General features: G+C 47.5%; 3 protein-coding genes across 5 annotated transcripts; 1 reads left to right on the plus strand and 2 right to left on the minus strand.

Moving 5' to 3' along the window:
* Positions 1-3,834: 3,834 nt before the first annotated feature.
* Lrit2 (leucine rich repeat, Ig-like and transmembrane domains 2) lies at positions 3,835-9,027 on the minus strand. The gene is made up of 3 exons (XM_004657835.2): positions 8,918-9,027; positions 7,411-8,192; positions 3,835-4,586 (listed from the first exon to the last, which is right to left on the minus strand). The coding sequence occupies exons 1-3, from the start codon at positions 9,025-9,027 to the stop codon at positions 3,835-3,837; spliced, it is 1,644 nt and encodes a 547-aa protein (XP_004657892.2).
* An 8,312-nt stretch (positions 9,028-17,339) lies between these two features.
* Positions 17,340-32,530, minus strand: Lrit1 (leucine rich repeat, Ig-like and transmembrane domains 1). Its single transcript, XM_004658005.2, has 4 exons — positions 32,409-32,530; positions 27,899-28,365; positions 22,457-22,762; positions 17,340-18,310 (listed from the first exon to the last, which is right to left on the minus strand). The coding sequence occupies exons 1-4, from the start codon at positions 32,528-32,530 to the stop codon at positions 17,340-17,342; spliced, it is 1,866 nt and encodes a 621-aa protein (XP_004658062.1).
* A 5,681-nt stretch (positions 32,531-38,211) lies between these two features.
* Rgr (retinal G protein coupled receptor) lies at positions 38,212-51,484 on the plus strand. 3 transcript variants are annotated; one of them, XM_004658006.2, is made up of 7 exons: positions 38,212-38,306; positions 40,800-40,956; positions 42,450-42,571; positions 44,867-45,020; positions 47,550-47,667; positions 50,854-50,967; positions 51,353-51,484. In XM_004658006.2, exons 1-7 carry the CDS (start codon positions 38,228-38,230, stop codon positions 51,482-51,484), a joined length of 876 nt encoding a protein of 291 aa, XP_004658063.2. In that variant the 5' UTR covers positions 38,212-38,227. The 3 variants fall into 3 exon arrangements, with proteins under 3 accessions (XP_004658063.2, XP_044993691.1, XP_044993692.1); XM_045137756.1 differs by having other exon boundaries at positions 40,800-40,955; positions 42,437-42,571; XM_045137757.1 differs by lacking the exon at positions 50,854-50,967.
* Positions 51,485-70,603: the final 19,119 nt, after the last annotated feature.

Below are 70,603 nucleotides of genomic sequence, written 5' to 3' on the forward strand. Positions count from 1 at the left end.
TTAGTATATATATATATGTGTGTGTGTGTGTGTGTGTGTGTGTGTGTGTGTGTGTGTGTGTAAACTTTGAAGTGGTCCCAGTTCAAGCCACCATGCTTTGATTAATGAAGTACAGTAGTAATGGGCTGGCTTTGGGGAATCTGCATGTCATTATGAAACCATGCTACTGTACCTCTTTGACTAACTGAGATCCAGTCCCTTGTTATTACTCGATAATTTTTTCAGTCATCCCTGTGCATCAGTGATCAGAGTCCATCATCAGTGCCGGCCCCTCCTTCAAGTTGTTGGGATTAGAGAAGGCTTTGTCCTAAAAGCACATAGTCCTAATTACAAATGACAATGTCTGGACCTGGATGTAGCTCAATGGCAGCATGCTTGCCTCGCACAAGTGAGGCAAGGCTCTGGGCTTGATCCCTAGTGCGCGTGCGCACACACACACACACACACACACACACACACACACACAGTCTAAACTCTAAGTAGGGCTGGGGAGATGGCTTTGTGGTTAAGGCACTTGCCTGCAAGGTCTAAGGACAGGGGTTCAAATCCTCAGGACTCATGAAAACCAGATACAATTTGGAGTTTGTTTGCAGCAGCTGAAGGCCCTGGTGTACCCATTCTCTCCCTCTCTCTCTGTCTCTCTCACACACACGCACATAAAGATAATAAATAATTTTTTGATAAAGAAAAAATAAACTCTAAATAGATAAAATCATGATATATCCTAAGAATATGACAATGGAATGTAAAGCTATAGCGTCTTTTAAAAGGCATTAAGCAGAAGGTCTTAAGGACATTAGCATAGATAACATGACATCACATATGCAGATGATCCCCGTAAAATCATTGTACACGGAAAATATTGTAAGTCAAAGCAGCTTAATACTTCACATTCTAGCTTAGTACTACAGCACACTGTAGAATCTCAAGTGTGTGTGTGAGAGAGAGAAAGAGAGAGAGAAATCACAGGATGACCAGAAATAGGGGGCTGCCATTGCTCATCATCTTCAGAGAGACTCATGCATATCACAAGCCTAGGAAAGACCAACCATCAATTCAAATATGGGTTTCCACTAAGTGTGTCTTACTTTGGTGCCATTATAAAGTTAAAAAAAAATCATTAAGTAAAAGCAATCCATCCTAAGTCTAGGACCATATAAATTGTGAATCTTTGGGGCTTTTTAAGAGGAAACCTAAGAGTCTTTTAGAAATCCAGTTATCAGAAGTCGTTGCTGGACCCCATTCTCCATCCTCACATCTCCATGCCCACATCAGCTGAACATTGCTTCTCTGCAATGTGTTTCCAACTCTCCTTCCTAGGCTTGCTTCTATTCTGTGGCCTCTTCCCTCCCACTCCTCCTCCTCGGCTGTCCCATGTCCATCATCAAGCTCTCTTTGTCGAAGTGAAGATCACAGCACACACTCCCACCTTCGTGTTAGCACATGGCCACTTTGTGGTGACCACACCCTCCAAGCCTCATAGACCACTGGCCTTCAGTCCTATGGGGAGTAACACATAGAGCCCAAAGCAGCACACTTTCCTACCTCATGCCAATCACTTGCCTTTAAAACTGTGCCAGAGCGCATTTCTCTTTCAAAGTTCTCATTAGGGCTGGAGAGATGGCTTAGCCGTTAAGGCACTTGCCAGCAAAGCCAAAGGTCTCAGGTTCGATTCACCAGGACCCACATAAGCCAGATGCACAAGGTGGTGTATGTGTCTGGAATTTGTTTGCAGTGGCTGGAGGATCTGGCAAGCCCATTTTCTCTCTGTCGCTGCTTCTTTTTCTGTCCCCCCCCCAATACATAAATAAAATATCTTAAAAAGTTCTTGTTATATGTGTGTGTTGTACACATATTTTCAAATTGAAATATAGGTACATGCAAAACAAAAATATATGTTCCTAGAGATAATAACCTTGTGGTTATGCTTGCTTAAGGCTTTATTTGTTAGAGGTCAAATTAAAATATTTACAGATAAACTAGTGAGAGGCTTTCTGTTTGCTTTAAGATGCAAAATTTTAAAACTAGATGAGGGAATGACCAGATGAAATAAGACTAGAAAATGTGGAAGCTGACAGAAAGAGTGCAATTGCGATTCTATTTTTGGCATGACTGGAAATTTCTATCAAAAAGCGTTTATTTCTTCTGTGCAGACAAAAAAAGGATTTGTTTTTGTTTTTTGTTTTTGATTTTCAAGGTAAGGTCTCACTCTAGCCCAGGCTGACCTGGAACTCACTATGTAGTCTCAGGGTGACCTTGAACTCATGGCAATCCTCCTATCTCTGCCTCCCAAGTGCCAGGATTAGAGGCATGAGCCACCACAACTGGCAAAAAAAAAAAAAAAGATTAAAAAATATATTTTCAAGCCAGTATGGTGGCTCACACTTTTAATCCCAGCACTTGGAAAGCTGAGATCAGAGGACTGCCAACCTAGGATACAAAGTGAATCTAAGTCAGCCTTGGCTAGAGTGATACCTTCCCTCAAAAGATTTATTTTAGGGGCTGGAGAGATGGCTTAGCAGTTAAGCGCTTGCCTGTGAAGCCTAAGGACCCCAATTCGAGGCTCGACTCCCCAGGACCCATGTTAGCCAGATGCACAAGAAGGCACACACATCTAGAACTCATTTGCAGTGGCTGGAGGCCCTGGTGCACCCATTCTCTCTCCCTCTCTCTATCTGCCTCTTTCTCTGTCTATCGCTCTCAAATAAATAAATAAAAATATTTTTTTTAAAAAAAAAAGATTTATTTTAGGGTTGGGAAGATGGCTTAGAACTTGCCTGTGAAGTCTAAGGACGCAGTTTCAACTCCACAGTTCCCACATAAGCCAGATGCACAAGGTGGCACATGCATCTGGAGTTCATTTGTAGTGGTTAGAGACCCTGGAACACCCATTCTTTTTCTGCCTCTCTCTCTCTCAAATAAATAAATAAATAAGATGTGTATTTTAACCAGTGATGATCACTAAATGCTCATGAGCACAATGGTTGAAGTAAGAAAGCCAGCCTCTTCCCTTATTTTAGGAACAATGAAATTAGTCCTTCCCAGGGCACTGCTTTGCTGCTGGCTAGATGGGCAAGGTTAGGCTAATCATTGAAGTTTCTGGACTTAGATTTCTTCACATAGTCTACTTTCCTTTGCAGGATAATATGTGAAGTGCTACACATGTAAATGCTGTAGGGAGATCTATATACAAAGAGCATCCCAGCCACTATGCCTAATAAAATGATTCATTTGTAAGTCACAGCTGCACTGACTTTAGCTCCATGGAGATAAGAACAATGTCCCTTTCTTTTCTTTCTTTTTTTAAAAAAAAGATTTATTTTTATTTATTTATTTATCTATTAGAGACGGGGGAGGGGGAGAGAATGGACACGCCAGGGTCTCTAGCCACTGCAAACAAACTCCAGATACATGCGCCGCCTAATGCATCTGGCTTACGTGGGACCTGGAGAATCGAACCTGGGTCCTTAGGCTTCATAGGCAAGTGCCTTAACCACTCAGCCATCTCTCAGCCTGATGTCCCTTTATTTATTTATTTATTTTGTTTTTTGATTTTTGAGATAGGGTTTCAGTCTAGCTCAGGCTGACCTGGAATTCACTACGTAGTCTCAGGGTGGCCTCGAACTCATAGCGATCCTCCTACCTCTGCCTCCCAAGTGCTGGGATTAAAGGCCTGAGCCACCATGCCCAGCTTGATGTCCCTTTATGAGCTCCTTTGGTCAAGGTTCATGCTTGAAACACAATTAAGTGCTCGATACTTGTTCAGTGGATGGATGGAGTCAACTTGCACTGCCATAGAGAGTTGGTTTTAAGAGCTGGAAAGGCCTGAGCTGTTTAACTGTTGCTCTTTTCTATCTCGTCCCCCTCCATGACTCCATGTTCCTCCTTGTCCTCATAGAAAGCTGGGATGTTGAGAAAGGAGCCTTCCTTGCACTGTGGGACTGCTTGAGGGCACCTGGGGGCTTTTCTGCATGTAGGACAGCAGCGGAGCCCCCATTCAGTGCAACTGCAGGGACCCCGAGCTGCCCAGACATAAACGCCCACAGGTACTGACAGAAGGACAGCACACAGGACCACTGTGGCATGCAGAAGGCGCTCACGACTGTCCAGCTCTGCACTGTGTCTGCCCATCACGAAGACCACACACTGGCCCCGGCCCGGTGGCTGGTTCTCCAAGCTGAGACACGCTTCATATTTTATACCAGGAAGGAGGTCATTGACCGCGTATGTGTTGATTCCAGGGCCGATGTGGACCACTTCCTTCCGCAGGGCTTCATCGGACGCAATGTAGAGGGTGAACCACTGGTCCTCAAAGGGCTTGGCCACCACAAGCCACTCCAGCAAGATCCCATGCATCGTCTGCTTGGCCACACGCAGGTCCACGTAGGCATCTCTCTCTGGGGAGACAGCGAGAGAATGGGCTAACGACAGGACGCGGGCAGGCTGGACATGGAGGGAGATGGCAAGTGTGCTCCTGCCAATGAAGTTAGAGGCCATGCAGGTATAATTTCCAGTGTCTACATGGTGAGCAGCAAGAATGACCAGCTGGGACAGAACAGCATCTTCTGCAGCAGAGGAAGTCAACACTGGATGGAGAGAAGAGGAGAGCGGCTGTGTGTTTCTCTGTTACATAGCTGGAGAGTCCCAGCAATTCCAGGTTTGTTTTTTTTTACAATGTTTGTGTGTGTGAGTGTGAGTGTGTGTGTGTGTGTGTTTTCACACACATATGCATGATTGCATACCAGGGTCTCTTATGACTACAAATGAACATCAGATAGGTGTGTGTTTTCACACACATGTGCATGATTGCATACCAGGGTCTCTTATGACTACAAATGAACATCAGATAGGTGTGCCACTTTTTGTATACAGCTTCATATGGGTGACTGGGGAATCAAACTAGCGCCAGCCAGCTTTGTAATCAGGTGCCTTTAGCTGCTGAGCCAGCTGCCTTTAGCTCCTCAGCCCCACTTACCAGGCTTGTTTAAAAAAAAAAAAAATGATGGTGGGGCTGATGAGATGGCTCAGCAGTTAAAAGTGTTTGCTTGCAAAGCTTGATGGCCAAGGTTCAATTCCAAGTACCCACATAAAGCCAGAAGCACAAAAGGGGTGCATGCATCTGGAATTCACTTGCAGTGGCAAGAGGCCGTGGCGTGTATATGTGCCTATTCTCCATTCTCTCCCCCCCCGCCCCTCTCCCTCTCTCTCTTTTTATCTCCCTCTCTCCTTGCAAAAAGAATTATGGCCAACACTTAGTAAGGATGGACCTGGTGCAGGGGTTGTCTTCCTGGAAATCCCATAAGGTAAAGAACTTCATTCAAGATGTTGAGGAGTGGTCCTTCAATTTACCCACAGTAAGAGCTGTTCAGAAGCAGCAGTTAGTCTAGAGCCTACTCTTCTACCCAAGAAGATCACATGATTTTCTTTAAAAAAAAATAGAAGCCCTTATTTTCAATTTATAAAAGCAATAATAAGCAGCTACATTAATTTGCACTTTGTGATCGGTAGACCACTTCTCATGTTTTTTTGGTTTTTTTTTACCATCAGCAGTTACTCCCACATTGTTCATGGCTGTTGGATTTCTCACAATTTTGATATGGTGAGCTCCTTCTCACTTCCCAGAGGTACAGTGCCTGCAGCCAAATATCTGGGTTCCCATCCCTTATTACATATACATCCTGGGCAAGGTGCTTAAATTGTCTTAGCCTCAATGTCCATGTCAGTAAAATGAAATGATAGCCATCACCTCAAAAGTTTGATAGCAAGTATCAATAAGTCTTAGCTGTTATTATTTATGGGAGACTAGATATAGCATTACAAAAGCCAATGTCTGGATGCATTTCCTGGTTTTAAAAGAGGCTACAGTGGCGAATCCCATCTCTCTCGCACCCTTAGTATTTGCCTTTCAGGCTACGTGGTAAGATTGAATTATAGACAAAAGAGAAACATTCAGTTAATTCAGCATATTTTTTAACCATCTGGAGGATTTTCATCATGTATGACAACTATCTGGGTGAATACATGCACCTCTCAAATCTTTTCATTTTTTAAAAAAATTATTTAATTATTTACAAGCAGAGAGAGAGAAAGGGAAATAAAATGAAAATGAGAATGGACATGCCATGGTCTCTAGCTGCTACAAATGAGCTCCAGACACACGCGCCACTTTGCGCAACTAATTTCATGTGAGTACTACAGTATCAAACCCAGGCCATCAGGCTTTGCAGGGAATCGTTTTAACCACCTAGCCAACTCATCAGCCCCACCTCTCAATCTTACTGTGATATTTCAAATTGCCTTCTAGACAGAGGAAGGTTCCGAGATGTGCAAATATCCTTCAGCTATACCTGGATTTTTGATTTGCAGGAAGCTACACAGGTTTGCAGCTGAGTTATAAAGACAGAACATAGAGCTCTAGAAAAGGTGAGGCAGGTTCAAATCCCAGTTTGGCAGGGAGGGGCAGCCCATGAAACTCACCCCCTTCCTCTTGGACTTAAGTATTATAATTTTGAGCTAATAACATCTGATCAATACAGAAAACCCAGTCCATGTATAGGACATGCCAGCCTTATCTGATAAGAGCTAAGGGCAGGGGGCAAAGGGGTAAGGAACACTGGAAACATTACAAGTCCTTGGTATTTGACTTATTGAATTCAAACCTCTAGAACAGGCTTTGGTGACCCTAGTTCAAAGAAGAAGCCTCCCAAATGCAAGTACAGGAAGCAAATAATAGATACTCGCTACAGTCGGTACTAGCCTGAAATTCTAGAATTCTAAAATCCATAGCACAGTGGTCTATTTTATCTAGAGGCCCCCAAAGAATATATTTATTTGCATATAATTCTATAACATCTGTATATTGTATTTTATATGCTATATATGTTATAGAATTTTTATATTCTGTAACACCTAGAACAAGTCATCTGCTGCAATATATCTATTTATATGTGAAATCTTTCTGCAATCATTTTAAATAATGCTGAATGTGGGGCTGGAGAAATGGCTTAGCGGTTAGGCACTTGACTGTGAAGCCTAAGGACCCTGGTTCAAGGCTTGATTACCCAGGATCCATGTAAGCCAGATGTACAAGGCGGAGCATGCATCTGGAGTTCATTTGCAGTGGCTGGAGACCCTGGCACACCCATTCTCTCTCTATCTATCTGCCTCTTTCTCTCTCTCTCTCTGTCGCTCTCAAATAATTAAAAATAATTTTTTTAAAAAATAATGCTGAATGTAAGACTCTGTTTCAGGATCTCTTCTTCAATGGAGAGTTCATCCAGGCCTATACTCATTTTACCTGAACCTCTCCCCATGATGCCTGCAGTATAGGCCCTTCCTGAAGAGACCATGTTACTATAGATCTATCACTGATCCCCCCCCCAATATGCTGAGCAGATACACATGGCTTACCATCAAATTTTCTCCACATGCTCAATGGATATATCCATGTAATGGTTGGTGAGGGGTTGGCCTGTGCCAAACACTGCAGAGTCACATTCTGTCCTACCTGGATGGTGACATTGATGCTGGAGGTTGAGACCTGTGGCTTTGTGCAAGCACTGATCTCAATCTCATGAAAAAGCTGCCCTGCCTTGGAGAGGGGTCCCTGGCATATCAGGTAGGAATTCACCAGGATGAATGGGAGGCTGATGGGCTTAACAAACTGGACAAGCCCCCTTAGACGGCAGTCACATACCCAGGGGTTGTCGTGGATTGCCAGTACTGTGCTGGAGAGAGTCCCAACCCCACAACCATACTGCTGGTGTTTCTGCTGGGCTGGCCAGTTCAAAAAGACATTCTTAGATATAACTGTCAGCCTATTGGAGGATAAGTCTAGGTAGGTCAGATTGGCTAAGAATTGAAGAGCCAGTTCAGGGAGTGCCTCTATCCTGTTGTGTTTGAGATCCAGGACCCTCAGGAGAGGAGTGGAGCTGAACGCTGTCCATGGTACTGAACGGAGTTTATTCCCTTCCAGCCTCAGCTCTCTCAACTCTGGTAGGTGCTCCAAAGCTCCCGGGTGAATCACGGTGACATTGTTAAAATTGAGCCATAGGTACTGCAAGGTGCTCATGTTGATGAAGGACCCTCGGGGAAGTTCAGATAAGGGTGCATTCTCGATTCTCACTTGCTTGAGCTCTTTGTGAAAGCTGCCTGGAATCTTTTCCAAAGACACAGACATGCACTGCAAACTCCTGTACAAGAAACCAGAAACAAACGTCAGGAAACCTGCAAGGAGTGTCAGGTGAATTCTGGTATTAGACATGGGAATTAGAAGAACAAAAAAATCCACTTGAAATAAAAGAGACTTCTGTTGGTAAACAAATGTCTAGCTCACTAAGGTCCAGCACCAACTAAATCAAACCTCAGAGATTTAGCATTTCCTGCCAGCTCAGCCTGTGACCACTCACTCCAGAGCATCGCTACAGACAGTCCATCCCTGGTAGACTCTGAGGAGACTTGAGACTCTTCAAAATAGAAAATAAGAGGGCGTTGAGGGCTTAACACTCGAGAAGATTTCTACCACCCCCTCCAAGGCTCAGGGAAAGGCAGAAAGAATGTAAGACCACAGGTACACACGCGCACTTTGGAACCCTGTCCTTCTGAGGTGCACGGGCTTCATTCATGACCGCACAGTGATTATTGATCCTCCCTCGAGATCAGCATGGTCCTGAGCCCATCAACATTTTGACATGGAGAGCAGAGGAGGACAAATGGAAGGACCCAGAAAAGAAAACCAGTGAGGACCACCTTGAAAGGGAGGGTCCTTGGAGTGAAAGGTAGGGGTAGGGGACAAAAAGGGACAAAGGGATGGAACCATGATCAAATCTCTACATATGCACGTATGAAAGTGCTCTTATTAAAAACAGAGAGAAAGCCCACCCCCCCCCCCACCCTCCAGCCTGCCAGCAGCGCACACCTGCCAAAGCTCTCCTCTGAGCAGGTACATCCTGGCCAACAGGAAGGCTGAGCTGCGTGTATATCCCAAGAGATCAGGACTTGCAGGAAATAGCGAAAAACTAAAGCCATATTTAGCTGTAGGAAATACCTTGTGTGTTTTGAATAGGTATAGTCTCGGCTTCCGAGTGGTAAATCCGATTACCCATAATCCACGTCGATGTAGGTCAGCGCAGCGGCCGTGACACCCCGGGATGCTCTGAGGGCTTGGGAAGAACCCCTGCACAGGGAGCTACGATTCTGACCACCACTCAGTATATTCACTTCCAGTCTGGTTCTTGAGTCTGGGAAGCAAACTCTAGAGCAGACATTACATTCCACCCTGCTTTTATCTTCCCCACTTCATACAAAGCATGTAATGCAATTCTGAGTAGCATGGCTCATGAAACTTGGCCATAATCCATCCAATACTCCGTAACTCACAAACTACCCTTAGAAACCAGAATTTCTTGGGCTGGAGAGATGGCTCAGTGGTTGAAGGCACTTACATGCAGAACCTGATGTCCCAGGTTCAATTACCCAGTACCTATGTAGGGTCAGATGCACAAAGTGGTACATGCGTTTGGAGTTCATTTTCTGTAACATGAGGCCCTGACATATCCATGCTCACTCCCTCTGCCTCTTTTTCATATCTCTCTCAAATAAATATTGTAAAAAAAAAAAATCCCAGAAGTTCTAAGTATTTTCTTAAATTGAATGCATATCATAGCAATTCTGCCATTATTCCTTCATTGTTCACTTGACAACACCCGAGGGGGTGTATTTGGCTGTGTGCTAATAAATCTGTACCTACAACTTGAATGACCACATTTGTGAAAACATCATAGTAGAGTTTCAAACATGAGATGACATATATTGATAAAACCAAAGATTTGGTCATGGCATCACACACCTTTAGCCTCAACACTCAAGAGGCTGAGGTAAGAGAACTGGGTACGAGTTCAAGGCCAACCTGGGCTACAGAGTGAGTTTTGGGTCAGCCTTGGCTACAGTGGGATCCCACCTCAAACAACAATGTAACAGTTTCTTTGGACTGGGGAGATCACTCAGTGGTTCAATGTTCCTGCTTCTAAAGCCTGATGGGCTGAGTTTGATTACTTAGTACAAATGTGAGGCCACACACACGGTGATGTAGGTGTCTGCATTTTGTTCCCAGTGGCAAGGGGCCCTGGCTCTCTTGGGCACTTTCTTACTCTCTTTGTCTTTCTCAAATAATAATAGAGAAAAAGCGTTTGGGTCTAGGAAAATAACTTTTTAAATTTTTTTTTTTTGAGGTAGGGTCTCACTGTAGCTCAGACTGGCCTGGAGATCACTATGTAGTCTCAGGGTGGCCTCAAACTCATGGTGAGACTCCTACCTCTGCCTCCCAAGTGCTGGGATTAAAGGCATGCACCACCGCGCCCAGCTGAATAACTTTTTGGACTCTCTCTCTCTCTCTCTCTCTCTCTCTCTCTCTCTCTGTGTGTGTGTGTGTGTGTGTGTGTAGGGTATATATGGTATAGTGTATGATGTGATCTGTATTAGCATATGCACATGTGTGTGCACATATGTGTGCCATGTGGGCACAAGTGTGGAAGTCAAAGGGGAATGTCAGGGGTCCTCTTTTCTCTCATTTACCTATTTTCTTGAGATGGAGTCTCTCACTCAAGTCACACCTGCCATTTTCACATTATTATTATTATTATTATTATTATTATTATTATTATTATTCAACAAGGCCAAGCAAATCTCCGGACTGTGTCAGGGGACTGGGTTTACAGACATGTGTGGCCACACTCAGCTATTTACATGGCTGCTGAGGAACCAAACTTCAGCAGTTTCAGGCTCTCTCAGGTCCTCATACTTGCAAGCAAGATTTCTTAACCATCAAGCCATCTTTCCAGTCCTGAAGGTAACTTAATGGTAGATGTGTTCCTTGAATTTTGTTGTTGTTGTTTTTCAAGGTAGGGTCTTACTCTAGCTCAGCCTGAACTGGAATTCACTGTGTAGTCTCAGGGTGGCCTCTAACTCATGGTGATCCTCCTACCTCTGCCTTCCAGGTGCTGGGATTAAAGGCATGTGCCACCATGCCTGGCTTGTTCCTTGATTTTTAAAAAGTGCTATTTAACACCATAAAAATAAAGACCTATTTTTAAGATATCTTATTTATTTAAAAGAGAGACATATGGATTAGAGAGATTTCTTAGTGGTTAGGGTGCTTGCCTGTGAAGCCTAAGGACCTAGGTTTGACTCCCCAGAAGTCATGTAAGCCAGGTACACATGGTGGCACATGCATTTGGCATTTATTTACAGTGGCTGGAGGTCCTGTTGTTCCAATTCTCTCCCCCTTTCTTCCATAAATAAATTTAAAAAATATTTTTAAAAGCTTTATTTATTTATTTATTTATTTATTTATTTATATGGGGGGGAAGAGGCAGACAGAGAGAGAAAGAGGCAGATAGAGAGAGAGAATGGGTGCACCAGGGCCTCGAGCCACTGCAAACGAACTCCAGATGCATATGCCACCTTGTGCATCTGGCTTACAAGGGTCCTGGGGAATCAAGCCTTGAGCCAGGGTCCTTAGGCTTCACAAGCAAGCACTTAACCACTAAGACATCTCTCCAGCCTCATATAATATTTTTTCTCAATTTTTATTAACATTTTCCATGATTATAAAAAATATCCCATGGTAATACCCTTTCTCCCTCCACTTTCCCCTTTGAGATTCCATTCTCCATCATATCCCCTCCCCATTCATAAAATATTTTAAAGAGAGACTGTGGTAGTTTGTTTGATTCAGGTGTTCCCCATAAACTTAGGTGTTCTAAATGCCAGGTTCCCAGCTGATGGAGATTTAATGCCTCCTGGAGGCAGAGTATTGGTGGGGGTGAGCTTATGGGTGTTATAGCCAGTGTCCCCTTGGCAGTGTTTGGCACACTCCCCTGTTCCTGTTGTCCACCTGATGTTGGCCAGGGGTTGATATCCACTGTCTGCTCATGCCATTGTTTCCCCCGGACATCGTGGAGCTTCCCCTTGAGTCTGTAAGCCAAAATAAACCCTTTTTTCCCAAAAGCTGCTCTTGGTCAGGTGATTTCTGCCAGCAATGTGAACCTGACTGCAACAGACACAAACACACACACATGAGAGACAGAGAGAGAGAGAGAGAGAGAGAGAGAGAGAGAGAATGGGAGCACCAGAGCCTTGAGCCTCCAGCCACTTTAAACACACTCCAGATGCATGTGCCACCTTGTGCACCTGGCTTACATGGGTCCTGGGGAATTGAACATGGGTCCTTTGGCTTTGTAGGCAAGCACCTTAACTCCTAAGCCATCACTCCAGACCAATACGTATTTTTTCTCAGGCAAGCCCAACAGGCTGGCCATTTTTTTATGCAAGAGAGAGAGAGAGAGAGAGAGAGAGAGAGAGAGAGAGAGACAGACTAAGAATTGGCACACCAGGGCCTCAGCCACTGCAATTGAACTCCAGACACTTGTGCCACCCTGTGGGCATGCGTGACCTTGCACTTGCCTCATTTTTATGCATGTAGTTTACTTGAGACCTGGAGAGTTGAACATAGGTCCTTAGGCTTCACAGCCAAGCACCTTAACAGCTAAGCCATTTCTCCAGCCTCTCAATGTCCTTTTGAATTGAGGGCACTTGCAGATGACTACTGAAATTCCGTGGATTCCTGAGAAACTCATGATATAAATTATACCCCATGAAAGGCCTCCGTGAAAAAAGAGAATCCACTTAGCAGTGAGGGGAAAATGGGTCACCAGCTAAGCTGATTACACTCCATGAATACATGCCCAGATGCATTTCCTGGTGTTCCTGAGCAATCTAAATCTGTATCTGGGTACATCTTTGCAGTTCCTCTCAAGGTAGATAATTCAAACAAGGAATGTTCTGTGGGCAAAAGTTCATGTGCACCATGGAGATTGCAGCCCTTCAACGCCCTTCAAGGTGAGGAGCTGACGATTCACTGCCAGGAGTGCTTATATAAGGCAATTCCCTTCCCAAGGCACCGCATGTCCAGGGACTGGCTCAGGAGGGCATCAGTACATCACCAGAGTGACTTCCTAGGGTCAATACGGATGGATAATTTTCATTCCAGACTCCTCTGCCAGAGTGCCCAAGACTTCATCTTACTTATTTTGTAGGCACATGTAACTTAATCTATCGGTGTCTAAAAGCTGTAATGAATTACTTTCTCTCCTCTTGTTCTCAAATATAGAAGCCTAAAAAAAGTCCTCTTCATTCCCTACAAAATTTTCTCTCTAAATTCTATGCTAACCTTGCCACATAAACCCAGCTTTATTCACTTTTCCAGAAGTTAGCTCAAAGCTTGTGAGAACTGTCCACTGGGACATGTCATTGCTGGGACCGTCTAGGCTACCCTTCCCCTCTCTCCTGACACTGCAGTCTCCAAGTCTCTTATCCTGCATAGCGGCTTGGAGAGTAGCTATGCATAAAGCAAAGACAGAGAACTAGGACAATTAAAGTTCGTTTGGATTGTGGCATGTTGTCTATATTTATGGAACTTTTCAATAAAGGTTAAAAAAAAAAACAAAGTAACTAACCTATCTGAGGTTCATGTTGTTGAACTTAAATAACTTGTGCCTAAGTGTAGTCTAACTCATGAGACCCTGACAAGCAAGGGGAGGGCATCTGAGTATATTTCAGCTCCATCTTCCCTCCTGAAGGATGCTTTTAGGAACTCGGATCTTAGAGTTCTCAGAAGAAACTGAGTCATGGGAAGGGAGGTAATCTGACTTACAACATAGGTATAAGTGACTGTTGACAGCTCCTTGTGTTAATTGAATCTCAGTAAGATTGAACAGATATTCATCTGTTTAACTGAAAACTGCCACTCCCAAGTATTCCCATATTAGCAAAAACATGGAGACAGCTCAGGCAGAACAGGGCAACCTAGCAGGAAGCAGGCATGTTGTCCACCCTTTTCCTCAATCCAGAGTTCTTTCCCTGTCAATCTCTGCCAGCCATATCTGAGGAGGTCCTGCAACACCTGCACACATGCTCTATAGGGCGCCTGCAGCTGACACACAGAAGACCACGTTTCCAAACCCCCGTGAAATAGATATACCATGTGGCTTCTGTTCTGGCTAATGAGATACTAGAGGCAACGATGTTTGAAAAGCCCTTACGTGATTCTCCAGTTTCTCTTTTGCCTCATTGAGGCAACTGCTGATATTCCAGACGAGGCATCTTCCATGACCCTGGGTGAGCGAGCGAGTGAGCGCAAAAGGGCGGAATCGATCATTGTGTGCCAAGTCACTGAAATGTGGGATTTGCTGCTGTTGCATAAGCCCAAACTATCCTACCTCCAATGCCCTTGCAAGAGATCAAACTGTGTTCTATGTTCAAGTTTTTGTAAGCGGATGCTGTCCTCACTAGATATATGATGGGTGAAGCTAAACATTTCAACTCTTGTCTTCTGAGCAAAGTGCTCGCTGAACCTCTCGATTGACAGACTAATCTGATATCCCACGGCTACTTTCCGTCACATAATCTCTGTTATTTGCCTTCTGCACCTAAAACTTGGAGACAGGCAAATGAAAATAGGCGTCTTTAGACATACTTCTGGCCTAGTCAGGAGGAATACGACCATGCTGTAGTCAGGGAAAGGCATGAATGAAAAACCACGGTGCCATGTAAATCAATTGCCATCAATGTGCACCTTCTGCGTCGGGCTGCCAGGGGCGTGCAGTGCAGGCCTGCCACAGCTCAGGTGATGGCTGGCTTTCAGCCCACGAACACCCCAGATTCTTTTTCCAGGACACGCAGAGAACATTTCGTTTTCAGGGACTGACTCACATTAAAAGGTTAAGATGTAAACAAGACACCATGTTTTTTACCATGGGAATTTGTTTGTACAAATGATTCCTCCCTACAGAGCAAATCTGGAGAGACAGGACAACTGGAAGGCTAACATCCTGGTACTGGGAGGCTGGCCATGCTGGAGACCACAACTGCCCACACTGTGAAGACAGGCCTTGTGGAATCACTGGGAAACTTGAGTGTCTTCCTCCTTCTCCTTCACTTTCTCTTTCTCTCAGTCAATATTGGACATGCTAACAAATTCTCATTTTAAGTTTCTGATCTTCTTGTCTTTCAGAGATAGGGTCTCACTCTAGCTCAGGCTGACTTGGAATTCACTATGTAGTCTTAGGGGGCCTTGAACTCATGGCAACCCTCCTAACTCTGCCTCCCGAGTGCTGGGACTAAAGGCGTGCGCCACCACGTCCAGTTCAAGTTTCTGATTTTTATTCTAGTAAGGTTGAATACGGCTGGCTGGATGTTAGTCCGATATGGATGTACTCAGTCATTTAAAGCCAGCCTCGTTTTCTTCTATTACACTTACTTTGTTCTAACCGAGGGAGTGCTTGTCACTGTCCTTTATTCATTAGGACAAGTTTGCAGCTTCCAAAGAGACAGCAGATACACCTGTACAAATGTAGATAATGGGTCAGCAAACTACATACAGCCTGCGAGACAAATTCAGCTTGTCCCCTGTTTTTGTAAATGACATTTTATTGGATTACATCCATTCCCATTAACACATGTTGTCCAAGGCTGCTTTTCATGTCCATCAGCAGGATACAGCCTGTAACATTTATCATCTTGTTTTGTTTACAGGAAAAAAAAATAAGAAAAACAACCTGCTGACCCCTGTTGTAGACAGTGTCATTATCATTGTCCAAGCAAATAGTTTTTCTTACCAGTGGTGATGACCCATAAGGTATAATTAACCTCTGAGGGATGGCAGAAAAACACAGTCGAGTGAGGAAACGCCACGGCTAGGTGCACAGGTGTTCCCGTGGTTGATTCTAGGTTACAGTCACTCCAAAGCGATCCGTTGTTCAGACTCAGTCTGACATGGGCCACACTGCAGAGATCAAGACTGAATAAAGACCCCGTCACTTGCTAGAAAGTTGTCAAAGATCTGGATTCCTGAAGATAACCCATAACCCCCTTGGATAAATCATTAACTCTGAGATTCTTAGTTCTCTCATCTGTAAACATCACACAGCCTGACCACCACCAGAATGGGCTGTCATAAGCATCCACTGGGGAAACTGGGAGAACTATGTACCTAGTAAATGTTCTCATGATGCACAGTCTCTTGTGTGGGGCCAGCAAAATACTCTCCTTGGATCATTTGCTGGCCCCCGAAAAGTCCAAAGTTGTCACCCAAAAGACTTGACACCAGGCACCTTAGATGATCTCCTCACTAGAGCTCAGCTCTGTGTACAAGGAACAAATGGGAACGTGTGCTGTCTTCTGCGCACAGATATGTCGGTTTTTTCCCAGCTTCAGGCAAGACCGAGCCAGAGTCCTCCTCTGAAGTCGCCTGCTGAGTAACCACAGGAGCTCAGAGACACTCCCAAACCCGGGCAAGCATCAGTAGGAACCACAAAGGCAGAGGGGAGCTGGAAGCCAGGCAGCACTGGGTATGATAGTGCCCAGTACCATAGAAGGTCTCTTGGATCTCTCCAGCCTGGCATGCCAAGAAAAAAAAAAAGAGCAGTGATCTCTTGGGCATTATCCCAACTTCTGGAACTTACTGAAAAGTCAAATGATCATCTGTAAGCGGAAGAGCACCAGAGGTTAAGTGTCCCTGTCGGTCACTGAGGTCACAGTGTGAGTGAGCAGTGTGTGGATGGCTACCATAGGGGGAGACTGGATCTATGAGTTAGCAGATGGGGTTCCAAGACACACAAAGGAAAAAGATGAACTATTGCCAGTGGAACCCAATGGCCTGGTGCAAATTCCAGAGCTGCCTCTGCCCAGCTGTAGACCAGTGAGCAATGTGGTAAATCGGGCCCCTCTCCAGCAAGGATTTCGTTTCATCACCGCCTCCATGGGAGAAGTGTCCTTGTTTAAGTTGGGTTTGGCCACGGGACTCTTTGGCAGATGGGAGACGGGCAGAAACAACAACGTTCCAGTCCCGGAGTAGGAACTTTACAAGCACTGCATGACTTTACTCAGTCCTCACGTGTCAGGTGAGAGAAGTCCGCCGCAGGTAGCCCCTGACGCCATCCAGCTCAGGCCCACGGTAGGACGTGCACAGCAGAAGCGCACAGTCGGCCTGGGATGTGGACGTGAGTCTTGCTGGGTACTGTTGAGGTTTTGCTTTTATTTGTTACCCAGCAGACACAGATAACCTTCTCGAGGAAAATGGGGAGAGGAGCGGGGCCCTGCTACCAGAAATTGTTCGGAGATTGAAATGGGTCGATACCTATAGAGCGCTCGGGGCACTTCATTGGCAAACAGTAGGCATCCAACAGCTGTCAGCAGATACACAAGTGATGGGAGCCGCTGAGCACGTGGCCAGTTGTCCAGAGGGAGAGGGGCCAGGTGGGTGTAAGTGGGGGGGCTCCTGCTCAGCAGAAGTACTCATGGATGCGTCTACCAGCCCTGACCCCCAGGATCTGAGAGTCCAGGCTGGAGCGGGCGGACAGGAGCCTGTCGGCCTCGCTGACACTGTTTCGGGACAGCTGCTCCGAGCCGTCCTCGCTGTGGCCCAGCCTCTCCAGGTTGACATAGGCACCCATGGCGTCCGCCGAGGCCCCCGCGCGGCACTTGCGGCATCGCCGGCGGAAGGCCCCGCAGCACACCAGCAGCGTGGGAGGCAGCGCGATGATGGCAGCCACGCTGATCACCACCATGTTGATGAGCCGCTGGGTGCCCTCGGCGTCCACCACCTCGTCGGTGGAGAAGATGACACACTGCTCTTTTCTGGGCACCAGACCCCGCGCGCAGACACACACCACGTACTTGGTCTTGGGAGCAAGCCCCTCAATGGTGACGCTCGTCTGCCCAGGCGGCACGATCACCCTCTGCATGTCCCGCTGCCCAAAGATGGCATAAAAGACACTGAAGGCAGTTGTGTTGCCAGCCTGAGGGGCCTTCCACACCAAGGACACGCTGTGGTAAGTGTCCCCCACCACCTTGAGAGACCTCACCATCTGGGCCTCCTGGGGCTCTGCTTGGTTTTTGGAGAGCTCCCCTGGGGTGTCTGACTGCACGTGCCGGAGGGCCACCTCCTCCTTGATGCTGGGCCTGGAGCGTTCGGTGGCCAGGGCTCCAGGCTCGGGAATATGGGGCACATGTCTGGCCACCAGCTTGTTGTAAGCCACCGCTTCCGCCCCCATAGTCCGTGCCCACAGGGCCCCTGGCAGCCCCCGGTAATCAGTGGAAGTCTGCGGCTCGGTGACGATCAGAGAGATGAGCGTCTCAGAGGATCCCAGGAAGTTCTTGGCCTGACAGATGTAGTCTCCGGAGTCAGAGAGGGAGACTGCAGGCAGATCCAGCAGCGTCCAGCTCGAGCCATCGCTAGAGACCTCCTGGTGCACTGGAGAGAAAAGAGGCAGAGATGAGAGAACGAAGGGACACATTCACACGGGCTCCCTACCTAGGCCAATATCATAGCCCTGGGGTTATTATACATTACTAGTAAATGCCCTGTCATCCCAAGCAAACATGGCCATGTGTTCAACTCTCAGGTCCTCCAAGACCCAGTTCCTTCCTGGGATAGCTATACAACTTTGGCTTAGACTAATGGAGAAGGCCAAGACTATCTGGCCTCCAACTGTGAGGAACGTGTGGTTTCCAGGCTGAGGCAGATCTTAAGAATAAACTGCTTCTTAGGCTGGTGTGGTAACATGCGCCTTTAATCCCAGCACTTGGGAGGCTGACATAAAAGCATCACCATGAGTTTGTGGCCACTCTGGGCTACAGAGTGAGTTTCAGGTCAGCCTGGGCTAAGGTGAGACCCTTCCCCAAAAAAGGGTCCTGCTCACTCCCACCCCACCACTGCCGCTTCAGTCAGAACATTTTTTTAATTTACTTATTTATTTGAGAGTGACAGACACAGAGAGAATGACAGATAAAGGCAGAGAGAGAGAGAATGGGCGCGCCAGGGCTTCCAGCCTCTGCAAACGAACTCCAGACGCGTGCGCCCCCTTGTGCATCTGGCTAACGTGGGACCTGGGGAACCGAGCCTCGAACCGGGGTCCTTAGGCTTCACAGGCAAGCGTTTAACCGCTAAGCCATCTCTCCAGCCCAGTCAGAACATTTTTATCTTCTGCTTTACAGATTTTTTTTTTAATCACTTCATAAATTGACCCAAACCTACATTTCCAGAGCAACAGTTGCCAACGTAGTTGCGGGAGACAGAAGAAAGCCGGGAGGGATGTGAGGTTTTCAGTTAGGTATTAAGAATGTTTTTTCTGGGCTGGAGAGATGGCTTAGCGGTTAAGCGCTTGCCTGTGAAGCCTAAGGACCCCAGTTCGAGGCTCGCTTCCCCAGGTCCCACGTTAGCCAGATGCACAAGGGGGCGCACGCATCTGGAGTTCGTTTGCAGAGGCTGGAGGCCCTGGCGCACCCATTCTCTCTCTCTCCCTCTATCTGTCTTTCTCTCTGTCTGTCACTCTCAAATAAATAAATAAATAAATGAACAAAAAATATTTAAAAAAAAAAAAAGAATGTTTTTTCTCCTCAACCTACTTTCTGCCTATAGGTGGCTGTGACTTCCAAGCCCACTGCCGCCGTGACATGCTGATCCAGCTCTGCCCACGAAGCCCAGCCAGAATAGCACGTACTCGGGAGTCAGATAGGATCTGTTTACTTGTATTAAAAAAAAAAAAAAAGGGGGGATCGCCAGGTGTGGTGGCATATGCCTTGAATGAGGTAAAAGGGTTGCTGTGAGTTTGAGGCCAGTCTGGAACTACATAAGACCCCTGCTTAAAAAAAAAGAAAAGCCGGGCGTGGTGACGCACGCCTTTAATCCCAGCACTCGGGAGGCAGAGGTAGGAGGATCGCCGAGAGTTCGAGGCCACCCTGAGACTACATAGTGAATTCCAGGTCAGCCTGAGCCAGAGTGAGACCCTAACTTGAAAAAACCAAAAAAAAAAAAGAAAGAAAAAGAAGCCTCCAGACACAAGATGGCCTGGATATCCGTGACCTCACAGTGCCTGACACTACCTACACAAGACCATCATAATAGGAGGAAAAGATCATGACATCAAAATAAAAGAGACTGATTGAGAAGGGGAGGGGATATGATGGAGAGTGGAGTTTCAAAGGGGAAAATGGGGGGGGGGAATTACCATGGGATACTGTTTACAATTATGGAAATCGTCAATAAATTAAAAAAAAAATTAGCCAGGCATGGTGGTGCATGCCTTTAATCCCAGAACTCGGGAGACAGGGGTAGAAGGATCACCATGAGTTTGAGTTCATGAGACTACATAATGAATTCCAGGTCAGCCTGGGTTACAGCAAGACCCTACCTGGAAAACCAAAAACCAGGAGGGGAAAAAACCCAAAGTAATAATAATAAATAGATATGATTGTGTTTCTTTTTACTGTGTTGTGGTGTACATGTGTGTGTGCACCCCGGTGGTGCCCCACGAGCTCGCCTGTGGCGACATGTGCTTGCCTGTGTTGGCCTGAGTGGAACTTCGGGTGACGGGCTCTTTCACTCTTCCACCCATTCTTATTTGAGCAGGAGTCTCTTAGTGACCCCAGACTTGTCACTGGATTGTTTGTTTGTTTCAATTCTCTGCTCTTTGGTCACTACAGGACTGAGATTACACGCACATGTGCTCATGCCCAGCTGTTTATGTGAGTCTTGGGAATCAAACTTGAGTGGTCTCTCTGACCTCCTCAGGCCTTTACTTGCACAGGAGGTGTCCCTAACCGCTAAGCCATCTCTCCAGCACTGCTTTTTAAAGCTCAGCAACATTATGGGCATAATTCACTCAACACAGTGAAAGTACCAGACAAAGCTCAACAGATGGTGTGGTGGTTTGATTCAGGTGTCCCCCATAAACTTAGGTGTTCTGAATGTAGGTTCCCAGCTGATGGAGATTTGGGAATTAATGCCTCCTGGAGGGAGTGTATTGTTGGGGGCGGGTTTATGGGTATTAAAGCCAGTTTCCCCTTGCCAGTGTTTGGCACACCCTCCTGTTGCTGTGGTCCACCTTATGCTGGCCAGGGGGTGATGTCCACCCTCTGTTCATGCCATCATTTTTCCCTGTCATTGTGGAGATTGTCCTCGAGCCTGTAAGCCAAAATAAATCTCTTTTTCCCAGAAGCTGCTCTTGGTTGGGTGATTTCTAACAGCAATGCGAACCGGACTGCAACAGATGGCAACGTCATCATGAACTGCTCCTGGTTATACAGGATTAACATTTTTTTAAAAGCATGGGAAATTTGATATAAATATTAAATACAGTAAGAGAATGCTTTTACTTAAAAAGTCAGCTTTGCTGGACATGGTGGTGCACACCTTTAATCCCAGCATTTGGGAGGCAGAGTTAGGAGGATCGCAGTGAGTTCAGGTCCACCCTGAGACTACACAGTGAATTCCAGGTCAGCTTGGGCTACAGCGAGACCCTATCTCGAAAAACCAAAAATAAAAATTGAAAAAAAAAAGTAAGATAAAAAGTCAGTGTTGTGGGGTTAGAAAGAAGGTTCAACAGTTAAGAGCACTTCCTGTGCTCACTCAGACTTTGCTTCCAAAGTCTAGTGGCCTGGGATCCATTCTCCAGCGCCCACAAAAAACCTAGATACACAAAGCAGTGCAGACATCTGGAGTTTGTTTGCAGTGACAGGAGACCCTGGAACACCCATACTCACTCTCTCCGCGCCTGCCTCTTTCTCCCTGTCCTCCTATTTCTCTCACTCAAATAAATAAATACGTTTAAGCCGGGCGTGGTGGCGCACGCCTTTAATCCCAGCACTTGGGAGGCAGAGGTAGGAGGATCGCTGTGAGTTCGAGGCCACCCTGAGTCTCCATAGTGAATTCCAGGTCAGCCTGGGATAGAGTATGACCCTACCTTGAAAAAAAAAATTACACACACACACACACACACACACACACACACACACACATATGTTTAAAGTCAGCTTTGTATTGCCCCCAATGTGGTCCCTGAGTTTGTGATATGGTATTTAATAATGAGACACAGCAAGAGCTATCATCATCATTAAATCCACTTTCCCTGCACTGTGAGTCTGAACAAGTCCTATCCAACTCCATTGAGACAGACGGCAGCCCAGCCTAGCTCACACTGCTTCCTCCCTGGCACGGCCCACTCCCCACTTAGGATGTTGACTCTGGTGATGTGAATCAGATGTCTCCCATAAGCCCACGTGTTCTGCATGCTTCATTTCCAGCTGGTGGCAATTTGGTGGAGCCTTGCTGGAGGAGGCGTGTTGCTGGGGGTGGGCTTGGATGGTTAATTCGCCCTGGCCCGCGGCTATTTCCACCTGCTGTGGCAGAGGCGATGTCCAGCCTCTGCTCGTACCATGCTTTCCCCTGCCATCATGAAGGTGCGCCTCTAGACCGCAAGCCAGAAATAAAACTTTTCCTTCCCATCAGCTGCTTTTGGTTGAGTGCTTTTATGCCAGCAATGGGAAGGTCACTACAACACGGATCCACCCACCCACCCCAGTGCAGGAGTCCACACAGAAGTGCCCGTGGCTCACATACCTGTGCCACTCAGCGGGTGCCCATTGGTTCTCCTCCAGCTCATCTCAGGCCCCGGAACCCCTGTGGCTCCACAACGTAGCAAAACTGTGCTACCCAAAGGGGATAAGATGCTGGTCACCCCTGGACGGAGCTCTGGGCTCTGACACTTCCTCAGCTCCAGCTGACTGAAGGCCACTCCAGCCAGGCTGCGCGGGCTGGCACACCTCAGTCTAGCTTCGATGAAGGCCAAGTTCGGGGCCCAGCCATCCAGGAAACGGACCAGGTCATAAAGCCGACAGTCGCATACCCAAGGGTTGTCCTGGAGCCCTGCAGGAATGAGAGAGACAGCAAGAGATGAATCCTAGACGTGCGGATCCACAGGCCCGGCTCCATTTCTCCTCGGGTAAGACACAGCAGGTCTCAGCTCACAGTCAGCAGAAATGGCCCCAGGTCCAGCTGCCTGTCTTGCTGGCTGGGTGACCTTAAACCTGGCTCTTCATCTTCATCTTTCCCTTACAGTTGCTGTCTTCATAAAGATACATCACGGAAGCCGGGCGTGGTGGCGCACGCCTTTAATCCCAGCACTCGGGAGGCAGAGGTAGGAGGATCGCCGTGAGTTCTAGGCCACCCTGAGACTACATAGTGAATTCCAGGTCAGCTTGAGCCAGAGTGAGACCCTGCCTCGAAAAACAAAACAAAACAAACAAAAAAAAAAAAGATACATCACGGAGCAGTGGACAGGCCATGCAGCACACTGACAAAATGCAATTACAGTAGCCTTACTCAAGCTAATGCTTTCAAGCCACGGCTGGGAGGAATTTCTGCAGTAATTGCAACATGCCTAATTCCACTTCTAAGAAAACTGCCTCACTTTAACCCCTGGGCCCATATTCTTCCCAGCAAAAGTGGCAACGCCAGCATCCCCCTAGCAACGAAGATGACTGCTCTGGCTAACAGTTCTCTTGTACACAAGCCTGAATGGGATAAAAACTGAGGTGAGGAGGTTGGAGAATCATATCTCCAGTCCTATGTAACATTAAACGAATCTTAAAGAACTGAAATCAGGTCATCACTCCAATTCTGTCAAACAACACGATGTAGATAAGGGGGTATCATATCTTCATTTTTTACATATATTTCTGTAGGACATGATGGGAGCATTTAATGTGATGTCCCCAAGTATTGCTAATGTTTGATGGTGAGTCTTAATAATACAGAATATCTTACACATCTACATAGATAGATATGGTTTATACAATTAGAAAGAAGAATGTCAAAAAATTGGGTAGGCCATCAGATGCTAATCATCAATACTAATTGTAATTGTATTTGGGTGTTACAGAAGCAAAACCCAAGACAAGCTGTTCACTTAAAGGGTACCTGTTGGTCAGAAAGATAATTTATTATATATTATGACCATGTAAAATTATAATACTTAACCCTTCTAGCAAAATTTTTTGAAAAAGAAACTAAATGCCTTTATTTAAAAAAAAAAAATGGGCTGGAGGGATGGCTTGGCGGTTAAGACATTTGCCTGCAAAGCCAAAGGACCCAGGTTTGATTCCTCAGGACCCATGTAAGCCAAATGCACAAGGTGGCACATGTGTCTGGAGTTTGTTTGCAGTGGCCAGAGGCCCTGATGTACCCATTCTCATTCATTCTCTCTCCCTCCCTCCCCCTCCCTCTCCCTCCCTCTCTCTCTCTCTCTCTCTCTCTCATATAATGAATAAATAAAAATAAATTTTAAAACTTGGGTAAGGTGTGTTCAGATCAGATTGTACATCACTGTCTCTCAGATGCCGTCCAGCACAGGCTGAGGGTGCCAACATATTCTCCTACCTCCTTGCCCTGTCACATCAAAATCTGATGCCTGTGGTTTCCCACCAGGAATAGAAGGTAAGACCCTATTGCTGAAGACTCCACATACTTGAGCTGCAAGGCCACTGAGAAATCCCTGCTGGAACTGAGCTGATAACCTCCTCCATATAGACCAGCTGACAGAAAGCTGGAAGAAGCCATTCTGCATGCAGTTCAATGGGAGAGAAATCACCAGTGAAGATACTCAACAGTGGATACTGCAAGCCTTGTATTTGGCCAGCGAGGCCAAATAAGCCAATGGATGCAATAGTAGCACATCTGTCATGGTGCAAACCAACTGCCCTCTAATTGGACTGGAGGCCTGCTCCAAGGGAGGGAATACATCCCTGATACTGAAAACTTAAAATAGGGGTAGTCATGAGCCCTAGGGGTATAACGTCTGCTGCTGTCTGACTAAATCTATATACTATGCTTATCAAACTGCCCAGTAAGCACTTCTCTTAATGTTCATACCCTTATATTAATGCTACTCTCACTTTTAGCAGAGAATCTTCTCTTTTCAGATGGCAGTGACCTTGGGAGGACTCAGAAGGCATCATGGTGCTGGAAAGAAGGGACAGGAGTGCTCAGCACTGTAATATCTCCATCATACCTTCCAAGGCTCAGGGTCTAATGTGGAAGAGGTGGCGGAAAGAATGTAAGAGCCAAAGGAAGGATAGGACTCCTTACAACATGCCCCCCAGACACAAAATGACCTGGATATCCATGACCTCACAGTGCCTGACACTACCTACACAAGACCATCATAATAGGGGGAAAAGATCATGACATCAAAATAAAAGAGAGGCTGATTGAGAGGGGGAGGGGATATGATGAAGAATGGAATTTCAAAGGGGAAAGTGGGGGGAGGGAGGGCATTACCATGGGTATTTTTTTACAATCATGGAAGTTGTTAATAAAAAATAATTTGAGGGCTGGAGAGATGGCTTAGTGGTTAAGCGCTTGCCTGTGAAGCCTAAGGACCCCAGTTCAAGGCTCAGTTCCCCAGGTCCCACGTTGGCCAGATGCACAAGGGGGCGCACGCGTCTGGAGTTCATTTGCAGTGGCTGGAAGCCCTGACGCGCCCATTCTCTCTCTCTCCCTCTATCTGTCTTTCTCTCTGTGTCTGTCACTCTCAAATAAATAAATAAAAAATAGACAAAAAAAATTTTTAAAAAATGGTCAATGTTTAAAAAAAATAATTTGAAAAGAAAAAAAAAAATCTGATGCCTGCATCATTTGCTAAATACATCTGCAGTCCAAGACTGATCACTGCTCCAGCTCTAGTAGTGAACTACTTGGCTCTCACCTGTTACAAGAGTCCCCCCCCACACAAAAAAAAAAAATCCAAAGTTAAACATCAGTGACACTTTTACCCATTAGATTAGCAACAGGCATTTTGGCCATTTTGACTACTGATTCCATATATATATGTTGTTCACTGCTACTTCCCCAACATCAAGAAGTGGAAGTCAGACTGGAGAGATAGTTCAGCAGTTAAGGCACTTGCCTGCGAAGCCTAAGGACTCTCCAGGTCCCACGTAAGCCAGACACAAGGTGACCAAGTACATAAGGTTGCACATGCACACTAGGTAGTGCATGCATCTAGATTTCAATTACAGTGGCTGGAGGCTCTGATGCACCAATTCTTTCCCTCTCTCTCTCTCTCTCTCTCTCTCTCTCTCTCTCTCATTAAAAAAGGGGGTCTGGAGAGATGGCTTAGCAGTTAAGCACTTGCCTGTGAAGCCTAAGGACCTTGGTTCAAGGATTGATTCCCCAGGACCCACGTAAGCCAGATGCACAAGGGGGTGCATGCATCTGGAGTTCATTTGCAGTCTCCAGAGGCCCTGGCGTGCCCATTCTCTCTCTCTATCTGTCTCTTTCTCTCTGTGTGTCTGTCACTCTCAAATAAATAGATAAAAATAAACCATGTATATATACATGCCAGTCTGTTAGGCTTGTCTCAAAAACAACTAAACAATTGGAAATCACTCAAAAATACTAAGAGTGGCTGACACTACTTACACAAGACCTACATGAATAGGGGAAAAAATGATGACCTCAAAATAAAAAAGAGAATAGTTAAATTGGGCGTGGTGGTGCACGCCTTTAATCCCAGCACTTGGGAGGCAGAGGTAGGAGGATCACCCTGAGTTCAAGGCCACTCTGAGACTAAATAGTGAACTCCAGGTCAGCCTGACTAGAGTGAAACCGTACCTCGATAAACCAGAGAGAGAGAGAGAGAGAGAGAGAGAGAGAGAGAGAGAGAGAGGGAATAGTTGAAAAGATGAAGGGATTCAGTGGAAAAGGAATCCAAGAGAAGGAAAAGAGAAGTGGGTGACCACAGGAATGGACTGGTGACATTCACTAGCGGTGCACAGTAAGGATGGCCCCAGTCACTGAGAAACTCTCTGATTGATTCTAAAAAGTTTAATATGCACGCGCCATCACTTGGCACTTTCACTTCTCAACTCCCATCCCGCAGAGACATTAGCATGTGCTCACAAGAGTGTATTGCTGAGAACAGTCTCTGTGGCATCATGGGTGTTAATGAAACAGTGGAAATAATCCAAGGGCCCTCGAAGGGGGAATGGCTGCTGCGCTCTTGGGGGAACGATCTATTATGGAATATTTTTCAGTATTTAGTAAATGAATTTGTCTCATGTAAAAAGATGTCCAGGATATGTTGTTGGGTGAAAAAGTAAGTGCTGATTAAGACATGTGATTTTAAAGTCAAACCATGAGTGTTTTGTGTATGTCTATATTTGTATGAGCATGTAGATGTATCGTAAAAGACAACTTCCAAATAAACACGGCAATTAGTGCCTGTCTTCTGGGAGACAGAGAAAGGATTAGAATGGGGAAAAGGAAGAAAAATGGGTCATTAGTCTTTTCTACTGTTTTTAATGGAGTTTCTTGTTAGGCTGCACCTGTCATCCTCACCACCAGGCAGATGCCCTGGACAGAAAGTTTACCTGGTAGCCTCCGGTTCATTAGGAGCAAAGGAGGGACAGAAGAGACAGAGGGGGCAGCTACTGTCTTGTGCCAATGCGTTCAACCCTGAGTTGGGAAACTGAGTGTCCGGGCAGGTGGGGGGTGGGGAGGGCTTTGGTTGACCGGAAGGACCTGCTGCATCTCATTTTCCGTGTTTCTGTCTTTGGAATGTAAACTGCCCTGTTACAACTGGCTTCGGCTACTAAGCCTGCCACTCGTTTAAAAAAATAATAAATGAATAAAATGTATTTATTTATTTGAGAGAGAAAGCGGCGGAGAGAGAGAGAGAGCGGGCGCGCCAGGACCTCTATCCGCCGCAAACGAACTCCAGACGCACGCGCCACCTTGTGCATCTGGCTTACGTGGGTCGCGAGGGAATCGAACCCAGGTCCTTTGGCTTTGCAAGTGCCTTAACCACTGAGGCATCTCTTCAGCCCCAAACCCTGCCACTCTGGAGGGTCTCACTCCATCTTCCATTAAACGTAGAAGGTGGATATATGATTTCCATGCTCTGGACACAGGCTTGGTTAAATGGCCCAAGACTCCCTCCTCCCCACCCCCACACTCCCAGGCGCATCAGGATGATTCCAAGTGGAAGACGCCGTCTCTTACCTAGAACCAACCTGGTGTGGTGGTCTGACAGGGAGGGCCCGGCCTTCAGGTGAGCCCAGGTGTCCAGCAGCTCCTGGGGGAGCCTCAGCAGCTGGTTGCTGGAGAGGTCGAGGAAGGTCAGGTTGACCAGGAAGTGCGCGGCCTCGCGCGGCAAGGCGGAGAGGCGATTGGCCTGCAGGTCCAGCAGCCGCAGCCTGGGGGCGTCGGTCAGCGCGGTCCAGGGGAAGGCGGCCAGGCGGTTCCCCGGCAGGCGCAGCTCGCGCAGGCGCCGCAGGCCCCGGAGCATCAGGGCGCTGAGCTCGCTGATGGCGTTGTAGGGCAGCCACAGCTGCTCCAGGCGGCCCAGCGGCCGGAAGGCTTCGCCCGGGACCCTGCGGATGGCCGTGCGCTCCAGGCGCAGCCGGCACGTGTCCGGAGGAATGGATGCTGGGGGCAGGGTCATGTCGGGGTCGCTGCACACCACCGTCCTGGTGCAGAAAGGGGGGGGGGGGGCAGGGGGGTAGTTGAGCAAAGGTCCTATCAAGTCAGCAATCTCCGCACCACCACTTTACTTAGGAGGTCCCCAGATCTACCTGCTAACAAGGACGCCAAGTGCCCCTAGGGACTTTGTATGTCCCACCGCAGTCCGCAACACTTGCACCAGCGAATGAACCACATGTGAGCGTCACGTCAATGCTGAATGTGGTTCTTTACCAAATTACACCTGGGTAACCATTTTGTCTTTCCAGCATTAAAAATATGTACATATGGGCTGGAGTGGTGGCTTAGCGGCTAAGCGCTTGCCTGTGAAGCCTAAGGACCCCGGTTCGAGGCTCGATTCCTCAGGACCCAAGTTAACCAGATGCACAAGGGGGCGCACGCATCTGGAGTTCGTTTGCAGTGGCCGGTGACCCTGGTGCACCCATTCTCTCTCTCTGCCTGTCGCTCTCAAATAAAAAAGTAAAGATAAAAACAAAAAAAAATATTTAAAAATATGTACATATGTGGCTCATGCCTTTGATCCCAAGCACTTGGGAGGCAGAGGTAGGAGGATCACTGTGAGTTCGAATCCACCCTGAGACCACATGGTGAATTCCAGGTCAGCCTGGGCTAGAGTGAGACACTACCTCCAAAAAACCAATGTGTGTGTGTGTGTGTGTGTGTGTGTGTGTGTGTGTGTATGAAGGACCTCAAAAAGTGGAAGTAAGCCAGGCGTGGTGGCGCACACCTTTAATCCCAGCACTCAGGAGGCAGAGGTAGGAGGCTTGCTACAAGATCGAGTCCACCCTGAGACTACATAGTGAATTCCAGGCCAGCCTGGGCGAGAGTGAGACCCTACCTCGAAAAATAGAAAAACCAAAAAATAGAGTGTAAGTGTCCCAAGTCGGTACCGACTAGGAGAGGCCATGAGACGATCGAGGAAGCTAAGTGCTGTGACCTGGCCACAGCTGGAGTCTCATCAGGGCTCTTTGCTTGCTGGTCATGTGACTTTAGATACATTATGTAACCACTCTTTTCTTCAGTTTCCCCATAGTAGGAAACTCTACCACCACAGAGAAGTTATGGGAACGAAATGAGATAACACACCAGCCCATGTGCCGCGTGCGGCCTGGCAAGAGCCTAGTCCTGTGGATGGCTGTCACCCATCTCTGCATCTCAGCACAGTAGATCAGAGAAGCCTTTTGAGCTCCTGCCCAAAACGCGGTGGACATTCTAAGCTGAGGCTAGTGACATGACAGGAAGCAGGATTGCCTGCCAGGAGCTTGCAGCTTGAAGCTGTGTGGGAACAGCACAGGCGCATAAGCGAAGACGGAATGGGAGGAAGCAACTTGAGGACACAGTAAGGCATGGGTGGGGGTGGCTGGGCAATGGGGACTGAGCCCTTGGGCAGTGCCCGTCTCATGTGGAAGGTTTCTGTGCTGACACTGGTGGCTTTGCTAAATGAGGTTATCCTCCGTAATGTCACCGCGCATTGCTCCGCTCAGGCTGCCATGGTGTCAAACCTGCTGTCCCTGTCCACCAGGCTCTGTCAGTATGACTCTAGCCTCATGGGCTTGGCTTTTTTTAAAAATAAAAAAATTCATGGATACTCCCACCCGCTCATATTCCTCCCATAAGGAATGAAACTCCCACTAGGCAACGAGCAATTCAGAAGCAAAACAGAGTCACGGCGCATGACCCCTGCAGCATCGGCAGCGCCGACACCACCAGCTCATAAGTCAGGATGGTGTGGATGTGCACGGGAGGAAGGGAAGCTGGTCCTAGGTAGGGGAGAAGGTGGTAATGGAGGGATCAAAGTGCACCAAGAAGTCCAACACATGCCAACAGTACGAACCGGGCACAAAGAGCCCACACACACCTATTCAAGTACCCAGACCGCCTCAACAAGAGCAGTGACCACAGGGATACATCGTACGCTAAGTGCGTAGGACAAGCCAGGGTGTCGGGGGCAGCTCTCGACAGGCTCTGGTTAGAGCTGGGTCTGAGGAAGGCATTGAGATGCCAACACAGCCTTGATTTCAGTGCACAGTGTATGTCTCCGGCCTTTTGTGATCTCAGCCTCCTTCTGCAGTCTGTCATGGTCCCGTTCCTCTCATAGGACACTCCACGCAGATGGGCTGATGTATGTCATCTGTGGGACTGTCAGGCAGGAGCTCTGGCTTCAGAGGAGGGAGTGACCAGTGGCTGACATTAGTGCCTCTAGAAGTTGCCCTTGAAATTTCATTTTCCATCCAAAGGTTGACTCTACTCTCCTCTGGTTCCTACCCCACAGCAGCATCTCCACATGGGAAGATTCTGAGGGGAAAAAAAAGTCAAACTCATGGATTCTGGGACTGGTTCCATCACCAGGGCTGTGTGACTTTGAGGCCTGTGCTCTTTGAGGATGGTGTCACCTTTGTGCTCAGGGTGACAAAGCACCCACCACCCTGACTGGGGGACTGTTTCCCAGGCCAGTTCAAGGATCAGACTATCTTTGTCGGTGAGAGGAAACTTCAGATACTTAGGCCAAAAGAGGGACTCTTAGCAGGGTGTGGTGGCTCATGCCTATAATCCCAGCACTGAAGAGGTTGTGGCTGGAGGATTGCCATGAGTTTGAGACCAGCCTGGGCTCCAGAGTGAGTTCCAGACCAGACTGGGCTATAATGAGACCCTACCTCAATAAAATAAAATAAAACAGGGGGGAGGGGTGGAGAGATGGCTTAGCAGTTAAAGCACTTGCCTGTGAAGTCTAAGGACTCATGTTTGATTCTCCAGGTCCTACATAAGCCAGACAGTGATGAAAGTTTGCAAAGTCACACGTGTGCACAGGGGTTCACACGTCTGGAGTTCCATTGCAGTGCCTGGAGGCCATGGCGTGCCAATTCTCTTTCTCTCTCATATATATATATATATATATATATATATATATGTGTGTGTGTGTGTGTGTGTGTGTGTGTGTGTGTGTGTGTGTGTGTGTGGCAGTCTGTTGGGCTTGCCTTGAAAAACCAAAAACAGGACTCTTCCTCATAGCATATAGGGTGTCTTTTCTTATGTAGTCCTCTCCATTCTCTGCCTCCATTGCCCCCAGCAAACCCAACATTGCCAGCATCGCTGAAATGGTGGTTCCGACAACATTGTTTCCCTGATCAGAAATCATCAGTGATCCTCCATCTAAAACAAGTAGCCAATGGAGGATGGAACTCCAGAGGGCTGAAACGTTCATAGGAAGACCCCGAGCTAGGGACTGAAACCCTTAGAAAATGCAGAGGTCCCGAGAACACACTGGGGAAGCTGGAGGAAAGACGGCTTAATGGCATCTGAAGAGAGAAAGAAAATGAGCTGGCTGGGAAGAGCAAGGGTCGGCCAGACACAGGAGCTTGGGAAGGTCCGTGGAAGGGGAGGAGGAGAGGATGGGGAGGAGGACACTTTTGGTCTTCCAGAGTTCCCACGAGAGGGGTCAGGGCTGAGGTCCCTGGGTGCTGTTGGAGGAGAGCGAAAGTAAGGAACAAAGGAAAAGATACGCGGCTCCATTGTGGCTCGGAAGACAAAAGCACACGAACGTCACTAGGAATGTCACGGAGGTGAGGCGCGGGAATGGAAAAGACCTGGGAAAGGGACTGGGAGACCCAGAAACAAAGCCTAGAAGGCAACAAGGGAAGGTAACAGATGAGCTAGGGAGGAAGCTTCCTGGACTTTTAAAGTGGGATCTTCTCCACTAGGAGCCTGGAGAAGGACTCAGGAAGGACTCCCGGAACCTGGCACACACATGCCCCCTCTCCCCTGTGTAAAGAACCTGGAATCTCCATTTACTGAAGATGACATGATGCCGATTACAACCATAAGACCCTGGGTTTCAAAGGGCCAGGAAGTCGACAATCTCACCCAGCCATTGCACGAGGGTCCTGAATTCAGACCGTCTGTACTTATCAGACAGGGAGCAGGGGACTGGTGATCCCGTGGGCAGCTTCTGGCCTTCCATCCCTCCCCCATCCCTGCCTAGCCCATGAGAGCGGTGAGGGCTGAGTGACCCACCCGACAGCTGGTGTCCTACCTGGCCTTGCTGCCATCACCCAGGATGTGGACGCTGCAGCTGCACTGAGAAGGACAGAAGCCCCGGGCCTGGTGAGGCCCCCCAAGGGCCAGGAGCCAGAGCATGCCCACGGCCACCCACATGACTCCTGGCTCCTCTCTGGCCCAAGCAGGGGCCTGTCCTTGGACTGCACCGTGCCGCCAGCCCTGTAATTCCGGCAGCAGCGCGCTTGCTCATCCTCCCCCAACCCCCCAATGCTGTGGGATAAGCACAGACAGATTGGGGATTAGCGAGGGGAGCCCCAGCCACTGCACTCAGCAGCTTACTGCTTCCTGAATCACCCAGTCTCGGGGCAGGGGGGACCCCACCTCTTACACACAACCAGACTATGGGTAATATGGATCTGTCTCTTTGAGGTGCTGACCTCAGGGGAAGTGGAGGCATCACTCTGGCTTCTAATAAGACCCTTTGGAAATTCTGCTGTGGTAATCTCTTTGGGAAAAATAGAGCAAGGCTTTCTGAAGACTGCGAAGACATTCGAACAAACCCAACCTCCAGGGTCAACTTCCTAGGTTCAAATCCCAGTTCTTCCACTTCTCAAAGGAAGTAAAGTTTCTCAACCTACAGTGCTTATGGAAATTAACCCAACCAAGCTGTAGCCACTGGTAAGTTATACAAACTCTGGTAAATAATTTCCTGCCCATGTTCATGCAGGCAAGCCCCTGCTTAAACTCAACCAGTTAGGGCTGGAGAGATGGCTTAGCGGTTAAAGCGTTTTGCCTGCAAAACCAAAGGATCCTGGTTCCACTCTCTAGGACCCACGTGAGCCAGATGGACAAGGGGGTGCAAGCTTCTGGAGTTCATTTGCAGTGGCAGGAGGCCCTGGCGTGCCCATTCTCTCTCTCTCTCTCTCTCTCTCTCAAATAAATAAATAAAATATTCTTAACAAACCAATGAGTTAAACACACATACACACAGAGAGATCAAAGTACAAGAGGGACTATTTGGGGAGAAGAAGGAGTTCAGTGGAAGGAGGGTGGGTTCAGTGGGAGTGGATTATATATAGAACACATTATACATTTGATACATTTATACAAAAATTTTCAACAAATGGGGCTGGAGAGATGCTTAGCAGTTAAAGGTACTTGCTTGCAAAGCTTAATGGCCTGGGTTCGATTTCCCAGTACCCACGTAAAGCCAGATACACAAAGTGGCTCATATGTCCAGAGTTTGTTTACAGTGGGAGAATGGTGTGCCCATTCTCTCTCTTTCTGTGTGTGTGTGTGTGTGTGTGTGTGTGTGTGTCTATCTGTCTGTCTCTTTCCACCACAAATAAATAAATTAATAATCTTAAAATTTCAATAACAATAAAATAAAATTAACCCAGCTGGTCTGTCACTGCCTAAGGAAGGCAATCCCCTTCATAAGCTGTAAATACTCACTTCTGCTAGTAGTTATGTATGCCTGTCCATCCAGGATCTGGAAGGAGTCTGTTGTTTTGGAGAGTTCTTGGAGGTGTCTCCTAGGTGATCCTGAGCAGACATCTGCCTCCCCTCAATGCTCCACGGACACATAGTCTCAGTACCCTAAGGTCTCAGTGGGACTCCTCTGGGTAGTACCAGCCATTCCAAAGGCAAAGGGAACCTCTGCAGGAAGGCAGAGGTCTACTATCCTCAAGGTGTCATGATCCAGAGGCTTCACAGAGGTCTTTAGGGGCTGGAGAGATGACTCACAGTTAAAGGTGCTTGCTTGCAAAGCCCTGCTGACCTGGGTTTGGTTTTCCACTATACACATAAAGCCAGATGCAGAAAGTTGTGTGTGTGTCTGGAGTACACTTTCAATGGCAAGAGGCCTCGGTGCACCTACCATTCATTCATTCATTCTCTCTCACAGACATCCTCTCTGTCTCTCTCTCTCTCTCTCTCTCTCTCTCTCTCTCTCTCTCTCTCTCTCTCCATCTCCATTCATTTTTGAAGTCTTTTCTAGACGCATACCAGTTTAGTACTTATTTATTTGAGACAGATAGAGGAAGAGAAAGAAAGAGAGAGAGAGAGAGAGAATGGGTGTCAGGGCCTCTAGCCACTGCAAACCAACTCCAGATGCATGTGTCACCATGTGCATCTGGCTATGTGGGACCTGGAGAATCGAACCTGGGTCCTTGGTCTTTGCAGGCAAGCGTCTTAACCACTAAGCCATCTCTCCAGCCCTCCATTCATTCTTCACATCTGACTCCAAAGCTTTGCTTTTCTAGTCTAGCATGCCCTACCTGGTTGTTTGACTTTTTCATGCCCAGCAGCCGAGGTCAAACATCTTACTGGGGACATACACACACAAGGCTGAGTACGTGCTATATTTTATATACTTATATTTTTATACCACATATATATATATATGTATATACATATATATTTTTTTTTTAAAACTGTATTGGCTTCCAGGAGACAGTGATTCCCATCTCTTTCCCTTTTCAAGTTCAGTATGAATGGGACCTGCCACCCTCCCACTTCCCCCGAAACTAAAAAGACCAGCCCTGACTACTGCCACACTGGGACTGCCTACTCCTCCTGTGTGGGATGCCTTCACTCTGTCTTTTGCCTAGGTGACTCTACACTTTATTTCTGACCTTGTCCTTTCTCTTTTGGTGTCTTTTGTGGCCTTGAAGGCATGGATAAAAAGAACAGACACATTGGGGCTGGAGAGATGGCTTAGTGGTTAAGCGCTTGCCTGTGAAGCCTAAGGATCCTGGTTCGAGGCTTGATTTCCCAGTACCATGTAAGCCAAATGCCCAAGGGGGCGCATATGTCTGAAGTTCGTTTGCAGTGGCTGGAGGCCTTGATGTGCCCATTCTCTCTCTCTCTCTCTCTCTCTCTCTCTCTCTGTCACTCTCAAATACAAAAAAATAAGCAAACAAAAAAGAACAGACTAAGGTCAGGGAAAGTTCTGGAGAAATTAGCCACAACCTTGGCCCTGAGGGGAGTAAGGTTCAGACTTCAGTAGGGATTGACAAGAGGCTCTGGGACCTGGATATTCTCAGAATGGCACCGAGGGAGTACAATAGTGGCTCATCTGTCATGGTGGAAACCAACTGCCCTGTAATTGGACTGGAGGCCTGCTCCATGGGAGGGAATACATCCCCGATACTGAAAACTTAAAACAGGGGTAGTCATGAGCCCTAGGAGTATAACGTCTGCTGCTGTCTGGCTAAATTTATATACTATGTTTATCAAACTGCCCAGTAAGCACTTCTCTTAATGTTCATACCCTTATATTAATGCTACTCTCACTTTTAGCAGAGAATCTTCTCTTTTCAGATGGCAGTGACCTTGGGACGACTCAGAAGATATGGTGCTGGAAAGAAGTGACCGCAGTGCTCAGTACTGCAATATCTCCATCACACCTGCCAAGGCTCAGGGTCTAATGCGGAAGAGGTGGCGGAAAGAATGTGAGAGCCAAAGGAAGGGTAGGACTCCTTACACCGTGCTCCCCCAGACACAAAATGGCCTGGAGATCCATGATCTCTCAGTGCCTGACACTACCTACACAAGACCATCATAAGAGGAGGAAAAGATCATGACATCAAAATAAAAGAGAGACTGATTGATGTGGGGAGGGAATATGCTAGAGAATGGAGTTTCAAAGGGGAAAGTGGGGGGAAGGAGGGTATTACTATGGGATATCTTTTATAATCATGGACGTTGTTAATAAAAATTTGAAAATAAAAATAAAAACAAACAAACAAAAAAAGAGAATGGAACCGAGGGAATCAGAAGGTGCTGATGGAAGTGTCTGCGCCTGCAGGATGGAGACAAGGCTGTCATTCCTGCTGCACCCACTTGTTACTGCATGAATGCAGGCTGCGCTTGCCCCGGTTTCCTCATCCTGAAATGGAAGGAGAACTGGCATCTTCCTCATTCATGAAGTTCCTTTCAGATCTTGAGCATCTTGAATCTGTATGGCTAAGAGCTCTCTGGGGCTTGGTGCGATGTTTCCTGGTGTAAATTTCATCGTGAGCCAGTAGGTAACTTACGCCAAGACCTCATCTATGAGAGCCAAAGCTGTTAGTGGGCCTTGGGCTACTTACAAGAAGACTTCAACCCAATCATTCCAAGCCAGAGTTCTTGGAGGTTTTCTTTAACTATTTTTTAATATTTATTTTTACTTATTTATTTGAGAGCAATAGAGAGATGCGGAAATAGACAGGTAGAGAGAGAGAGAGAGAGAGAGAGAGAGAGAGAGAGTGGGAGGGAGAGAGAGAGAGAAGGGCACACCAGGGCCTCTAGCCACTGAAAACAAACTCCAGATGTGTGCGCCCCTTTGTTCATCTGGTTTATATGGGTCCTGGGGAATCAAACCTCGGTCCTTTGGCTTTGCAGGCAAGCACCTTAACCGCTAAGCCATCTCTCCAGCCCAACTTTTTTTTTTTTAATTTGAGAGAGACAGAGAGAGAGAGAATTGGTGCACCAGGGCCTCAGACACTGCAATTGAACTCCAGATGCTCACGCCACCTAGTGGGTATGTGTGACCTTACGCTTGCCTCACCTTTCTGCATCTGGTTTACATGGGATCTGGAGAGTTGAACGTGGGTCCTTAGGCTTGCAGGCAAGGGCCTTAACCACTAAGCCATCTCTCCAGCCCTGGCAGTTTTATGGTTGGTTAATTGGTTGTTTGTTGTTTGCTTGCATAGCTCAAAAGCTTTATGGAAGACAAGAAGTGAAGCCTTGATGTCTATGTTCATGATGTATTATAACCAGCACTTAGACTGGAAAGGACATAGACAAGAGATGCTTTTACAGTACAAAGGCCAAAACTGAAAAATATTCAGTGGTTCCATTCCAGAGCACATAGCTAGTGAGTCCACAATTCGGAACTTCTGGCTCTAATCCAAGTGAAGGTTCTTTTTATTTATTTATATTTTTTTCAAAGATTTTATTTTATTTTTGGGTTTTCAAGGTAGGGTCTCACTCTAGCTCAGGCTGACCTGGAATTCACTCTGTAGTCTCAGGGTGGCCTTGAACTCATGGTGATCCTCCTACCTCTGCCTCCCAAGTGCTGGGATTAAAGGCTTGCGCCACCACACCCGGCAAAGATTTTATTTTTATTTATTTATTAGAGACACAAGGAGAGTGAGAATGGGCACACCAGGGTCTCAGCCACTGCAAATGAACTCCATATACATGCCCCACCTTGTGCATCTGGCCTACATGGGACCTGGGGAATCGAACCTGGGTCCTTAGGCTTCACAGTCATGCTCCTTAACTGCTAAGCCATCTCTCCAGCCATCAAGGTTCTTTTTATGACAGCAGATGACTTTCGAAACTTCACCCTTTCCCATGTATACAAGCCTGGGCACACATACACAACACACACACACACACACACACAAGGAGGGAGGGAGGAAGGGAGGGAGGGAGGGAGGGAGAGATGCACTCAGGTTTGCAACAACTATGCACACAGCATGGCTGCCTCCTACCCATTTCCCAAGGACAGCTGCAGCTCAAATCCCTCCTGGACTCCCCTCCTTTAATCACGTAATTCTTTCCAATTCAGTGCTCAGCCGCACACCATTCAGATCCCAGACCTTAATCCTTCCTAGTAGGCTGAAAGGATTGAGGCAAGCCTCCGCTCCTGGCTTCACAAAAGCTGCACTGTACAGCGCTGAACGGGCTCCTTCTGCGTGGGCCGGGAGGAGGCCATGGAGGGAGGAGAAGGAAAGGAGGAGTTCCAGGTCTCAGAAAATAACTTCCATGTGCCACCACGTGGGAAGGACCCTTTAAAGAGGATAGGTCTGGCTTTCGAGAACCAGACGAGAGCGGGCTGGCTGACAGGAAGGGAGCCTAGGAATGGAAGCCTCAGGGGCCCCACCAGCTGGCTTCGGGGAGCTCGAGGTGCTGGCTGTGGGCACAGTACTGCTGGTGGAAGGTGAGCTACGCAGGGATCGGAGAGTTCTTAGAACCCAGGACTCAGCTGTGGGGCAGACAGGCAGGAGCTGGGGTGTCTTGTCATTTCGGCCGTGTCTCCTCTGTGCCCACGTCTGGTGAAGGGGGTCTTCTCATGGCGGCCCCTGCAGGATGCAGTGTACTGACTAGGAATCGAGAGAAAGCAGCCAGCCAGAGGTCAGGAAGGAAGACACTTAGAGAGAGGACACCTGCTCAAGTGGTGACAGGGAGCCAGGTGTCAGACTTTTCATGAGAAATGTGTAATCCTTTCTCTGGAAATTCTGCTAAGAATCCCATACATCAGATCCCCAAAAGGCTTCGGAGACAGACAACAAACCTGCCACCTGTTCTCTCTGTGACCTGTCCCAAGTCACTGCAGCCCTCGGACCCTCACAGCCTAGACACCTAAGCGGCTGGCTGCGGGGGTGAAATGGGAACATTGGCATCTAAATTATAGATACCAAAGAGTTTAAGTTCATTATCTCCCCTTTACTCAAGCTCCATCATTACTTCCACTATGTCCATGCCCTCCCCCCCTGCCCCCGGGGACATGTATTTCCCCATGGGACTATCTGCACTCATGAGATCCCTCCCTCAAGCCAGGATCGCCAAAAAAAGCTCAGTGAGTTTCTAGAAGGCAGCAGTATCCACCCTCCAGCTAGGCTGCTGTGGGACGCAGGCCTCCTTCAAGGCAGGCCCAGGGGAGGAATAAGCTCATTTCTCACAACAAGCTGACAGACAGCAGTGAGGCAGTGGTAGTCACCTCAGTGCTGGAGGCCCTGAGCAGTGGAAGGTCCCTCCCGGTCCCTCCATAAGCTGTGAAAGATAACCCCTCTATGTCTGCGCATATGCCGCTCCTTTCCTCTGGAATGCTCTCCCATGAACTGACACCCAGGTAAATGCTCTCCCAGCATTAAAGCCTGGACCTCCTCCCCCTGCTCCTCTCTTCATGGTGGTGGGAGGTACGGACTTTGGGGGTGGAACGTGGGACTTGTGCAAGCTGGGAAATCATTCTATCTGAGCTATATCCCTAGCCCATTTTTCACACTTAATTTTGAGATAGAAACTGCCCAGGCTGACCTTGAACTTGAAGCACTCCTGCATCAGCCTCCTGAGTAGCCAGGCTTCCAAGCCTGTTCTTGTTCTTCACTTTTCTACTTTCCTTTTGTTTGTTTGTTTGTTTGTTTGTTTGTTTGTTTGTTTGTTTTTTGAGGTAGGGTCTCACTACAGGCCAGGCTCATCTGGACCTCACTCTGTAGTCTCAGGCTGGCCTTGAATGCACAGAGATACTCCTACCTCTGCCTCCTGAGTGCTGGGATTAATGATGTGCGCCACCATGCCCAGCTTTTATCAGGTTTTTTGTTTGTTTGTTTGTTTCATTTAATTTTTATTTTTTGAAAGAGAGAGAGGGGGGCAGACAGAAGCAGAGAAAGAGAGAGAGAGAGAGAGAGAGGGAGAGAATGGGCGCGCCATGGCCTTCAGCCTCCACGAAGGATCTCCAGACCCCTGCACCCCCTTGTAGCACATGTGAGACACTGTACGCTTGCATCACTGAGCTTCTGGCTACGTGGAACCTGGAAAGAGAGAGAGAGAGAATGGATGTGTCAGGGCCTCTAGTCACTGAAAGCGAACTCCAGACACATGCACCACCATGTGCATCTGGCTCACGTGGGCTCTGGGGGAATGAAACCTAGTTTCTTGGGCTTCACGCGAAGCACTTTAGCCGATAAGCCGTTTCTCCAGCCTCGTTGGCCCCTTTTTCTTTTGTTTGTTTTGTTTTTGTTTTTCGAGGTAGGGTCTCACTCTGGCTCTGGCTCCGTTCACTTTTTGATGGAGGAAATTAAAGTTAAGAAAGTTCAATGTATAGCAATTGAGGGACCAAGCTGAAATTCAAGGTCAGCCTTCTGCCTCCTGGTCCACCTCACTCTCCGCTGTCCTTGGCTACTCCGAGGTCTAAGTTGGCCCCTCTCTAAGCTGTTCCTCCATTCTTCCTCACGGCCCTTGCAAAAGGGAATTTTAGGCCCTAAAAGATATGCGCTATAGCCATACCTGCGCCACTTCCTAACTGTGTACTTAGGGCCATCAGCTACCATCACTGAACCTCGGCTTCCTGGCCGTACGTGGGGAGACTGAGGGAGAGCGTCCACGTAAAGTGCTTGTCAGGGTGCCTGGCACCTGATTGCTCAGCACTTGCCAGTGACTGTGACGGTCACAACTACACTGTGTAGCCTGCTCCTCTGCCACCCCGTTTGCGCGTCCACAGGGCACCTCACCCAGGTGGGCTCAGTAGGTAGGGGGCAGGGGGAGTTGTGATTTTCAGTACCGGGGGATGGGGGGGATCGTCCTGCCTGGGTGCCATCTGAGATGGCGCCTTGAGAATAATGCTGAGCAGGAATGGGGGCGTTGCCGAAACCCCAGACACTGCTTATATAACTCCCAGGTAGACCTCAATACCCGCTCCCACCCTTCCTTTCAGCTCTGTCGGGCCTCAGCCTCAATGGCCTGACCATCTTCTCTTTCTGCAAGACACCAGAGCTGCGGACTCCCATCCACCTGCTGGTGCTGAGCTTGGCCCTGGCCGACAGTGGGATCAGCCTGAACACCCTCGTTGCCGCCATATCCAGCCTCCTCCGGTATCAGCCTTCTCCCCTTCCCCAGACATTAAGGGCCTTGCCTGGGGTTTGAACCTAGGGCCCTCCCTGCACAGCCAGACCAGAGCATTTTTACCTATAGAAAATGGATCCAAGGGCAGAGGGGAGGCAGGTTGAACTGGGCTAAATACGCATGCCCTAATTTGGCCAGAGAAGCTGAGCAGTGAAACGGCGGGCTATAGTGACTAGGAGCTTAAGTCTTTGTAACCAGGTAGCAGAGCCTAGAAACCCGGTTACATTGTTTCCACCTCCTAGCTGCTTCAATAAACTACATCCTGTGACCGGATTCATGTGGATGGCTGGAAATGTTGATTTCATTATGCACAAATAACTTGGAATGATCTTATCTTGAAAGCCCTAAAAAAGTGTCTGTGGAAACAAACAGGATTTTGACCAGAATTTAATACTTGCCCTTTTTTTTTACCCCCCCCCCCAAAGGGAGGGTCTCAGCTATCTCAGGCTGACCTGGAATTCACTATGTAGTCTCAGGGTGGCCTCAAACTCATGGCAATCCTCCTACCTCTGCCTCCCGAGTGCTGGGATTAAAGGTGTGAGCCACCACGCCCAGCTTTAATACCTGCCTTTTTAGGTGCACACCATGGATTTTCCCACATGGTCTGCAAAGTCATTTTTTATTTTTGTTTCTGGTGGGTTTTTTTTTTTTTTCATTTTATTTTTACTTATTTCTTTGAGAGACAGAGAGAGAGAGGCAGATAAAAAGAGAGAATGGGTGTACCAGGGCCTCTAGCCACTACAAAAGAACGCAAGGCACATGTACTGCCATGTGCACCTGGCTTACTTGGGTCCTGAGGAATCGAACCTGGGACCTTAGGCTTGGCAAGCAAGCACCTTAACCATTAAGCCATCTCTCTGGCCCTTGTTTTTTTTTTTTTTTTTTTTTTGTTTTCTTTTGTTTTGAGGCATGGTTTCACTCTAGCCCAGGCTGACCTGGGACTCACTCTGCAGCCCAGGTGAGTCTTGACCTCAAGGCAATCCTCCTGCCTCAGCCTCCTGAGTGCTGGCGTTACAAGTGTGAGCCAGCATACTTACATGATTTGTCTTCTTTAGCAAAGTGGTTTGGGGCACTGCAAATGGAGGCTGGGTGAGATGCTCTGTGGAGTCTGGCTCAGAGAGGGTCCCTCCTTCCACAGTGAACAGATAGATATACTCGGTCCTTGCTTAGCCCCTGGGGCTGAGGGTACGCGGTACCCTCCCTGTGGACCTCTTTGCCCCCCGCCCCGGGGAACAAGGGCGCAGCTCTCCTGAGCTGGAGACATCCCATATGCAGAGAGACCCAGAGGTTAGGCAGGGAGGTCGGGGAGCCTGGAGAGCCTGAGTGTCTCCCCCCCACACACACACACCCTGCAGCAGGCTGACAGAGTATACAGGAACATCCGGAGAACCTTTCAAGCTAGCAATGGACAGGTGGGAGCGTGGGAGGGATCAGGGGTCACAGTGTCCGGTGTCTCCCGCAGGCGCTGGCCTTACGGCTCCGAGGGGTGCCAGGCTCACGGTTTCCAGGGCTTCACCGCGGCGCTGGCAAGTATCAGCAGCAGCGCGGCCGTCGCCTGGGGGCGCTACCACCACCACTGCACCCGTAGGTCTCCGGGCGACACCCTGCTTGGTGGGGGATAGAGGCAGGGTCAGGACTGAGAATGTGGGTGGCTGGGGCGGCGGGGGGGGGGGTGCGGTACACGTGAGATGCATGCGGATGTTCGTTTCAGAAAAGGTAGGAGAGCCGGGCGCGGTGGCGCAAGCCTTTAATCCCAGCACTCGGGAGGCAGAGATAGGAGGATCACCGTGAGTTCGAGGCCACCCTGAGACTACATAGTGAATTCCAGGTCAGCCTGGGCTAGAGTGAGACCCTACCTCGAAAAACCAAAAAAAGAAAAAAGAAAAAGAAAGAAAGAAAGAAAAGGTAGGAGAGGGAGCAAGTATGCAAGAGGTCCAGACACTTATGGGAAAGGCTGGATGTCTCTACCCTCGCTGCAGCCAGGGCAAGTCAGGAATTCTCTCTGGACCTTCGTTTTCTCCTCTAAGAGATGATTTCTCTTAAACATTTTAAAAATATTTTTATGTATTTATTTGAGAGAGAGAGAGAGAGAGAGAGAGAGAGAGAGAGAAGCAGATAGAAAAAGAATGGGCATGCCAGGGCCTCTAGCCATTGCAAACGAACTCCAGACGCCTGTGTCCCCTTGTGCCATCTGGCTTATGTGGGTCCTGGGGAATCGAACATGTGTCCTTAGGCTTCACAGGCAAACGCCTTGACTGCTAAGCCATTTCCCCAGCCCCCAATTTTTAAAAGTATTTTTATTTGTTTGTTTGTTTGTTTGCAAGAGAAGGAGGGAGAGAGGGAGCGTATGGGCATGCCAGAGCCTGTAGTCGCTGCGAAGGAACTCCAGATGCATGCGCCCCTTTGAGCAGCTGGCTTTATGTGGGTCCTGGAGAATCGAACTCAGGTTGTTGGGCTTTACAGGAAAGCGCCTTAACCACTAAACCATCTCTCCAGCCCAGAAGGATGACTTTGAAAACCAACCCAAGCTTAATTTTGAACACCTGATGAGATCATGGATAAAGATGCTCCTGCAGCCAAGCGGCGCTGGGGGAAGGGAGGGCAAGTGTGTGTGCATTTGGTGAGATTGTGGTTGAGCGTGTGCCCCAGTCACTTCATGATCCCATAGCAAACCTCCGTGAAGACGCATTCAGTTCCAGACTTCCCAGGCCTCGCTGGCAGCTCTTGTCATCACAACTGGCCACATCACATCACTGCGCTGCTTACTCTATCTTCGCTGGGGGCTTTGTGGTCTGTCTGTTTTGTCTACTATCGTTTTGTTACTGTTGTTGTTGTTGTTTTAGGCAGAACCCCTCATAGCCCAGGCTAGCCTGAAGCTCCTATAGAGCTGAGGATGACCTTAAACGTCTGGCTTCCCACCTCCACCCCAGTCTGCAAGTTTGGAGAGGTGTCCCAAAAGAAGAGAATCCAGGCTTCTGCCTCCCTCTTTCCTCACCCCGACTTGAGCCACTGCACCTTAACTTTGGCTTTGAGGAAAACATGTGTCTGTTTGGCATTCCCTCCTGCTCTCTGATTTCTGAAAATGGTACAGGATATCTGCTCGGAGACCCTGCCACCCATTATCTTTTTTGTTTTGTTCTCAAAGAGAGAATGGGCATGTCAGGGCCTCTAGTCACTGCAAATGGACTCCGGATGCATGCACTGCCTTGTGCATCTGGCTTTCTGTGGGTACTGGAAATCAAACCCAGGTCCTTATGCTTTGCAGGCAAGTACCTTAACCACTGAGCCATCTCCCCAGGCCCCATTATCACTTTAGTGAGAGAGAGAGAAGCAGATAGTTAAGAAGTATTATGAAGTTAAGAAGTATTATGCCCAGTATGGGATAAAAACTGAGGCTCAGAGAAATTCCTAATTTGCCTGAGCCCCACACTATTAAGAATCGGAACTGCAGGGTGGAGAGATGGCTTAGCGGTTAAGGCACTTGCCTGCGAAGCCTAAGAACGCATGTTCAAATCTCCAGGTCCCACATAGCCAGACGCGGCGATGCAAGCGTGCAATGTCACACGTGCTCACAAGGGGACGCACGCATCTGCAGTTTGTTCACAGCAGCTGAAAGGCCCTGGCATACCCATTTTTTTTCTCTCTCTCTCTCTCTCAAAAAATATTAATTAAATTAAGAATTAAAAAAGAATCAGAACTGGGAACTAGAGACACTCTGTGACCATGGAGTGTACCCCCCCTTTTTTTTTTTTTAATTGACAACTTCCATAAGTGTAAAGAATATCCCACGGTGATTTCCTGCCTCCCCCGGCGCGTTCTTTTCCACACTGGCATTGCCTTCTCCTCACGGCACGTCATGTTCTCCCCTGTCTCCCACAGGCGTTCAGCTGGCATGGAGCACAGCCATCGCCCTGGTGCTCTTTGTGTGGCTCTCGTCTGCCTTCTGGGCAGCCCTGCCCTTGCTGGGCTGGGGCCACTATGACTATGAGCCCCTAGGGACATGCTGCACCCTGGACTATTCCAAGGGCGACAGGTGAGGTGGGAGTTGCAGCTTCAAAGGTCCTTTCCATGGGAAACTTGGCTTTGATCCTTTGTGATGAAGATGTCCCAGGTGAAAACCCACTTGAGGTGATGCCAACATTTGCTGATAATCTCTCAGCTCCTTAGTCATGATGTCCACTTGGCAGACCGGCAGTGAGACTGAGGAAAGCCCCTTCTAAAGGTTGGCCAAGTGATGGGAATGCTATGTAAGTTGAGACCCAATTTTGAGGATCAAAAGGACCATTGCAGAGTAGGTTATTGGCCTATATCCATCTAACAGTCATGGGGCCCCACCACCCTTTGTCAGCAAAGGGAAGGAGCCGTCTTGGCTCTGACTTGATTCGTTTCCACAAGGATTCATGCCCCCAGTTCAACAGAGTCAAAGAATGTTAAGGGCTTTGCATTGGATGGGGCCTCCTAGCATAGAGACCAATTCTAGGAGGACCCTGAACGGGAACTGCTGGCCAGTCCTTGGGAAGAAAAGACCAGGTGGGGAGAGAAGGGCTTAGGGATTGCCTGAGGGCATGGTCACATGGGTTCTAGCCTCCCTCTTGTTTCCAGGAGAACCACATTGCATTCATTCACTTGTTTTACAAAGAATGCTGACTCATGGTACTGAGTCATCTGCCCCTGATAATGGGCTTCTCAGGTAAGGTGAGCTGCACCTGGTCCAAATGTCCTGCAGGACATGCCACAGCTTCTTCTCCTCCCAGCCTTGCTTGAGAGCTGCTCTGACGTGTGCCTTCATTAAACAGGTATCTGCTTCCCGCTGGCCTCCCTCAGTTCCGGTTCGACCCTGCTTCCCACCCTCCTTCGTGACCTTGACCCAGACCCAGGGTCTCTTCAATGATTTATTTTCTTTTTCTTTCTCACTTTCATTTTTGTTTTTGGGGTGTTTTATTTTTTGAGGCAAGCCCAACAGACTGGCTTTTTTTTTTTTTAATTAATTTATTTATTTATTTGAGAGCGACAGACACAGAGAGAAAGACAGATAGAGGGAGAGAGAGAGAATGGGCGCGCCAGGGCTTCCAGCCTCTGCAAACGAACTCCAGACGCGTGCGCCCCCTTGTGCATCTGGCTAACGTGGGACCTGGGGAACCGAGCCTCGAACCGGGGTCCTTAGGCTTCACAGGCAAGCGTTTAACCGCTAACAGACTGGCTTTTTTTGTTATGAAAGAGAGTAAGAGTGGGAAGCAGGGCCTGTAGCCACTGTACGCAAGCTCCAGACGCGTGTGCCTCCTGTGTGCGTGTGCAACCTTGCACAGTTGTGACACTTTGTGTCTGGCTAATGTGGGATCTGGAGAGTCAAACCTGGGTCCTTAGGCTTTGCAGGAAAGTGTCTTAACCACTAAGCCATCTCTCCAGCCCTTCTGTTTGACTTTATTGAATTTTTTAAAATTGTATTTTATTTATTTTATTTTTATTTATTTGAGAGTGACAGACAGAAAGAGGCAGAGAGAGAGAGAGAATGGGCATGCCAGGGCCTCCAGACACTGCAAACAAACTCCAGATGCATGCACCCCCTTGTGTGTCTAGCTAATGTGGGTCCTGGGGACTTGAGCCTCAAACCAGGGTCCTTAGGCTTCACAGGCAAGCACTTAACCACTAAGCCATCTCTCCAGCCCTATTTATTTTATCTTTATTTATTTGAGAACAACAGAGAGAGAAAGAATGGGTGCAACAGGGCCTTCAGTCCCTGTAAACAAACTCCAGATACATGCGCCCCCTTGTGCATCTGGCTTATGTGGGTCCTAGGGAATCAAGCCTCGAACTGGGGTCCTAAGGCTTCACAGGCAAACGCTTAACCACTAAGTCATCTCTCAGCCCTTTGGTTTGATTTTTTAAAGATACTTATTTATTTATTTGAGAGAAAGATGGAGAGAATGGGCATACCAGGACCTCTTGCCACTGTACATGAGCTCTAGATTCATGCTCCACACTGTGCATCTGACTTTACATGGGTGCCCCAGGTCAGCAGGCCCTGCAAACAAGTGCTTCCCATGGCGGAACCACCTCCTCAGTCCTGATTTTGTTTGGAAATTGGGTCTCTCATACTACAGCAGTTGGAGATGGAGATGTAGCCAAGGCTGGCCTCAAACTAAAGGCAATCCTCCAGCCTTAGCATCCTGAGCGCTGGAATCACAGGCGGAGCCTGGCCTGCTCAGTGATTTCCTTATTAACACAGTATCCAGGGTCCTTGCCACTCATAGGTTCATTGGACATTACTCCCTCTTGGTCCACGGCTGCCCTTAACCATCTGGTGAACACAGTTCCCACATTGTTCCGTGGCTGGGGAACACACAGGAGATCAGGGTTTAGCACTTGGCTTTGAAGGAGCCTCTAGCTCAGCTTAGCTCCTGGGAAGAGTTCAGCTGGGGGCAGGAGCTGCCGTGCTCTGAGAAATCGTCTGATGGAGACAGGTCCCCCACCTCTCTCCGTCTAGCACAGAGGCTGGTGGGCCTTGGCAGCTGGCCGTCCCACGGAGCTGACCCCCACACCTCTACCCCCTCCCTGCCTCTAGAAACTTCACCAGTTTCTTGTTCACCATGGCCTTCTTCAACTTCCTCATACCCCTCTTCATCACGCTCACTTCCTACCGGCTCATGGAGCAGAAATTCGCAAGGAGTGGTCATCTCCAGGTAAGGTCATCTCCACGTAAGGCCATGGCTCCTACAGCAGCAGAAATCCGTCAATGCCCTCGGGGACTCGGGAAACGTGACAGATGCCTGGCATGGAAACATGCATATCAATCGGGGTTTTCAATAACCAGGAGAAACTTCGGCTTCCATAGGGCGCAGGCTGGTAGCGCTGGAGAGCGCCTCTCCCTTTGCTCAAATCTCCAAACCCTTGGGAACAAGGACCAAGACAGCTCAGATTCTCCAGTTCCTTTGTCCCCCAAAGCCAGGGCTCCCTGCACGATAGCACACCCACTGGGCTGTAGACACAATTCTTCTAGGGATTTAGGGCATGGCACAAAATTAAAGACCCTTTAAATGCTGCCTTTATTTTATTTTATTTTTGTTTTTGTTTTTTTTCGAGGTAGGGTCTCACTCTAGCTCAGGCTGACCTGGAATTCACTATGTAGTCACAGGGTGGCCTCAAACTCACGGTGATCCTCCTACCTCTGCCTCCCAAGCCACTGCTGCAATTAAAGGCATACGCCACCTGGCCCAGCTTAAATGCTACTTTTAAATTGCTTCAAGATTTTTTTTTAATTTAATCATAGTCATGGGCTATTGCCCATAGCATAAAAATCATACCTGCAAGCACATTTGTCCAAGAAAAATGAAGCTTTAAAATAAATCCTGCTGGATATTTGTGAATTTCTGCATTAGTGTTCTCATTTTATTTTAATTTTCACTTAACTCTGTGACCTAGACAATTATGAAAACAAGCAGGTATTTTAAAAAGTGTTGAAAAGTGGATGTTAATGGTACATGATCTGTCCTGTCACTTCATACTTCATCTTTTTTTTTAATTTATTTTTTATTTTATTTTTTATTTTATTTTTTATTTGAGAGTGACAGACAGAGAGAGAAAGAGACAGAGAGAGAGAGAGATTGAGAACGGGCACGCCAGGGCTTCCAGCCACTGCAGACGAACTCCAGATGCGTGCGCCCCCTTGTGCATCTGGCTAACGTGGGACCTGGGGAACCGAGCCTCGAACCAGGGTCCTTAGGCTTCACAGGCAAGCACTTAACCGCTAAGCCATCTCTCCAGCCCATGTCACTTCATCTTTTGTCAGCATGCTGTGAAGAAGGAAAGCTTTACTGTCCCCATGGCACAGGCTGGCTTGAGGCACAGGGGGTCAGAGTTTACCAAAAGCTGTGCGCGCGCGCGCGCGCACACACACACACACGCACACACGCACACACACACACACACGCACACGCACACGCACGCACGCATGCACGCATGCACATGGTCAGAGCAGATCTGGATACAAACCAGGTGGTGAACTCCCCAATCCTAGTGCTTAACTGTAGTTCATAAAAGAAATACATTTTTAAAGTTTTTTAATATTTGTTTTTATTTATTTATTTATTTGACAGAGAAAAAGGGGGAGAGAGAGAGAGAGAAAGAATGGGCGTGCCAGGGCCTCCAGCCACTGCAAACAAACTCCAGACACATGCGCCCCCTTGTGCTTCTGGCTAACGTGGGTTCTGGGGAATTCAACCAGGGTCCTTTGGCTTTGCAGGCAAACACCTAAACTGCTAAGCCATCCCTCCAGCCCAAGAAATGCTTTTCTAAAAAGATGCTTAATCTGCTACTTTACTTTATCCCTGTGAATTAGAAAAGGGATTTACAAATGTACTGTACTTGGGGATCCATGATGGCATGGACTGGAGGGATGACTTAGAACTTAAGGCGCTTACCTGCAAAGCCAAAGGACCCAGGTTCAATTCCCCAGGACCCATGTTAGCCAGATGCACAAGGGGGAGCACACATCTGGAGTTTGTTTGCAGTGGCTGGAGGCCCTGGCTCTCTCTCTCTCTCTCCCCCTTTCTCTGTCAAATAAATAAATAAATAAATGAAAATAAAACTATTTTTAAAAAAAAAAAGATGGCAAGATCTCCCACTGAGGAACAAGTTCTCCTCCAGCCTCAACTTCTCCCTGGAGGGAACTTTTCATCGGTGTTAGCCATCCTTTTTCTTCAGATGGAGAGACAATTCAAGACAAATATCTGAGCCAACGTGTTTTAAGAATCCAACATCGAAGGAAATGTGGTCTCTTCCCATTTAAATCTCCTTTACTGAAAAGATACGTGTTAATGAGAAAATAGAGAATGACATTTTGCACCAAATGTTTAGTGTCTGAGAGTATGTGTGGAGCAGGAACATTTTAAATCCATCCTGAAGTTAGAGCTCATGTCTTGTGCCCTCTTGTGGCTCCAGATTGTATTTTTTAATTCATTTATTTATTTATGAGAAAGACAGAGGCCAAGAGAGAAAATGGGTGTGCCAGGGCCTCTAGCCACTGCCAACATGCTTGAGATGCATGCCACCTTGTGCATCTGGCTTACGTGAGTACTGGAGAATCGAACCTGGGTCCTTAGGCTTCTCAGGCAAGCATCTTAACTGCACTGCTAAGCAATCTCTCCAGCCCTCTAGATTATATTTTAACTTCACACACCTCTGCCAGCCCCAACCCACTCGCTGGTTATATTTTATTTTATTTATGTCGAGAAAGAGGGAGATACAGAGAGAATGGGCATGCTAGGGCCTTCAGCCACTGCAAACAAAATACAGAAGTGAGCGCCCCCTTGTGTGCACATGCAACATTGCGTGCTTGCATCACTGTGCATCAGGCTTGTGTGGAATCTGGAGATTCAAACAGGAGTTCATAGGCTTCACAGACAAGCGCCTTAAATGCTAAGCCATCTCTCTAGCCCCCCTGGTTATATTTGATAAAGTGATCTCACCAGATGGCTGTAGTTGAGTATAGGGTTTTCACGCTGGGCCTAAATCCTGAGGTCATCCCAGCCCAGGGAGCCCTGAATACACAGTCAGAGTCCAGAATTCCTCTTAGAGAACAGAGATCTAGAAGGAAGCTCTCTATCCAGTCTAGCCTACCCCCACTCCCTCCCACCAGGCATGTGAGAGGTACCAGACCATTTCATAGACAAGGCAACTGAAGTCGAGTAAACATAAGTAACAGGCTTGGGGCCACGTGGCCTTCCAAGGCAGAGAGGCCAATGGGTACCAAGGTCCTTCGCCAGCTCAGACACTTCTCAGAGCCTGCTCTGTGCCGGTCGCCCTTCCTCCACGGATGGGGCTGTGGCTGCTGGGGTGAACTCATGCTTGCTGTAATGGTTCCTCCCTAGGTGAATACCACTCTGCCAGCCAGGATGCTGCTGCTCGGCTGGGGCCCCTACGCCTTGCTGTATCTATACGCGGCCATCGCGGACGTGAGCGCCATCTCTCCCAAGCTGCAGATGGTACGGTCCCTTCCAGAGCCCAAGCATGTCTCTCCACCTTTGTATAGCTCTGCCCGTCCCCTTGCCTCTCCGTTTCTCTCCCTCGCTGCACAGAGGATGCGTTTGTCCCCCCTGCCATCCCTCGGGCAACACCAGGTTGAGATGACAGGGACAGCCAGCCATTGCGTGAGCGCGCGCTCTGTGACAAGGGGCCCAGGTGGGAAGCAGGTGCGTTTGGCTATCTGGTCCACTGCCCTCCATGAACTATGCATGCCCACCACTAGCCAGGACAGTTTCAGAGACTGCAAAAGCAAACCACGGTCCAGGGGCTGCAGGGGGGAGGAGCATAGAGTCAGGACGTGCGGAGGCTTCAGAGCATCTTGCACAGACCTTTCTGCCTCCACAGGTGCCGGCCCTCATTGCCAAAGCAATGCCCACGATCAATGCCATCAACTACGCCCTGCCCAGCGAGACGGTCTGCAGGGGAATGTGGCCGTGCCTCTCAGCACGGAGGAGCAAGCAGGACCGAGCCCAGTGAGCCTCTCCCAGGGTCACCCTCACTCTCCCAGGCCGACTCTGTCCCCTGGAAGGTACCCCAGTATCTGGCTCGGCAGCCCTGGAAGCCAAGCTCCTCACCTTCATCTACCAATGGCTCTACTGAGCCTGCTCCTAGGCTGGACCCAGGGATGCAGAGAGACCCAGGCTGACGGGCATAGCACTCCACATACCAGTTGGCTCTTCCATCTGAGCAACCTGAACCCTGGCACAAGGACATTAATGCAGACTTCAGAGCTGCTATGAGGCCGAACAATGTAACGGGTACTTGCCAAACACACGAGCTGCTCACTGGAACAAAGCAATCGGGGTACGTGTTGGCCATGTCTTCCCGGGAACTCAGTCTTGCAACAGAAGGAGACAGAGTCCTGGGGTCTGTTTATGGGGATTCAACTGAGGCCACCAGCATCCAATCACCATGTATCCATGTCCTGTTCATGAGAAGAGGTGACAGTAGCAGTGACATCACCTATACACTTTCCAGGCCTGACCACAGTTCGATCACGGGGCCCATAAACCCCTGGAGCTTCCTCAAGCTTCAAGCTTCCTTCCCTGGTCTCTCTTAGCCCTTGGAGTCCTGACGGTCGGCTTTGAGCACGCAGCGCTCTTACAACCAGAGAAACCTGCTCAAAGAAAGAGTTCCTCGCCCCCCCGTGGAGTGCTGACTTCCTGGCCCTGGGGTAGAATGTCTCCTCAGGCTCCAGTGAAGAAATTTAGGATTCTTTCTTAGGGACCCCTCAGTTCTCTTTTCTCCATTGGCTCATGTGTGGCCTTAATGTCAGCTCGTCGCACAGCGCCCTGTTCCCCACGTGCATAGACACAAGAGGGGTATGCCAGCAAGGTCCCCCGCCCACACCATACTCACGCCAAGTTCTCGCATCCCAGGGCAACTGAGGCCACATCCCAGCAAGGAGAACAAGAACAAGCAAAGAAGGCTGCACCCCCAAGAAGTTGGTCTGTGCCCCCAAGAAATCAGGAAACAAAAAAACCACTGAGACTTGTGCTGGAGCCTCTGCCACAGAACCTGGGGACTAAAGGGCATCCTTCACGTCCTGGGGAGTCTGCCAAACTTCTTCTCCGGGCACACTGGCCTCAGCCCACCCCGCTCCACAGGAAGGCCACGACGACACATGAACCTCTGGAATGGATCTGGGGGCTGGGCTCCAGGAGGCAGGTGGACGAGAGCAGCCACGCGAGCCCCAGGCACCAGAAAGTGCCACCTCGATCTCTGACTCCCTTATTTGTAAGCGGGCATCCGCTCGGCCGTGGTCACCCTCTGTCTCTTAGCGCTTGTCCATCTGATCACTAGATATATATTTAATGAGCAGCTGCCTGTGTGGCACGATCCAGTTCCAGTCCCCTCAGGCAATTTGCATTACATGTTGCCATGGCACTTGCAAGTGAATGACGGGTACTCACGCGGCTCAGAAGCCAAAAGCAGACATTATGGAATGGCTGCGCCCCCACCCAGTGAGTGCAAGTGGATATAATAATAGGCATTATGAAGACAATCCTGGAGTTTTGCACAGAATCCCTGCAAGTCTTTTCCTTAAGACACAACCATTTTCCCCTCGTTTCATATAAATGAAATATACACTCTTTAAGCATCACTGAAAATTGGGCTTAATTCAGTGTGTCAATATAGTTATCCCTTCTGAATTTTTTGTTTGTTTGTTTTGAGGTAGGGTCCCTCTCTCTAGCCCAGGCTGACCTGGATGGAATTCATTATGTCGTCTCAGGTTGGTCTCGAACTCACAGCGATCCTCCTACCTCTGCCTCTGCAATTAAGGCGTGCGCCACCATGCCCAACTTCTTCTGACTTTTTTAGCTCCAATTTGCATTTAAAATTTCTGTGGTTTAACCTGAGAAGCTAAGTGCTACCGTTATTTACAAGAAATTCTTTCTACAAGGTAGTCCGCTCTGGAGAAAGGCTCCACACCTTTATCCTTGTGGCATGCCCAGAGTCTGTCCTTGCTGTCCACTGGCTGAGTGGCCTTGGGAGCAGAGAACTCTCTGCTGCTGTCCTGTCTGTCTTCTTGGTCTCAGTGAACTCGGACAAGTCCAGAAGGGTTTAAGGTTTGATGAAAATTCTCTCCTTCAGGGGCTGGAGGGATGGCTTAGTGGTTAAGGTGCTTGCCTGTAAAGCCAAAGGACCCAGGTTCAATTCCCCAGGACCCACGTTAGCCAGATGCACAAGGGGGCACATGGGTCTGGAGTTTATCTGCAGTGTCTGGAGGCCCTGGATCACCCATTCTCTCCCTCTCTCTCTCTATTTTTCTGTCAAATAAATAAATATTAAAAGAAAATTCTCTCCCTCATATAAGATGGGCTAGTGTACCTCCCATTCAGATAAGGAGTCCTTAATCCCCACCGTGTCTGTGTTTGGGGGTGAATTATTGAAGGAAAGACAGTGAGGGTGAAGGGGGAACAACAGATGATGGCACAGGGCACTATGATCATGGTATATTTTGTTTATGCACTGAGGTTGTCAATAGAATGTTTCAAAAAGAAACCCAGTTTATAATAAGAGACATAACAGAGCCAGAACTCTGCTCACCCGTGCCCCACACAGTAAGGAAACCAGGAAGCCATCTACACCCCACAGTGGGGCGTCCTCACCAGACACCAATCCTGCCTGCACCTTGACCGCTGACTCGCAGCCCCTAGAACTGTGAACATGATACACTTCGGTTGTATAAGCCCTCTAGTCTGTAGCGTTTTGTGGCAGCGGCTCTAGCAAGCAAATAAGGTTTCTATTAAAACCCAGCTAAAACAGCTGACAGCAGAAGAGGAGAGCTGGGGTGCACCTCCCAGATACCCAGCGCCCCGGCTGCATCACTCTATGTTTTGTGAAATCCAGTGTCAAGGGGATGAGCTGGACACGGCGGCATAAACCTGCCATCCCAGAACTGCAGAGGCAAAGGCAAGAGCGTCATGAGTTTGAAGCCAGCCAGGATTATGCAGCAGGCTTGAGGGGCTAGTCTGTGCCGTTCCTCACTATGTTTGTAAAATACATATAACCTGATGCATTATATTGCATGGTTGATTTGCTATTAATTTAATAGATTTAATTATATTATCGACATATTTAATTAATATATCGCATGTAAATTAAAAACAAAAGGTATGAAACCTGGCTCCTGAGATGTCGTCATATTCTAAGAACCATTGTTTAAATGTTTCAACAAACACATATGAGTCCGGCAGAGGAATGTCCCCGACGCCGTCACATCTTGCTAGGAAATTCTGTTCTCCCTTGCCAAGTGAACTGCAGTTATGGTTAGGAATACACTACCAAGTTGTCTTCAAAATAAAGGACTGACAGCAGGCATATAATGGTCCACGCCTTTAACCCCAGCAGACTGAAATAGGAGGGTTACTGTGAGTTTGTGACCAGCTCGAGCTAGAGTAAGAGCCTAGTTCAAAAAAAAAAAACAAAAAAAACTCAATAAATAAATGAATAAAGTCCTGGCCCCTCCCCAATACTTCCATGAGGTGATTTGCCTGGGAAGAAGAGGGGCTGTACAACCAACTACTTAGCAAAACCAGTAAATATTGGGGTTGGAGAGATGGCTCAGCAGTCAAAGGCACTTGCTTGCAAAGCCTCCAGCCCCAGGTTCAATAACCCAGTGTTCATGTAAAACCAGACACACAAATGGCATATGAATCTAGAGTTTATTTGCAGAGATGGGAAGCCCTGGTGTGCCCATTTTTTTCTCTTTCTCTCTCTCTCCCCCTCCCTCCTTCTTTCTGAAAAAAAATAAAATAAAATATTTTCAAAACAGTAAATATTAGCTAAATACATCTAGATTTCTCCTCCTCCTTCACCACGGGGTGTCATGCACACTCTGTAGCTGAGGTTGATCTTGAATTTCTTGTTCATTTTTTATTTATTTATTTGAGAGTGACAGACACAGAGAGAAAGACAGACAGAGGGAGAGAGAGAGAATGGGCGAGCCAGGGCTTCCAGCCACTGCAAACAAACTCCAGATGCGTGCGCCCCCTTGTGCATCTGGCTAACGTGGGACCTGGGGAACCGAGCCTCGAACTGGGGTCCTTAGGCTTCACAGGCAAGCGCTTAACCGCTAAGCCATCTCTCCAGCCCGATCTTGAATTTCTTATCCTCTTGCATCCACCCCCTAAAATTTGAGATTAGAGGTGTTCACCACCAAGTTCAGTTTGTGCCGTGCTGGGAATCAAATTCTGGTCTTCCTCTATGCTAGGCAGGTAGTGTACCCACAGAGCCACGTACATTTCCTCTTAAAGGTTAACACTCTGAAATTGTTCTGCGTATGCTTATATACAATTCAGTAACAAGGAAGTTGTCTTCATTTTTTGGTTGGTTGGTTTTGTCAGGTAGGGTCTCACTCTAGCCCAGGCTGACCTGAATTTCACTATGTAGTCTCAGGGTGGCCTTGAACATTGATCCTTCCACCCCCCACCCCCCCAAGTGCTGGGATCAAAGGTGCGCACTACCTCAACCAGGACTAAATTTTTAAATACATTTTTTGTTGGCACAAAATTAATAGGATTTCTGTTGTTTTCTCTGTTTTAAATGCTCTTGGTCAAATACGGGTTAAAAGTCAGGCGAGGTGGCACAGGCCTTTAATCTCAGCACTCCGGAGGCAGAGGTAGGAGGATCACCATGAGTTCAAGGCCACCCTGAGACTCCATGGTGAATTCCAGGTCAGCCTGGGCTAGAGTGAGACCCTCCCTTGAAAAAACAAAATAAGAACGAGTTCACTCTCCTTCTCATAACAGCCTTGCTTCTTGTGTCTCCTGTCAAAGCCAATGCCATCGCTCCCTGTCATCGGAGCAAAATTAAGAGAAGAGAGAAGCTTCCAGCATAGACAAGGGTAGGTGGAGGTATGCAATACTCAGCCCGTACCACAAGGTGGCAGTGCCCTCCCGATGATGAATGAATTCATCTTGGGGCATCTACTCCGCGTTTATTTCCCAAGTCTGCAAGTCCCTTCCAGGCCCAGAAATCTTCACCCAGCTTCCCTCCGTCTGCCCTTAGCGGCCCTGAAGCCTGCTGCCTCCCTGCTTCTCCTGGGGAGACAGGGATCCCCGACAGCCTCATGGAGTCTCCCCTTTTTCTCTACCCAGCGTTCAGCCCGTCTAGCCCGCGGTTCGCCTTCACACGCGCCAGGGGATCGATTTGGAGAGGAGGCCGGGCTGCGAGTTTTGCCTTTGTCTAACGGGGAAGTTGGGGCGACTCTGGCCTCGGATTACTCATCACTACAGTGGCTGGGGGGACAGGTGCACAGTGAGTGGCTTGCAGCGATGGGCAGTGTTGCCAAAGTAGCATCGTGCGGGGAAGGTCCTGGATGAAGGCCAAGGACATGATTCCTAAATCTCCCGTCTCCTCCCCGCTGTGGTCCCAGGTCGTTCCCTCTCAAGCTGTTCCCTGGCCTCACCGCCACACACCTGTTCCTCCCCCTGCCCGGGGGGCTCTCGGACAAGGGTCTCCATTGTCTTTCTGAGCAGCGATCCCGACTCAGCTGCCCTCCCCCCACAGCTGTTGCGGCAGCTTCGCCCTTGTAAGGTAGGAGGCATCCAGCCAGCTCGGAAAGCACTTGGGTTTGCACTGTCGGGAAGACCTGGGCATGAATCCAGAATTCGCCACCACTCAATATGATGACAGTCTCTGATGGACCAATGGACCAAAATTTAGTCAGGCTCCTGAGACTTCTCCTGGGCCCTTCTTTCTTGTAAAATCTAGTCTTAGGAAAAAAAAAACAACTTTGACCCTCAACACCTGTTTTTTTTTTTTTTTTTTTCATCCACATCCCCAAGGCAATGTCAGCGCAGATGTTCAAAAGAAAATCACTACTTCCATAAGTAAGCTACATGGGAGAACACTGGACAGGACCTCGAATTTTGGAAGGACCATATGCTAAGATGAAGGACAGCCGAGCTTGGAGGGGAGCAGATATATGTGCCAGGTAGGTATTCAGGTGTCTGGCTCCCAGGATCATTTGGAATATGAGCAGGAGATGAAGGGAGGGTCCTGGGTGGAGTTACAGATGCCACACAATATCTTGGAGGTGTGGGTTCACTGTGACAAACTTCCAGCTCCTTCCAGCAGAGTCTCTTTGACAGGTCAGGAATCAGGATGAGAATGGCCTCTGATTAGAGGGCTGGTGCTGTTATTTTGCAAACAAAATCAGGCCTTGAACATCATCAGTCTTCTGCTGCTACTGCAATAAATGAAGGGGGTGACATTGAGAAGTGTTTTTTTGTTTTATTTTGTTTTGTTTCGATGCTCCTCAGAACCTACAAAGAACGGTGGCCGGAGGGACCTGGAGTCCCATTTCCAAGATGAGAAAATGGACACCTGGCATCTCAGTTCACATGAGGCCTCAAGTCTGATCCTAGAGCTAGAATCTAGGCACTACAGATCCAACCATCTACCGTCAGGTACCTTGAAGAACGATATTTACAAACAAGGATGTCCCATGACTCGAGTCTCCCACGCTGGGGTGTTTTCTCAGATGCCCTGGGAGGCAGCAGCTTGGGAGGTGGCAGGTGAGGTGGCAGGTGAGGTGGCAGGTGAGGCGGCAGGTGAGGCGACAGGTGAGGTGGCAGCAACCTTGGACTCCCAGGCACGCTGACACCCGCTCTAGAATCCCAACCTGGCCACTCCCTTCCTGACTCCGGGACAGTCAGCAAAATTTTCTAGGTTGTGTTTTCATTTAGCTAACTAATAGGATGAATTAGGTCAGTTGCTTTTCAAATGTGTAAAAAGAAACTGAAGTATTTTCTTTTAGCAAAAAAAAAAAAAAAAAAAAGAGGAAATATAAGTAAATTGAAGAGGCCCCATGATAACTTCCCTTGTCAAATTTCAGGTACTCTGGTGCAGTGGTGCCCTTTAATCACAGCCCCAGAGAGGCAGAGTTCGGAGGATCTCTGTAAACTTGAGGCCAACCTGGGACTATGGAGTGAGTTCCAGGTCAGCCTGGGCTAGAATAGACCCTACCTCAAAAAAAAAAAAAAAAAGTTTAATGTAGGGCTGGAGATATAGCTCAGTGGTTAAGGTGCTTGCTTGCAAAACCTAATGATCCAGACTCAGTCTCCCAGTAACCATGTAAATCCGGATGCACAAAGTGGTACATGCATCTGGAGTTCCTCTGCAGCAGCTAGAGGCCTTGGCATGTTTCCCCTCTCCCTCTGTCTCTCTCTGCCTCTCTCTCTCTCTCTGTGTGTGTGTGTGTATCTCTGCTTGCAAATAAACTAATAAAATATATTTTAAAAATTTTTTAAGTTTACAGTAAAACACGGAGATAAGTCTTGGCTCATAGGATCCCCGTCCTGGAAGCTCTCAGAGCCGCTCCATTTTTGCTTAGTCTGGAACATGGCTCAGTGGACAAAACACTCGTGCAAGCATGAGTTCTTGAATTCAGACCACCCAGAGCCCGTGCAAAGCTGGTCGCTGTTGCGGATGTCTGTACCCCAGCACACCTTTGCTGAGAAGTGAGGCAGAGACAGTGGATCACTGGGAAGCTCACAGGCCAGTTATCTTGTTACACGCAAAGATGAACAGTGAGAGACCCTGCCTCAAAGCAAGGTGGAAGATGAGAACCGACTCTGAAAGTTGTCCTCTGATCTCCACGGTGCCTCACAGCATACTCACAGGAGAGTGCATGTGTGTGTGTGTGTGTGCACACACACACACACACACACACAGATCTGGAGTTGGTTCCCTTTCTGGGCAGGTACTGGGATTGCTTACCTTCCCCCATCTCTGACTCTACAGTTGCTTCATGGAGGCCACCTCACAATCCTCTTCACACCTGGCCAATGCCCCAAGGCAGCTAGTGTTCTAGGTTCATAGCTCTCTCGGTGCATAAGCCCCAGAGATGAGGCAACTTATTTAGCCTGCCTGAGTTTCGGGGAAGGTCTTTGTGGACCCACACGCACGCGGGCGCGCGCACACACACACACACACACACACATACAGGAAAAGCTACAGACACCATTGTTCCTCTCTTGCTGTTGGCTGGTGTGTTTTCCAAAGCCTTTCTCGGGTTAAACAGGAAGTGAATAAAAAGGAGGAATCAGGGCTGGAGAGATGGCTTACACAGTTACAGCACTTGCCTGTGAAGCCTAAGGGCCCAGGTTCAATTCTCCAGGTCCCACATTAGCCAGGTGCACATCATGGCGCATGCGTCGGGAGTTCGTCTGCAGTGGCTAGAGGCTCTGGTGCATCCATTCTCTCTCCCTCTATCCCTCTGTATCTAATAAATAAATACATAAAATAATATTTTTTTTTCAAAAAAGGGGGAATCAACATCTCCCACTCTGACTCAGCATGCCCAGCACTTAGCTACGGGCTTCATGTGTGCCACCACAGCTAACCCTTTGACCAGCACAAACCACAATGACACTGGCCCTTGTCCCTGCTGTCATGATGAGAAGACTGAAGCTGCCTCAGGATAACCTACAAATTAATGTCATCACTGGGATATAATTCCCCAGCACTACTGTAGCAGACAGCTTCAGGTTCACTGAGATGAACTTCCAGACCAGGCACAGTCATGGAGGAAGGGATATTCATTGAAGCTTACAGATCCAGGGGAAGTTCCATTATGGCAGAAGAAGCTGGTCTGCCTTCACAGGACCAAGCAAAGAGAGAGAGAAGCACAAGCCTAAAGCCAAAAGCCACAGCACACTTCAGGAACTCCTGCTAGGCACACTTTGCATATTTTTAGATTGAAATCTGAAACCCACCACCACACCTTAAGATCCACCCAGTGACACTGCCTCCAGCCAGGTGGCTGCAGATGCAAACTACAAACAAATAAAAAACTGAATATATTGAGGGCCATCTATTCAAACCACCACAACTATGAAGACACGAATGCAAGAATAGTTTTTCAAAGAGTCTCTGGGTTTAAGAGAACATACTATCATTGTAGCTACATTCTTGTTCCTGGGCCAAAACACACAATCAGAAGCAGTTTATGGGAGGAAAGGGGTGATTTTAGCTTATGGTTTATAGGAGGTCTCTCTCTTTTTTTAAATTTTTTTTGTTTGTTTGTTTTTGTTTTTTGAGGTAGGGTCTTACTGTAGTTCAGGCTGACCTGGAAATCACTATGTAGTCTCAGGGTGGCCTCGAACTCTCAGCGATCCTCCAACCTTTGCCTCTTGGGATTAAAGGCGTGCACCCCCATGCCCAGCAATCTGTCTCTTTTTTAAAATTTATCATTTGTATTTATTTTTTAAAAATATTTTATTATTTGTTTGACAGAGAAAGACAGAGAGAATGAGTGGGTGCTCCAGGGCCTCCAGCCACTGCAAACGAACTCCAGACGCGTGTATCACCTTGTGCATCTGGCTTGCGTGGGTCCTGAGGAATCGAACCTGGGTCCTTTGGCTTTGCAGGCAAATACCTTAACTGCTAAGCCATCCCTCCAACTCTATTGTTTGCTTTTCTTTGCAAGCAGAGATAGAGGGAAGGCAGGAGAGAGAGAGAGATCCAGAGAATGTGCTCAGCAGGGTCTCTTGCCACTGCAAGTGAGCCCCAGATGCATATACCACTTGGTGTGTCTGGCTTGATGTGGGTGCAAGAGAATTGAACCAGGGCTGGCAGGCTCTGCAAGCAAGTGCTTCGAACCTCTGAGCCACGTCCCCAGCACTAGAGTGGAGATTTCTTCAAGGTGGAGAATGTGTCGCCGGCCTGCCTGAGCTAGCTCTGAATACCTGGTGGTCTATGCTTACAAATGCCAAGATCTGCACCAAGATCCAACAACACACTTCCCCCAGCAAGGCGCCTTCTCCTAAAGACTCCTCAGCTTTCCCAAGGTGCCACCATCTGGGGACCAGGTATTCAGAGCACATGAGCCTATGGGGGAACATTTCATTCACACCACCACAAGTGTGGCATTTCAAACAACCTAATCTTCTGTCAGCACTAGCCTGGCATTTACTAGGCACATTGCCTTGCCCTGCAAGGGGCGGAGGAGGAAGTGAAGACAACCCAGCCCCTTCCCTACGGAACGCTCTCAGTCTAGCAAGGGAAGAAGGCAGAGCATGCATTGGCACTTTGCATGTTACGTGGGCGGTAATTCAAACTGCTGTGGTGTCGGCAGTGATGGTGGAGGGCAGGGCCACTGAAATCTTCTGTCCTGTAAAATCAATGAGGACATTGGCTCTTAAAAGTTAACAAACGCAGCCAGGTGTGGTGGCGCACACCTTCCATCCCAGCACTTGAGAGGCAGACCTAAGAGGATCGCTGTAAGTTTGAGGCCCGCCTGGGATTACACAGGGAGTGCCAGGTCAGCCTGGGCTACCGTGAGACCCTACCTCGAAACCAACCCCAACCCCTCCCCAAAAAATAGCAAAATCAAGCCAGGTGTGGTGGTACATACCTTAAATCCCAGCACTCAGGAAGTAGAGGTGGAAGGATCACGATGAGTTCCAGGCTAACGTGGTACTACAGAGTCATTCTGGGCTATAGTGTGACCTTACTTGACAAGCAAAATCAATATTCTCTCTCTCTCCCTGTTGTTTGTTTTTCTAGGTAGGGTCTCACTCTAGCCCAGGCTGACCTGGAATTCACTACAGAGTCTCAGGGTGGCCTCAAACTCACGGCAATCCTCCTACCTCTGCCTCCCAAGGGCTGGGATTAAAGGTGTGTGCCACCACACCCGGCTCCAAAATCAATATTCTCACAACTGTAGATATTATCCCAAAGCTTTTTAGCAATCTGAGAACTGTTTATTCCAGAAAATTACTGAATTTCAGTTTCACTCAAAAAAAAATCTAGAAGATATTCAAAGAAACAAAGATATGGTTTACATACGGGAAAAAGAAGTAGTCAATAAAAACTGATTTAAGAAGTCTCAGACGTTAACTTACTAAACGAAGACATTAAATCAGCGATCTAAAACTATTCAAAGGAGGCTGAGGAAATGGCTCCGCAGTTAAAGGCACTTGCCTGCAAAGTCTGCCAGTCTGGGTTCAGTTCCCCAGTACCCATGTACAGCCAGATGCACAAGGTGGCACATGTGTCTAAAGTACTTTTGCAGCAGCAAGATGTCCTGGCTTGTCCATACTCTCTCTCTCTCTCAAAAAAAAAAAAAAAAAGGTAAATATTTTTAAAAGATTCAAAACAGGCTGGGCATGGTGGCACATGCCTTCAATCCCAGCACTCGGGAGGTAGAGGTAGGAGGGTTGCCATGAGTTCAAGGCCACCCTGCGACTACCTAGTGAATTCCAGATCAGCCTGGGCTAGAGTGACACCCTACCTCAAAAACAAAACAACTAAAGGATGGGGCTGGTGAGATGCAAGGCTTGCCAGTCCTGGCTGGTTTCCAGGTACCCACATACAGCCAGATGACCAAAGTGGTACATTTATCTGGAGTTTATTCGCAGTGCCAAGAGCCCCTGGTGTTCTCTCTTTCTCTCTGTCTCTCTCTTTCTCCCCCCTTTCTCTCCCCCTCTCTCTCCTTGTAACGAAATAAATTAATAAATATTTTTAAAGCAAAAATAAACATTTAAAAACAGACTCTTGAAGCTGGGTGTGATGGCACACACCTTTAATTCCGGCACTTGGGAGGCAGAGGTAGGAGGATCATGAGTTGAAGGCCAGCCTGGGACTACAGAGTCAGTTCCAGGTCAGCCTGGATTAGAGTGAGACCCTACCTCAAAACAACAACAACAAAGGACACTTGAGAGAAACAACTCATTGCATGACGAGCATTCTCAATTGCTTTAACAAAAGCCAAGGAGAGCAGATGACAGTTAAGCGACATCTCAGACATTGTAACAGGACTTGAGAAGCACACGTCAGGCAAGAATATGTACATGTGACAAAATGACCCCAAGCATTCCAAGGAGAAATCGAGACATTCCAAAGCTAGACGTAGCAGCAACAACACAACGGGCAGGTGAGCACCTCAAGAATTATGAAAGGAGTTCTGGGCAAAACGGACAGGACAGCGCGCATCACCAGAACCCACGGGAACAAAGAGCACACGCGCCTTAGCTTCAGCTGCCGACACCGCGTTGTCTTCCCCACAGTTCTGGGAGCTGGGAGTTGGTTTCTGGTGAGGACTCGGTTCCTGGCTTATAGGTGGCTGCTACGTTTGTGCATTGTCCTTTTCCTTTCCTTTCCTTTCCTTTCCTTTCCTTTCCTTTCCTTTCCTTTCCTTTCCTTTCCTTTCCTTTCCTTTCCTTTCCTTTCCTTTCCTTTTTGTTTTAAAGTTATTTAGTCACAAACAGAGAGAGAGAGAGAAGAGAGTAGAGAGGCAGACAGAGAATGGGCATGCCAGGGCCTCCAGCCACTGCAAACCAACTCCAGATGCATGCACCAGTTTGTACCTCTGGCTTTATGTGGGTCCTCGGGAACTGAACTTGGGTCCTGGGGCTCTGTAGAAAAGCGCCTTTACCACTGAGCCGTCTCTCCAGCCCCCACTGTGTTCTTACCACACACAAAAAGAATGACTTCTCTCTCCTCCCCTCCCTCCACTCCTCTTCTCTCTTTCTCTTAATCGTCATCTTCTTATAAGGTCACCAATTCTATCGATTAAGACTTCGCAGTTAGGACCTCATGTAACCTTAATTATCTCCTAAAAAGTTCTAGCTCCAAATACAGCAACGTTGGGGGTTAAAGGTTGGACCTACTAATTTAGGGAGCCAGGGAGATAGACAATTGATATCTGGGGAGAGGGAAGAAAAAGCACAAGCAGGGCTGGAGGGATGGCTTAGCGATTAAGGTGTTTGCCTGTAAAGCCAAAGGATCCCCATTCGATTCCCCAGGACCCATGTAAGCCAGATGCACAAGGGGGCGCATGCGTCTAGTGTTTGTTTGCAGTGGCTGAAGGCCCCGGCGAGCCCATTCTCACCAACCCCCTGCTGCCTGTTTCTCTCAAATAATAAATTATATATATATATATATATATATATATATATATATACACATACATACATATATGTATATTTTTAAAAAGCACAAGCAAAACAAACTCTAAATAGGAATGAGAAAATAATATAACAAAGATTAACATTGAAAATTAAAAGAAGTTGAAAATAAATCAATGAACCAGTTATTATCTCACCTTGTTAAAATTTTTGCAAGTAACTCTTTTTAACCACTGAGATATCTTGATAGACTAAATTATTTGCTGTTTCTTTTTTTCTGAGGTAGGGTCTCACTCTAGCTCAGGCTGACCTGGAATTCACTATGGGGTCTCAGGGTGGCCTAGAACTCAGGGCGATCCTCCTACCTCTGCCTCCCGAGCACTGGGATTAAAGGTGTGTGCCACCACGCCCGGCTCACTTTGCTGTTTTTATAAAAAAAAAATTTTGTTTATTTACTTGCAAGCAAAGAGACAGACAGACAGACAAAGACAGAGAGAAGGATTGTGGGAGGGCCTCCTGCCACTGCAAACAAACTCTAGATTCATACAACTCTGCCCATCTGCTTTTAAATGGGTACTGGGGAATCAAACCTGGCCCTGTAGGTTTTGCAAGCAAGTGCCTAAAGAGCTGATCCATCTCCCTAGCCCATGATTGTTGGTTTTTGTTTTTGTTTTTGTGGAGGGAGAATGAATTTGAAGCAGAGTCTAACTATAGGCTAGGCTAACCTGGAACTTATTTGAAATAGCCCATACTGGCCTTGAACTCATGATGATCCTCAAACTTCAGCCTCCCAAGTGCTGGGACTAAAGGTAAGCCCCACCATGCCTGGCCTGAGGCCAAAGTTTAGTTGTTTGAAATTATTATCAAAATGGACACAAGTTTACCTAGAAGGGCCAAGAAAGAAAAGAGAGAGGGTGCGGGGTAGGGGGGGGAGATTCAAATTACTAAAGTTCAGGCTGAAAGGGAGATGTTACTATGATCTATGGGGCTGTAAGAGAAGGTGGTTACCAAGAGCTGAATGCCAGTGTAGAAGGGTGTCTTCTTGTGGTTTCCAGCATGTTCCTTCACCAAGCACTGTGCTTCATCAGGGTTCTCCCATGGAAACAATGGCGACAAGGAAGTCAGGGCCCAGAGCCAGGGTCCATTAGGTTTGCACTCATCTAAACAGGAGACAGAGGGCAGAAACAGCAGAGAAGCATCCGAGGGCACTAGGGAAATGAGCTGTGGTGGGAGGAGTGGAGCCTAACTCTAGGTGGTGGGGCAGGGAGCATTTATCTTTAGAATAGCAGGAGGCCTCTCCTTAAGCTCTCTATGCTTAGTGCTGATCAGGCTAGAGACAGCCACACCCCAGGTTGTCTGAGGTGAGAGTGAAGTCAGTGAGTGAAGTCCATGGGGGCTAAGTCATAATCAAAGGGAGGAAGTGATATGATTTGAGGCTGGACAAATGCAAGGGCCAGACCATACAAGCCCTTATTATAAGTCAGGTTAAGGGTTTGTGCTTGGTGCTAAGTGCCTGTTGCAGTTACGTTCTTGTTATTAGCACAAAGTTCCTGACCAAAAGCAGCTGATGGGAAGGAAGTTGTTTATTTTGGCTTCCAGTCCCAAGGGGAAGCTCCATGATGGCAGGGGAAAGCGAGGCATGAGCAGAGAGGCTGGACGTCTCCTCTGCCACGGTGGGTGGAAAGCAGCAGTAGGAGAGTGAGCTGAGCTTCAGGAAAGCAGAGCTGACTATAGCCCCCCTAAGACCCCCATGCACTCCCTGCAACAACATCTCTCCTCTAGCAAGTTTCTGCCTACCACATCGCCATCAAACATAAGAATTCAGGGTATAGTCGAAGGAGAAGAATTTCACTCCAAAGGCATAGTAAGCGTTTTCAACAAAATCATAGAAGAAAACTTCACCCAAATTGGGAAAAAGATGCCAATGCAGATACAGGAAGCCTTTAGAACACCAACCAGACAAAACCTGGAAAGAACCTCTCCTCACCATATTATAATTAAACTACTAAATACTCACACCAAAGAAAATACATTGAAAACAGTTAGGTAGAAAGCAAGTCACATACAAAGGCAAGCCCATCAGGATCACAGCAGATTACTCAACACAAAATTTAAAAGCCAGAAGGGCTTGGGATGATGTATAATAAGTTCTGAAAGATAACAACTGTCAACCAAGGATACTTTAAACCTGTAAAGCTATCCACTCAAATAGATGGGGAAATAAGGACATTTCACAACAAAAGTGGGCTAAAGTAATATTTGAAGACAAAACCATCTCTATAGAAAATACTTGAAAGCATCCTCCTTGCTGAAGAGAAAGAAAAGCACACATATAAGGAACCTGGATAAAAAAAACCAACCATTCTCAAATATTAATTAATATGAGAGAGCAAAGACAAAACCAGAAGAACTACAAAACAAGAAAAATGACAAAAATAAATACACACCTTTCAATAGCAACTCTTAATATCAATAGCATCAATGCCCCAACCCAAAGACACAGGTTTGCAGACCATTAAGATGCAGGATCCTTCAATTTGTTGCTTCCAAGAAACTCACCTTCCTACAAAGGATGGACACTATCTTAGGATGAAAGGTTGGAAAACGGTGTTTCAAGCAAATGGGCCTAAAAGACAAGCAAGGGTTGCTATCTTAACATTTGACAGGGTAGACTTCAGAGCAACATTAGTTAGGAAAGATAAAGAAGATCACTTTATATTGACTAAATTCACACCCCAACAGGAGGACATTAAATAAACATATATGCACCTAACAAGGGGGCTCCCTATTTCATCAAACAAATGCTATTAGAACTAAGGTCACAGATAACACCAAACACAGAGGTAGTGAGTGACTTCAGCACCCCACTCTCATCAATTGACAGGTCATCCAGGCAAAAAATAAACACAGAAGCATCTGGATTAAATGATGTCATAGAACAAATGGACCTAACAGATATATACAGGACATTTCATCCAAATGCTGCAGAATATGCATTCTTTTCAGCAGCACATGGAACATTCTCTAAAATAGACCACATATTAGGACACAAAGCTCACCTTAACAAATAGGGCAAAATTGAAATAATTCCTCACACTCTATCTGTTCACAATGGGATCAAACTACAAATCAATAGCAAGAAAAGCTATAGAGCTTACACAAAATCATGGAAACTGAATAATACACTACTAAATGATGAATAGGTCAATGAATAAATCAAGAAGAATGGAGTTGGGGAAATGGCTTAGAAGTTAAGGCATCTGCCTGCAAAGCCAAAGGACCCTCGTTCAATTCCCTAGAACCCAGGTAAGCCAGATGCACAAGGGACATATGTGTCTGGAGTTTGTTTGCAGTGGCTAGAGACCCTGGCAAACCAATACTCCCTTTCTCTCTATCTGCCTCTTCCTCTCTCTCTTTCTCTCTCTCTCTCTCTCTCTCAAATAAATAAATAAGGTATATTAAAAAATTGTTTGAAGGACTGGAGAGATAGCTTAGCAGTTAAGGTGTTTGCCTGCAAAGCCAAAGGACCCAGGTTCAATTCCCCAGGACCCATGCATCTGGAGTTCATTTGCAGTGGCTGGAGCCCCTGGCATGCCCATTCTCCCTCTCTCTCTTTCTCTCTCCCTCTTTCTCTGTGAAATGAATAAATAAATAAACTAAAATATTTTTTAAAGTAAAAAAAAAAAAAGAAATCAAGAAGGAAATCAAACCTTTGGGACACAATGAAGGCAGTCTTAAGAGGGAAACTTATAGCTTTAAGTGCCTATATTAAGAAATTAGAGCCAGGTGTGGAGGTGTACATCTTTAATCCCAGCATTCTTCGTGGAAGTAGAAAAAATAATCTGAAAATTCATTTGGAAGCACAAAAGAAATCTAGAATATCTAAAACAAATTTGAGCTACAAAAATAAGGCTGGTGGTAGCACCATACCTGATTTTATCCTATATTACAGAGCCATAGTAACAAAAACAGACATTGTAGATCAATGGAACATAATAGAGGACCAAGATGTAATTCTGAGTAGCTACAGCCACCTGACAGTTGACAAAAATGCCAAAAATACTCATTGGAGAAAAGGCAGCCTCTTCAGCAAGTGGTGCTGGGAAAACTGGATATGTATCTGTAGAAGGATGAAAATAAATCCTTATCTCTCTCCATGCACAAGAATTAACTCCAAATGGATCAAAGACCTTAGTATCAGACCTGAAACTCTGAAACTTCTAGAGGAAAAAGTAGGGGAAATCCTTCAACATATTGGTTTTGGCAAAGACTTTCTGAATATAACCCCAATTGCTCAGGCAATAAAACCACAGATCAAACACTGGGACCTCATGAAATTACAAAGATTTTGAATGGCAAAGGACACTGTGTATAGAGCAAGGAGGCAACCTACAGAATGGGAAAAATTCTTTGCCAGCTATACGTCTGACTGAGGATTAATATCTAGGATATACAAAGAACTCAAAAAACTAAATAATAAGAAATCAAGCAACCCAATTAAAAATGGGCTATGGAACTAAATAGAGAATTCTCAAAAGAAGAAATACAGATGGCATATAAACATCTAAAAAATGTTCTACATCCCTAGCCATCAGAGAAATGGAGATTCAAACTATGTTGAAGCTGGGTGTGGTGGTGCATGCATTTAATCCCAGCACTCAGGAGGCAGAAGTAGGAGGGTTGCTGAGAGTTTGAGGCCAACCTGAGATGACATAGTGAATTCCAGGTCAGTCTAAGCTAGAGAACCTAACTCCAAAAAACAAAAACAAAACAACAATAATAAAAAAAAAAAAACACCCTACGTTGAGATCCCATCTCATTCCTGTCAGATTGGCCACCATCATGACAACAAATGACCATAAATGCTGGTGAGGGTGTGGAAAAACAGGAACCCTTCTACACTGTTGGTGGGAATGCAAAGTGATCCAGCCATTGTGGAAATCAGTGTGGAGGTTCCTGAAACAGCTAGAAATATATCTACCATATAACCCAGCTATAGCACTCCTAGGCATATATCCTAAGGACTCATCTTACTACCTTAGAGATACTTGCTCAACCATGTTTATTGCTGCTCAATTCATAATAGCTGGGAAATGGAACCAGCCTAGATGCCCCTCAACTGATGAGTGGATAATGAAAATGTGGCACATTTACACAATGGAGTTCTACTCAGCAGTAAAGAAAAATAAAATTATGACATTTGCAGGAAAATGGATGGATCTGGAAAGGACTATACTTAGTGAGGTAACCCAGGCACAGAAAGCCAAACATCACATTATTCTCTCTCATATGTGGATCCTAGCTACAAATGATTGTACTTCTATATGAGTAGGAATAAAACTCAGTAGCAAAGGCCAGTAAGCTAAAAAGGGGATATAAAGGGAATAGAAAGGGAGGGGGGACTTAATAGTATGCTATTGTATATATGTAAGTAGAAGAACAGATTAATGGGAATGAAAAGGCCTAAGTGAGGTCAGGGGAAGAGACTGAGTAAAGGAAAGGTAGAGGGAGGGCTAATCAAAATCTAAGAGGAGCCGGGAGCATGCCTTTAATCCCAGCACTCAGAAGGCAGAGGTAGGAGGATCGCTGAGAGTTCAAGGCCACCTTGAGACTAAATGGTGAATTCCAGGTCAGCCTGAGCTAGAGTGATACCTTACCTTGAAAAACCAAAACAAACAAACAAAAAAAAAACTAAAAAGATATAAATAAGTCATATGGAAACCTGCTTTTTTGGACAATGGAACACCCAGAAGCCATAGATTGTTATTGATGTGTCAGGGATGGGATACCTTCAAGTGAGTTGTTGGCCAGGGAGGTCACTGATGCCCCCCAACCATTACAGACCACTGGCAAGACTCTTGGTTTCCCTCCAGGAATAGATGGTAAGTCCCTATTGCTGAAGATTCCACATACTTGGGCTGCAAGGTCACTGAGAAATCCTGCTGGAGCTGAGCTGAAAACCTCCTCCATGTAGACCATCTGACAGAAAGCTGGAAAAAGCTATGCAGCATACAGTTCGATGGCAGAGAGAGAAATCACTAGTGGAGATACTCAACAATGGACACTGCAAATCTTAAATTTGGCCAGCCAGGCCAAATAAGCCCACGGGGACAATAATGGCATGTCTGTTATGGGGGAAACCAACTGCTCTTTAATATGACTGGAGGCCTGCTCCTTGGGAGGGAATACATGCCTGATACTACAAACATACGACAGGAGTATTCACGAGCTGTGC

The sequence above is a fragment of the Jaculus jaculus genome, chromosome 18, assembly GCF_020740685.1.
Source record: "Jaculus jaculus isolate mJacJac1 chromosome 18, mJacJac1.mat.Y.cur, whole genome shotgun sequence".
In the NCBI taxonomy this organism is placed as follows: Eukaryota; Metazoa; Chordata; class Mammalia; order Rodentia; family Dipodidae; genus Jaculus; species Jaculus jaculus.

Bases quoted from the DNA above. Each gene is read 5' to 3' on its own strand.
- Lrit2 (XM_004657835.2), bottom strand. From the start codon at position 9,027: ATGGCTTTAGTTTTTCGCTATTTCCTGCAAGTCCTGATCTCTTGGGAT. The intron at 8,193-8,917 runs GTGTGCGCTGCT...TTTCTTGTACAG, and splicing joins TCAGAGGAGAGCTTTGGCAG to GAGTTTGCAGTGCATGTCTG. The intron at 4,587-7,410 runs GTAAGCCATGTG...CTCTCCATCCAG, and splicing joins CATGTGGAGAAAATTTGATG to TGTTGACTTCCTCTGCTGCA.
- Lrit1 (XM_004658005.2), bottom strand. From the start codon at position 32,530: ATGTGGGTGGCCGTGGGCATGCTCTGGCTCCTGGCCCTTGGGGGGCCT. The intron at 28,366-32,408 runs GTAGGACACCAG...TTTCTGCACCAG, and splicing joins GGTGATGGCAGCAAGGCCAG to GACGGTGGTGTGCAGCGACC. The intron at 18,311-22,456 runs GTATGTGAGCCA...TTTTCTCTCCAG, and splicing joins GCACCCGCTGAGTGGCACAG to TGCACCAGGAGGTCTCTAGC.
- Rgr (XM_045137756.1), top strand. From the start codon at position 38,228: ATGGAAGCCTCAGGGGCCCCACCAGCTGGCTTCGGGGAGCTCGAGGTG. The intron at 45,021-47,549 runs GTGAGGTGGGAG...CCCTGCCTCTAG, and splicing joins GACTATTCCAAGGGCGACAG to AAACTTCACCAGTTTCTTGT. The intron at 50,968-51,352 runs GTACGGTCCCTT...CTGCCTCCACAG, and splicing joins TCTCTCCCAAGCTGCAGATG to GTGCCGGCCCTCATTGCCAA.